Raw genomic sequence first — 72,089 nt, forward strand, 5'->3', positions numbered from 1 at the left:
ATCAAGTCTTGGACAGCGTCTCATCTCAAAAATACCTTGGTGTTCATATATCTAATACTCTCAGCTGGAACATCCATGTTCAGGAGTCCTTCAAGAAAGCCCAAAGAGTGCAGAATGTTATCCGCAGGAGTTTGTGGAGCTGTAACAGTGAAGTGAAATCAACTGCTTATTTGAGCTTAGTGAGACCACTCCTAGAATATGCTGCATCCGCTTGGGACCCCTCAACAAAACAGAACATAAACTCAATTGAAAGAGTCCAGCGCCAAGCAGCGAGGTTTTGCACAGGAAACTACAAAAGGGATACGGGAACTGTTACTAAACTTCTAGATGACTTGGGATGGGACACACTACAGAACAGAAGAAATCAACAGAAATTATGTATCGTGAGGGATTCAAAAGCGTCCTTGTGAGAATGTATTTTGAAATGTAAGCGTAGCTGCAAATCTTGAAACGTAAGCCTAGCTTGACTCGGGATTGAAAGCGTAATTTTTGATTTTAGCGTAACAAACTTAAATGATGTATATGGCTTGTATGGATATGGAGTAGCTGCGTAGCTTGGAACGTAACCATATCTTTTGGAACGTAAGCATATCTTGGAACGTAAGCATAGTTGGGTATCTTGGAACGTAAACGTAGCTGCGTATGGATCGTAAGTATAGCTGAGAAGCTGTGTTGCTTAGAACGTAATCTTATCTTTTGGAACGTAAGCATATCTTGGAACGTAAACGTAGCTGCACATGGAACGTAAGCGTAACTTGACTCAGGATTGAAAGCGTACCTTTTGTATATATAGCGTAACTTGAGAAGGAACGTAAGCAAAACTTGGAATGTAAGCGTAGCTTGGAACGTCATATTTTGGAAGGTATAAGCGTAGCTGGATATCTTGGAACGTAAACGTAGCTGCATATGGAACGTAAGCGTAGCTTGACTAGGGCTTGAAAAACGTACCTTTTTATATTATAGCGTAACTTGAAGGAACGTAAGCGTAGCTGAGTAGCTGCGTAGCTTAGAACGTAACCAAATAATACCTCAACAATCTCAAAAATAACACTTCATTCACAGAATTAAAAAATGTTTTTTTGACAAAATTATGCTTTGAGGGAATTTTTTTTTTTTTTTCAAACCTTTTATACAAAATTATTTTTTACCTGTTCTTTTTTCGATCGGGGGCTCCGGTTTTTTTAATCCCTTTTTTCTTCTTCATAAAACATTTTTTAAGCTACTCACACAATAACACTGTCAATATAACAAAATGCGGTATTCCTACGTTTTGACATCATCAATGTTTTTTATTGTTTCCTGAAAACTCCTAGCAAAAAGAAATTAGGAGCCATGAAACAAAACAGAGTATAATATTGGAACGTTGCGATCATAAGAAATAACGGATTTGACACGAGGTGTACCGACTGACAAACCCACGATGACAAACATGTACTCTGATGTCTGGCTCCCAACCCCTCCCAAGCTCACGGCGAGACCCGCAAGCTGGGAGTTCATAGCGCCCGGGATTACACCTCCAGCCCCCCACGAGACACGGCATGTGCGGTACGTGATATGCCCCGAGTCTTACGTTCCGATTGCTCCACGCTGTGGGGCCATATAACAAGCTTCCGTTACACGGACTCTTTGAATGCGAATCTTACGTTAGATTTTTCACCATTATTTACATTTTGTAGCGATAATTTGAATACATGATCTTTTTCGTCAATTACTCGTTAATAATTTTGTAAAAAAAGATTTAAATTTGGTTTGGTAAGTTACTTTTAGACGGCTGGAAGTAAAACTAGCCCGGACGGTCACGTGATTGTTTGTATCACTTTTTGGTTAGAACAATCACGCGACCTTCGTTTTTGTTTTAAAATGCTCAAAAACGGCCAAATTTGATGATTTTTTTTAAGGACTGTTCTTCTTCATTGCTGGAAACCCGTTGAATACATTTATTAGTCTATTTTGTAGCCCAAATAGCCCAATTCGGCCGGTGTGTCCCTTTAAATCATTTCAGATGAATTTAAAGGGTCAAAAGGTGTCTGTGAAAAGACCTTGATTGCACCAGAGAGCATCTACGACCTACTATTTTCCCGGGCCGCAAAACGGGCCCGGACCCCACAAGGTAAATGCTGACTATAACGATGTCACCCATCTTGCAAGACAGATTGACGCTCATCATCACAAGAAAGCCAAACGTCTTATTACAAAAATAACCCGCAACGAGTTTTAGATGTGAAAGAGAACGTTCCAATCTCAACTTGTCAATGTCAAAAAAACTTCCCACAGAGAAGATCCTCTATCGAATCCCGTGATGCACGAACTCGTTTGGCCATTTTAACAGCTGAAGACATGCTGTAGGGTGCCTAGAGGCTCTGACACAAGGTGTGGTTGTTAACAACACGCTAATGTATACACCACATCTTGGACATCAGACAACCCGATTAGTTCTGTTCAACATAAGAGATTGTTGTTAAATAGTTTCACCCAAAGATTCATACCCAGCGGGTGAAGGGAAGCTTAGCTCATGTTATATCCTTTTAAGTGCATTAGGGTGTTTGTGAGCCAAACATCAATATCGCAGGTTGAGTGTACAGATTTAAACACATAAGGGAAAGATGGAAGGTACGAACTACAAAGACGGACTGAAGTGTCCGAGAGCCTAAATTAAAGAAACTGTACACTATTGGTATAATTGTTCAAGACAAGTCTTCTCACTTGGTGTATCTCAAAATATGCATAAAATAAAGCTGTGAAAGTTTGAGCTCGATTGGTCGTCGAAGTTGCGAGATAATAATGAAAGAAAAAAACACCCTTGTCACACGAAGTTTTGTGCGTTTAGATGCTTGATTTCGAGACCTCAAGTTCTAAATCTGAGGTCTCGAAATCAAATATGTGGAGAATTATTCTTTCTTCAAAACTACGTCACTTCAGAGGGAGCTGTTTCTCACAATGTTTTATTGTTTTATACCACCAACCCGTCTCCCCATTACTCGTAGGTTTTATGCTAACCATTATTTTGAGTAATTAAATTACCAATAGTGTCCACTGGCTTTAAAGGCAGTGCTCTAATAGTAGAGCAGAAGTGTGGCTAATTTATAACGAACTTGGTTACTACTCTATATAAAAACATAATGATCGAAAATATGTGTAACTCTTTGGTCAAGGCGGCCGCTACCCTAGCCCTATATAGGACTCTTCCTCTAGTACACAGTACAATACGAAAGTGTAAGGCCGCCAGGGCTACCGCTACCCATGCTTTGAATATTAAATACTTATGAAATCAGATCGATGTGTCAGTGTTATTATTATGTCGTCCGATAGAGTAAAAGTATTTTTCATGCGTATAAGCAAAGCGAAGGAGCATGAATTGCCGGGTTTTATTTTGTTTCATGCAAATTTCCCCGCATGTTTCCATCCTCAAGGAAAACACTAATTGACAATAATGTGTAGATGGGGGACCCTGTAGTTGTGTCGGTTTCTATAACTAAATTTTGTTTCTTCTGGGTCAGATTTGTTTCGGCGCATAGAGATGGGTTCCCGGTTTATCATCTTCAATATCATCTGATGCTGTGGGTTTTTCTTTCTTGCAGTTTTTCCGTGTGTTTTAACGGTTACCACATGGTTACCAACAGGCAAAACACACATACACCGCAAGAAACAGAAGATGCCCGCGGCATCCGACTTCTACTCTACATTTTATGGGAAGTAGAGAGTCGGGCAGCACGCAATAGTCGCGCAACCAGCAGAGAGCACCCGCTGCAACTCGACTATCTCACTGCGTGGGACCATAAACGACTTGTCCACAATTCTACGATTATCGCAGAATTTGGCGATAAACAGAGCTATGAAGTTGCGCCCTGTGGTCTTGAAAGAATTTTGTACACAGAACGTGTAGGGAACCATGGGGGAATGGGTTATCACTTATTGCGGGCGCCTTTTCCCGCCGCCGATAGCTTCATTCGACGGCGGGGTTTCAAGACAAGTGCGAACGTCATACATCTTGTGGAGATTTCAATCGTCATATTTCCGGATACGAAATGGAAAATAAGTATGTTTAAACCTTAATATTCACTTATATTGTATACATGTACGTGCTTACTATGGTGTTGTAGATAGGGATGTGAATGTCAGTGAAGACGTTCGATTTCAATCGTTGGTTTCAATTTGTAAATTAGCACGACATACGTATACATGTATCTGACATGACATAGCACGACTAAGTATAGTGACAGGCAACTGGCATGCTCGGCGCGGTGTTCCTCTTGCTATATAAATACTAGGGACCAATTGTGAGGTATTTCATAGGGACCCCAACGGAAATTAGCCAAAGATAAAAATTGGCTTAATTGGGTTGTCCTTGTTTTGTATATTTTTGTGTCCTATTTTTATTGTGTTCGAAATTAATTTATCTTATTTCATCGTCTGTTTCCGATTGCGATGTGTGTGTATTTTTGACATGTTTTTATCCAAATAAATTCAAATCAAATCAAGTTCTGTCAATGATAGTAAACCTGGCATGCTGCGCGGTGTCTTTGTGCTGTGTGTACTTTATTAAGCACCAAGTTGGGTTTTTCATAGGAGCCCAACGGAAATGAGCCAAAGATATTGTCTAACTATTGGGTTATCCTTGTTTATTTTTGTGTCCTATTTTTATTGTGTTCAAAATTAATTTATCTTATTTCATCGTCTGTTTCCGATTGCTGTGTATGTATTTTTGACATGTTTTTATCCAAATAAATTCAAATCAAATCAAACCAAGTCAATGATAGTAGCTTGGCATGCTCTGCGCGGTCTCCCTCTGTGCTGTGTGTACTTTATTAAGCACCAAGTTGGGTATTTCATAGGAGCCCAACGGAAGTAAGCCAAAGATATTGGCTTTATTTGGTTATCCTTGGATATTTTTTGTGTCCTATTTTTATTTTGTTCTAAATTGATCTTAATTCATCGTCTTTTCTCCCATTGTTGTGACGGTTTTGATCGTCATAATTTAGGATACTGAAATGAAACTTAAGTATATTCTTATATACTTATGAACTTATGGTAAACATATTTACCATGGTGTTGTAGAAAGGGATGTCAATGAAAATTATTGCTGGATGTCCGTGAAGACATTCGGTTCCAAACGTTGGTTCTATTTGTAAATATAACACGACTATCTCATTTTTAATGAAAGTAATTTTATAGGCAACTTACTAATAGCCTCGCATGCTCTGCGCGGTGTCTCCCTCTGTGCTGTGTCACAGTGTGTACTTTAGGGACCAAGATGGGTAGTCAGAGACATCCCAATGGTTTATTCGGTTATCCTAGGATCGGTTATCCGGGTGTTTTTTTTTCGTGTTCTTACTTAATTTATCTGATTCCATTGTCTTTTCTCCTATTGTGTATGTATAGTTAACATTCAAATAAATTCAAAGTGTTGTTCTTGGCAGGGTATGACCTCGATATTGTGAGAGTTTTTAAGAACTGTAATCAGAGGATAACAAATTTGTTCTACCAGGGTCATTGGTGCAAACATGTACTTATATGTCTACATGTGAAGTTAAAGTCGCCATTAAATATTTATAAATATATAACTGTTTACATGCATTTCTTCTTAAAGATTCCTTTTTTTTAGTCAATTTGTAAACAAAACACCCCTTTGAAAAGCACAACATTAGAGGCAATTTTTATGTCCATAAAAAAGGTTGATCGGCTTTAAGCGCAAAATGGGGTATGCTGCGGCGCCTTTTCCCGCCGCCAATTTGCTACGGCTGCGTCCGACGTTGGGTCTCGAGTCCTACTTGTTGAGGTTTCAATTGTCATAATTCCGGGTACTGAAATGGAACTAAAGTATATTTTTATAAACCTTAACATTCACTTATTGTGTACGCGCTTACTATGGTGTTATAGAAAGGGATGCGAGTGTCAGTGAAGACATTCAGTTCCAATCGTCATTTTCAATTTGTGAATATAACACGACTATAGGGCCTACTGACATGTTATTGATAATAATTTTATAGGCAACTTGATAGTAGCCTGGCATGCTCTGCGCGATGTCCTTCTGTGAGGTGTGTACTTAAAGCACCAAGTTGGGTGTTTCATAGGAGCCCAACGGAACTAAGCCACAGATATTGGCTTTTTTTGGTTATCCTTGTATATTTTGGTGTTCTATTTTTATTGTGTTTCTAAACTAAATTTTCTTATTTCATCGTCTTTTCTCCTATTGTTGTGTTTGTGTTTTGAATTTTTTTTTTATCTGAATAAATACAAATCAAATCAAATTGTATACATTGCATCCGTCCTTCATTTTTATGTTCATAAATATTTGTTTTCTAGTGTATGCTTAAATTGTTATTGTCGACCTGAAAAATAAATGTTCATTTGTGGGATGTTTTTAAGGAACTGTTATCAGTGGATAATAAATTTGTTCTACCATGGTCATTGGTGCAAACATGTTCTTGTTGGTCTACCTATGTTATTTAATAAATAAAAGTCGCTGTTAATATTTATAAGCGTATATTGGTTTACATGAGTTTCTTCATAGAGAGACTCCCTTGTTTGAGTCGGTTTGCTAGATGTCAGTGAAGACATTTGGTTCCAATCGTCTGTTTCAATTTGTAAATATAACACGACTATAGGGCCTGTTTATATTTTTAATGATAGTAATTTTATAGGCAACTTGATAGTAGGCTGCTGCTCTGCGCGGTGTACCTCTGTGCTGTGTGTACTTTAAGGACCACATTATGTATTTCATTGCGACCCCAATGGAAATAAGCTTTATTGGGTCACCACGGATATTTTTATAACCTTGGGATGTCAAGAGATGTTCGAACTGAACACCAAGTCAGTAGGGCATGCCAGTCTTTTATTGGCTCAATATTCATGTAAATGTTAACGTTTTGATAGAATGGCTTTACAAACCAACCCTCTGCTTTGATGAAATTGTAAACTGTACACGGGGCAGTGTACTGTAGTATGCACAGACACACGTCGTGCGTGGCAGTGTATAGCGCGGCCATCTGCGGGACACACTCACACCGCACAAATCAGCGCACTGACCAATCGAGCAAACGATCGGCGTAAATTGGTGTTTTTTGTTATATGAATAAGGTTATCTTGAGAAATATAAAGGTGGATTATATTAAACAAACAGGGTTGTCTGCAAAATCTTTGTTTGTTTTTGAAAGCTCAGTATAAAGTAAGGGGGCCAAATTGACACTTTTCAAATGTGGTGGGGGGGGGGGGGGCAACGGCCCCCCTGATGTCACTGCCGTTCATCCTTCGCACTTATTGTTAGACGTATTTTTTGTTAGAACAATGAGAAAAAGATGTGTTTACCATTGGTGCTACAGCTTGTTATAGGCAAGAGGTAACAACCCCTGGGGTTCCCTGCATTAGGCATGCTCCGGCTCCCGCCGGGTAGTTTGTCTAAAACATAAATGTCCCATTGTGGGGCTAGGACACGATTATCCTCAATGAGCATACATTCTACACTATTTTTGCACAATCTGGCTCTGTAGTGTTTTCATTGTTCGATGTGTAAGGCAATTGAGGGGGAACCAGACGCGTAAAGGTCCCATTATGCGGCTAGGACACATTTCTCCTCGTTTAGCATACCCTCTACACTGGCTTAGTCTGGCTCCTGTATTTTTTATTCCCTTTTTGTATTTATAAGGGTATGTTGGGGGAGCCAGACAAACGGTTAGCTTCGGTACACGCGAGCAGTGGGAAAAAAAATTCCGCTGGAGGTTTGCATGCCAGGTTTTTGCTTAATCAAAATTGCCGATAATATTGAACAAATTGTGATATATCAACATTTTCTATATTTCGATATGATTAAAAATGTTACATCCGCGGTATCTATCTCAAAAAAACGTTGTGTATTAAGTATTTTCGATATATCGACTGACGTTATTTAGCTGAACAGTCAAAAACAAATATGGTTATGCGGATGTTGGTCAGTTAACTGGTTAACCTTGTAACTGTCACTGTTAAATAGTCTCTACTGGTCATTTTTTGTGGGTTGGTTCTGACAGAGTGAAATAAAATTTTGAACTCGTGTTTCAGACAAATTTAATATTGTATTCGCTTTGTGTGTTTTTTTATCCACTGTTTTCGCTTTTAAATAAACATTTTATTTGGTTCTAATTCAGTGTATTTATGTCATCAGCCAATTGAACAATAAAAACACATTGTGCCAATCCCTTTTTTATATGACCCTGGATTATTTCTTCATTTTCATATAACTGCTTCATTATTTGCTTACTGATTTGTTGGTTTTCCTGTAACCTTGTGAATGTAAAGCATTGTGAGATTTCATGTAATACCTTATAATAATAGTGAAAATAAATTACCTTTAATTCGATGCATTTGTTGAGTCCTACGTGGTGATGACGTTGTTAGAGAACTCTCTATGGATCACAGTCATCTGTTTGCATAGCATCAACTAACTTTCTATGGATCGTTTTCCTCTCCAACCACGACACTTTTGGAATGCCGAAGTCACCCACCTCATCTATTAATGGCCATGGACGTATGAACTTGAAACACTGATAACCTATTTCTTAGTGGTGTCAACCATTAGGCCCCTCGTATATGGAGCGCTCTACGCGGCCAAGGCTATCGATCGGTTTTAGTTAGGTGTAGCAGGGCATTAAATATCTTAAACACTGTTACCTATGTTATCATATATGTAATGTTAACAAAACTTTTAGTCCCTAAACAGGTTGCCTGGTTACTAACTATTCTTTTTGTTGTCTAGCAGGACGAGGCCCTTTGATGTATGGAGCGCTCTTTGCGACAAAGCAAATTGGTCGGTTCTAGTTAGGTGGGCATTAAATATCTTATACAGTGTTACCTATGTTATCATATATGTAATGTTAACAAAACTTTAGTCCCTAAACAGGTTGCCTGGTTACTAACTGTATTCTTTTTGTTGTCTAGCAGGACGAGGCCCTTTGATGTATGGAGCGCTCTTTGCGGCTAAGCGAATTGGTCGGTTCTAGTTAGGTGGGCATTAAATATCTTATACACCGTTACCTACTTTATCATATATGTAATGTTAACAAAACTTTAGTCCCTTAACAGGTTGCCTGGATCCAAAGCTCCCTCGTCTTCCCTGGTTACTAACTGTATTCTTTTTGTTGTCAATGATCAGGACATGGCTCTTTGATGTAAGGAGCGCTCTTTGCAGCTAAGCGAATTGGTCGGTTCTAGTTAGGTGGGCATTAAATATCTTATACACTGTTACCTACTTTATCATATATGCAATGTTAACAAAACTTTAGTCCCTAAACAGGTTGCCTGGATCCAAAGCTCCCTCGTCTTCCCTGGTTACTAACTGTATTCTTTTTGTTGTCAATCAGGACGAGGCCCTTTGATGTATGGAGCGCTCTGCGCAGCTAAGCGAATTGGTCGGTTCTAGTTAGGTGGGCAATATATATCTTATACACTGTTACCTATGTTATCATATATGCAATGTTAACAAAACTTTATTCCCAAAACAGGTTGTTCCAACTCGATCCTACTCTGCGGTAGTAGTTGTAGACTGGCACTCTACCTAACAAGTTTCTATGATACTTGTGAATATGGGAATATATTGAAGGGATACAAACTCTTTATGAGGCGTTGACGTTCATAGCGAGAAGTCCATTGATCCAATAAGAGAACCTTAGGTGCGGTAGTAGGTAGACTGGCACTCTACCTAACAAATTCCTATGATACTTGCGAATATGGGAATATATTGAAGGGATACAAACTCTTTATGAGGCAGTGACGTTAATAGCGAGAAGTCCATTGATCCAATAAGAGAACCTTAGGTGCGATAGTAGGTAGACTGGCACTCTACCTAACAAGTTTCTATGATACTTGCGAATATGGGAATATATTGAAGGGATACAAACTCTTAATGAGGCGGTGACGTTAAAAGCGAGAAGTCCATTGATCCAATAAGAGAACCTTAGGTGCGGTAGTAGGTAGACTGGCACTCTACCTAACATATTCCTATGATACTTGCGAATATGGGAATATATTGAAGGGATACAAACTCTTTATGAGGCGGTGACGTTAATAGCGAGAAGTCCACACGATCCAATAAGAGAACCTTAGGTGCGGTAGTAGGTAGACTGGCACTCTATCTAACAAATTTCTATGATACTTGCGAATATGGGAATATATTGAAACAATACAAACTCTTAATGAGGCAGTGACGTTAATAGCGAGAAGTCCATTGATACAATAAGAGAACCTACCCTGCGGTAGTAGGTAGAATGGCACTCTATGTAACAAATTTCTATGATACTTGCGATTATGGGAATATATTGAAGGGATACAAACTCTTTATGAGGCGGTGTCGTTAATAGAGAGAACTATAGAGAGATCCAATAAGAGAACCTTAGGTGCGGTAGTAGGTAGACTGGGACTCTACCTAACAAGTTTCTATGATTTTTGCGAATATGGGAATATATTGAAGGAATAAGAACTCATTCCGGTGCAGTGACGTTCTGAGCGAGAAGTCCGATCTATCCACTAAGAGAACTTATGGTGCGGAAGTAGGTAGACTGGCACACTACCTAACAAGTTTCTATGATACTTGCGAATATGGGAATATATTGAAGGAATAAAAACTCACTCCGGTGAAGTGACGTTCTGAGCGAGAAGTCCGATCGATCCAATAAGAGAACCTAAGGTGCGGAAGTAGGTAGACTGGCACTCTACCTAACAAGTTTCTATGATACTTGTGAATATGGAATTGTGTATTGAAGGAATAAGAACTCACTCCGGTGCAGTGACGTTCTGAGCGAGAAGTCCGATCGATCCAATAAGAGAACCTATGGTGCGGAATAAGGTAGACTGGCACTCTACCTAACAGGTTTCTATTATACTTGCGAATATGGGATTGTATTGAAGGAATAAGAACTCACTCCGGTGCAGTGACGTTCTGAGCAAGAAGTCCGATCGATCCACTAAGATAACCTACGGTGCGGAAGTAGGTAGACTGGCACTCTACGTAACAATTTCCTATGATACTTGCGAATATGGGAATATATTGAAGGAATAAGAACTCACTCCGGTGCAGTGACGTTCTGAGCGAGAAGTCCGATCGATCCACTAAGATAACCTACGGTGCGGAAGTAGGTAGACTGGCACTCTACGTAACAATTTCCTATGATACTTGCGAGTATGGGATTGTATTGAAGGAATAAGAACTCACTCCGGTGCAGTGACGTTCTGAGCGAGAAGTCCGATCGATCCACTTAGAGAACCTACTCTGCGGTAGTAGGTAGACTGGCACTCTACGTAACAATTTCCTAAGATACTTGCGAATATGGGATTGTACTGAAGGATAAGAACTCACTCCGGTGCAGTGACGTTCTGAGCGAGAAGTCCGATCGATCCACTAAGAGAACCTACTCTGCGGTAGTAGGTAGACTGGCACTCTACGTAACAATTTCCTGAGATACTTGCGAGTATGGGATTGTATTGAAGGAATAAGAACTCACTCCGGTGCAGTGACATTCTGAACAAGAAGTCCACTCGATCCTTTAAGAGAACCTACTCTGCGGTAGTAGGTAGACTGGCACTCTACGTAACAATTTCCTATGATACTTGCGAATATGGGATTGTATTGAAGGAATAAGAACTCACTCCGGTGCAGTGACGTTCTGAGCGAGAAGTCCGAACGATCCAATAAGAGAACCTACTCTGCGGTAGTAGGTAGACTGGCACTCTACGTAACAATTTCCTAAGATACTTGCGAGTATGGGATTGTACTGAAGGATAAGAACTCACTCCGGTGCAGTGACGTTCTGAGCGAGAAGTCCGATCGATCCACTAAGAGAACCTACTCTGCGGTAGTAGGTAGACTGGCACTCTACGTAACAATTTCCTGAGATACTTGCGAGTATGGGATTGTATTGAAGGAATAAGAACTCACTCCGGTGCAGTGACGTTCTGAGCGAGAAGTCCGATCGATCCACTAAGATAACCTACGGTGCGGAAGTAGGTAGACTGGCACTCTACGTAACAATTTCCTATGATACTTGCGAATATGGGAATATATTGAAGGAATAAGAACTCACTCCAGTGCAGTGATGTTCTGAGCGAGAAGTCCGATCGATCCACTAAGATAACCTACGGTGCGGAAGTAGGTAGACTGGCACTCTACGTAACAATTTCCTATGATACTTGCGAGTATGGGATTGTATTGAAGGAATAAGAACTCACTCCGGTGCAGTGACGTTCTGAGCGAGAAGTCCGATCGATCCACTTAGAGAACCTACTCTGCGGTAGTAGGTAGACTGGCACTCTACGTAACAATTTCCTATGATACTTGCGAATATGGGATTGTATTGAAGGAATAAGAACTCACTCCGGTGCAGTGACGTTCTGAGCGAGAAGTCCGAACGATCCAATAAGAGAACCTACTCTGCGGTAGTAGGTAGACTGGCACTCTACGTAACAATTTCCTAAGATACTTGCGAGTATGGGATTGTACTGAAGGATAAGAACTCACTCCGGTGCAGTGACGTTCTGAGCGAGAAGTCCGATCGATCCACTAAGAGAACCTACTCTGCGGTAGTAGGTAGACTGGCACTCTACGTAACAATTTCCTGAGATACTTGCGAGTATGGGATTGTATTGAAGGAATAAGAACTCACTCCGGTGCAGTGACGTTCTGAGCGAGAAGTCCGATCGATCCACTAAGAGAACCTACTCTGCGGTAGTAGGTAGACTGGCACTCTACGTAACAATTTCCTGAGATACTTGCGAGTATGGGATTGTATTGAAGGAATAAGAACTCACTCCGGTGCAGTGACGTTCTGAGCGAGAAGTCCGATCGATCCACTAAGATAACCTACGGTGCGGAAGTAGGTAGACTGGCACTCTACGTAACAATTTCCTATGATACTTGCGAATATGGGAATATATTGAAGGAATAAGAACTCACTCCGGTGCAGTGACGTTCTGAGCGAGAAGTCCGATCGATCCACTAAGATAACCTACGGTGCGGAAGTAGGTAGACTGGCACTCTACGTAACAATTTCCTATGATACTTGCGAGTATGGGATTGTATTGAAGGAATAAGAACTCACTCCGGTGCAGTGACGTTCTGAGCGAGAAGTCCGATCGATCCAATAAGAGAACCTACTCTGCGGTAGTAGGTAGACTGGCACTCTACGTAACAATTTCCCATGATACTTGCGAATATGGGATTGTATTGAAGGAATAAAAACTCACTCCGGTGCAGTGACGTTCTGAGCGAGAAGTCCGAATCGATCCAATAAGAGAACCTACTCTGCGGTAGTAGGTAGACTGGCACTCTACGTAACAATTTCCTATGATACTTACGAATATGGGATTGTATTGAAGGAATAAGAACTCACTCCGGTGCAGTGACGTTCTGAGCGAGAAGTCCGATCGATCCACTAAGATAACCTACGGTGCGGAAGTAGGTAGACTGGCACTCTACGTAACAATTTCCTATGATACTTGCGAATATGGGAATATATTGAAGGAATAAGAACTCACTCCGGTGCAGTGACGTTCTGAGCGAGAAGTCCGATCGATCCACTAAGAGAACCTACTCTGCGGTAGTAGGTAGACTGGCACTCTACGTAACAATTTCCTGAGATACTTGCGAGTATGGGATTGTATTGAAGGAATAAGAACTCACTCCGGTGCAGTGACGTTCTGAGCGAGAAGTCCGATCGATCCACTAAGAGAACCTACTCTGCGGTAGTAGGTAGACTGGCACTCTACGTAACAATTTCCTGAGATACTTGCGAGTATGGGATTGTATTGAAGGAATAAGAACTCACTCCGGTGCAGTGACGTTCTGAGCGAGAAGTCCGATCGATCCACTAAGATAACCTACGGTGCGGAAGTAGGTAGACTGGCACTCTACGTAACAATTTCCTATGATACTTGCGAATATGGGAATATATTGAAGGAATAAGAACTCACTCCGGTGCAGTGACGTTCTGAGCGAGAAGTCCGATCGATCCACTAAGATAACCTACGGTGCGGAAGTAGGTAGACTGGCACTCTACGTAACAATTTCCTATGATACTTGCGAGTATGGGATTGTATTGAAGGAATAAGAACTCACTCCGGTGCAGTGACGTTCTGAGCGAGAAGTCCGATCGATCCAATAAGAGAACCTACTCTGCGGTAGTAGGTAGACTGGCACTCTACGTAACAATTTCCCATGATACTTGCGAATATGGGATTGTATTGAAGGAATAAGAACTCACTCCGGTGCAGTGACGTTCTGAGCGAGAAGTCCGAATCGATCCAATAAGAGAACCTACTCTGCGGTAGTAGGTAGACTGGCACTCTACGTAACAATTTCCTATGATACTTACGAATATGGGATTGTATTAAAGGAATAAGAACTCACTCCGGTGCAGTGACGTTCTGAGCGAGAAGTCCGAACGATCCAATAAGAGAACCTACTCTGCGGTAGTAGGTAGACTGGCACTCTACGTAACAATTTCCTAAGATACTTGCGAGTATGGGATTGTACTGAAGGAATAAGAACTCACTCCGGTGCAGTGACGTTCTGAGCGAGAAGTCCGATCGATCCACTAAGATAACCTACGGTGCGGAAGTAGGTAGACTGGCACTCTACGTAACAATTTCCTATGATACTTGCGAATATGGGAATATATTGAAGGAATAAAAACTCACTCCGGTGCAGTGACGTTCTGAGCGAGAAGTCCGATCGATCCACTAAGATAACCTACGGTGGGGAAGTAGGTAGACTGGCACTCTACGTAACAATTTCCTATGATACTTGCGAGTATGGGATTGTATTGAAGGAATAAGAACTCACTCCGGTGCAGTGACGTTCTGAGCGAGAAGTCCGATCGATCCACTTAGAGAACCTACTCTGCGGTAGTAGGTAGACTGGCACTCTACGTAACAATTTCCTATGATGCTTGCGAATATGAGATTGTATTGAAGGAATAAGAACTCACTTTGGTGCAGTGATGTTCTGAGCGAGAAGTCCGATCGATCCAATAAGAGAACCTACTCTGCGGTAGTAGGTAGACTGGCACTCTACGCAACAATTTTCCCATGATACTTGCGAATATGGGATTGTATTGAAGGAATAAAAACTCACTCCGGTGCAGTGACGTTCTGAGCGAGAAGTCCGAATCGATCCAATAAGAGAACCTACTCTGCGGTAGTAGGTAGACTGGCACTCTACGCAACAATTTCCCATGATACTTGCGAATATGGGATTGTATTGAAGGAATAAAAACTCACTCCGGTGCAGTGATGTTCTAAGCAAGAAGTCTGATTGATCCAATAAGAGAACCTATGGTGCAGAAGTAGGTAGACTGGCACTCTACCTAACAAGTTTCTATGATACTTGCAAATATGGGAATATATTGAAGGAATAAGAACTCACTCCGGTGCAGTGATGTTCTAAGCGAGAAGTATTATCGATCCAATAAGAGAACCTATGGTGCGGAAGTAGGTAGACTGGCACTCTACCTAACAAGTTTCTTTGATACTTGTGAATATGGGAACATATTGAAGGAATAAGAACTCACTCCGGTGCAGTGACGTTCTGAGCGAGAGGTCCATTCGAGCCACCAAGAGAACCTACAGTGGGTAGTAGGTAGACTGGCAATCTCTTGGTTTTTTTTTTTAAGAATCTTGTTTTTTTTTTTTTTATGACATGTTTTTACCAGTTTTTGCCTTTTTAAAAATTTCCCTTAACAACAATTTTTTGTGTTTGTGTGCAGATGGTGCCGGTTAATTGTTCATTCCACTTATCTTAACTCTGTAAAGTTAAGAACAAGAAGTCCACTCGATCCTTTAAGAGAACCTACTCTGCGGTAGTAGGTAGACTGGCACTCTAACTAACAAAACCCTATGATACTAGCGATTATGGGAATATATGGAAGGAATAAAAACTCACTCCAGGGAAGTGACGTTCTGAGCGAGAAGTCCACTGGATCCATTAGAGAACCTACTCTGCGGTAGTAGCTGGTAGACTGGCACTCTACCTAACCAAACCCTATGATGCGAGGGCTTGAAAATTGGGATTATGAAAAATAATAAAAACTCACTCCGAGTTAGCGACGTTAATAGCGAGAAGTCCCCTCGATCCACCAAGAGAACCTACAGTGGTTAGTAGGTAGACTGGCACTCTCTTGCTTTTTTTTTTTTAAGAATCTTTTATTTTCAATTACTTGTTTTTATTTTTTGTGTTTGTGTGTAGATTGTGCCGGTTTATTTATCATTTCCCTTTTCTTAACCCTGTGTAACTAAATAAATTTAAATGTTGTTGTGTTTTTAATCAGATTTGTTGGCCGGTTACTTTTATCGTGGGGATCAAAGGGCTAGGAACGGCCAAGAATGTGTGTGAAGTATTGAGCAACTTCTCACTCATGAAACATTCTATATGGCCAGCGTCTCAAATAGCCTCTCCTAGTCAAACTCCTACTGCCCGGCTTCCCGTGCCGATCCCTGTTTAGAACAGTGGGCAGAGGTGTGTTTTAAGCAAATGACAGTACGTACCAAGAAAAAAACATTGACCAAATCCGCAGTTTGTCACTAACGAGAGGGTTCTTAATGAGTAGTATTGTTTCTTTGTTACTTTCAGGTCACATTTCAAGGTTCAACATATCCAGTTACTAGGAAGGAAGAAGACAATGGGAAAAGGATTCTGTTTTGACATTCCTGCTATTAATCTGCTCATAGAGAAAATAGAGGTGAGACAACATTCTCATTTAACTTCAAAATGTTACTGATCTTATGAAAAGCGCTTGGAACCGTTTATAAAATGTTGAAAGTAGAATTTAACTAAGCACATTATGCCCAGCATTTGCACAGTTTTTCTAATGTTCTCTACTTACATGACACGCCAGCTTGTGGAGTCAAATTTTATACTCCACAAAATGGTTGGCCATGTTAGTTTGCGAAGTAAAAGAAAAACCACACAATTTTGGGGCATATTCTTGTGGCTCATTGTATTCTAAAACATCCTTCTTAACATATGCATATTATATAAAAAAAAATAAAAAAACGATTTCTAAACACCAACTAAGTCCAATCCCAGGCAACGTGTCCCTTTAAAGTAAATTTGAAACACTATTCTTATGGTCAATTGATAGCAACAAGAATGTAATAATAACCTATATTATTGTTTGCCGTGATTCACTTTTATGCTTGGCATCATCATTGCAACCCAACACGACACTACAGGCAAGGCTTTATGCTTATGTGGCTGTGTATGGTCAATGAAAAAATGGGCCAGGGCTTACTTCCCTCACAAAATACTCTATAACAAACTCATAAGAAACTTATAGGAATCTTATAAGAACCTGTATTGAGCAGTCGTAAAGAATCTTATTAGAGTCTATTGAGCAGTCTTATAAGAATCTTATCAGAGTCTTATGTGATTCTTACAAGTATTTAATATGTAAATTAGTGAGATCTCAAAAGAAATACACCAGGATCTTTTGAGAAACTTCAAAATGTTTTTTTTTTCTCTTCAGAATCTCGTAAGAAGTGTATAAGAATCATTTCAGAATACGATTTTTAAATGGAAAGTGTCATCTATTGTGAGTTGCAATCGTTGTGACATTGAGGCAAGGTCATGCTCAGTAAGTTATCAGACTTAATAGTATGCATGAGTTAGATAAAGCATAAAGCAAACCAAATCAAATCATGAGTCAAGTTGCTGTGACTGGCGCCCCACTTACACTGCGTAATTTGTTCCGAGCAAAGATGTTTGTCTGAGAAAGCAGTATTTTCTGCTTATTAACAGCTTACTGATATTCGACCCATGTTCTCATCTGTAAAGCCAACTATAAAATAATGTGTCCTCCATCCCCGCAGTATGGACAGTGCTGGGCTAAGTTTCATAAAGCTGCTTAAGCACAAAAACTAGCTAAGCACAACAAAATTGTGCTACCAGAAAAAGGTTACCAGCCTAAATACCTTGTCAAAAAGTTCAATTTGTACAAAGTACAAAGGCTTCAGGGGCATGAAGCCATTTTCAGTCATCTGAAAGCACACAATCTTTGCAACAAGGCTATTTTTTCTTTCATCGTTTTCAAGTACGATGACCAAAAAATGTTTACAGTAAAAGGCATGGTCTAAAACAGCAGTTTGAAAGTTAAACTTCACACACCTTTTATCAGAAAACACTGAGCTTTGGCTGTGGTCGTTTTGTGGCATGAGCGATATGTTGTATGTTTGAAGTTAAGCAAATGACGGTACTTGCCCAAAAAACATTGACCATATCCGCAGTTTGTCACTGACGAGAGGGTTCTTAATGCGAAGTATTGTTTGTTTGTTACTTTCAGGTCACATGTCAAGGTTCATCATCATCATCCAGTTACTAGGAAGTAAGAAGACAACGGGAAAAGGATTCTGTTTTGACATTCCTGCTATTTATTTGCTCATAGAGAAAATAGAGGTGAGACAACATTCTCATTTAACTTCAAAATATAACTGATCTTATAAAAAGTGCTTGTAACCGTTTATAAAATGCATATGTTTGAAAGTAGAATATAATCATGCACATTATGCCCCATGACTAGCGGGACGAGCATCGGTTGAACATGTAATTTTGCAAAGTTAAAGGAAACCACACGATTTGGAGGCATATTCTTGTGGCTCATTATATTCTACTTATAAAATATGTATCTTACCATATGCGTTTCATTAAAAAAACATAAACGCTTTTTATGCACCAAGTTGCCTTACCCAAGCAGCGTGTCCCTTTAAAGTAAACTTGAAACACTTTTTTTTGATGGTCAATTGATAGCAACAATTGAGTGTGATATTAAAGGCAGTGGACACTATTGGTAATTGTCAAAGTCTAGCCTTCACAGTTGGTGAATCTCAACATATATGCATAAAATAATTAACCTGTGAAAATTTTAGCTCAATCAGTCATCGAAGTTGCGAGATAATAATGAAAGAAAAAACACCCTTGTCACACAAAGTTGTGTGCGTTGAGATGGTTGATTTCGAGACCTCAAGTTCTAAATCTGAGGTCTCGAAATCAAATTTGTGGAAAATTACTTCTTTCTCGAAAACTATGGCACTTCAGAGGGAGCCGTTTCTCACAATGTTTTATTCCATCAACCTCTCCCCATTACTCGTCACCAAGAAAGGTTTTATGCTAATAATTATTTTGAGTAATTACCAATAGTGTCCACTGCTTTAACCTATATCTGTTAGCCTTTTTCAACGTTTAAGCCTGGTTTCATCATTGTTACTCAAAATGACTCTACAGGAAAGGCTATGCTTTGTGTGGCTGTGATTGGTCAATGAAATACTCTTATAAGAAACTTTTAACAAACCTACATATAAGAATCTTATTAACATCTTATAAGAACCTGTATTGAGCAGTCTTATAAGAATCTTATCAGAGTCTTATAAAATTCTTATAAGTATTTTATTTGTAAATGAGTAAGATCTATCTTAAAAGAATTACACCAGGAACTTGTAAGAAACCTTAAATATTTTAAAGATTTTCAGAATGTCTTTTTAAGAATCTTTTAAGAAGTGTGTACGAATCTTATGAAATAAGATTTTTAGATGAAAAGTGTACTTCATTTACTGTTAGGCATGGTCATGCTCAAAATATCAGACCTCCCTAAAGCGAACCAAATCAAATCTTAAAACAGATTAATGACCAAACAAACTTTCAACATCGAGTTAAAAATGCTGAACTAGGATGAAGCATCAATTTTATTTTCAAAAGGTCCAGCCATTTTTTAAAATTAAACTTACAGGGTTTGAAGATAATGATGATAGAAAGCTTCTCATAAAATATAACTCGCTAAAGTGCTGTAATTTTTGAAAAATGTGCAATACAAGTCATAAAATTGTCTTCTCAGAAATTATGTTAGCATGTAAGAACCCATTAACCAGTTATGATATTATACCATAAACATAGCATAACTGGTTAATACTGTTTAACATGCTAAAACTGGGGCGAAAATTATTTGTTTTACTCATTTCTCAAAAAACTGCAGCACCTCAGTCAGTAAAATTTCAAGGGAAGCTGTCACTGTCTATATTCAAACTGTGTACGTTTATAAATAAACCTTCAACAACAAATTCACAGCAATTGAAGACAGGTGATGGTTAACATTGTACCGAACTCCTGAACAATGCATTTCATATTCTAAGACCACTTTTAGCATTCAGGGTTTTGTTCAGCAAGCCACTGAAACATGCAGTTGAAAGATACCAAAGGTGTCACTGTACACATCTTGGTATGAGTAAAATAGAACATTGTTGACACATGGTCACTCGAAGTTAAGGATTCTGTTTGTAAACATACATAATTTTGTGAATTTTAAACATAAAGACTTTTTGTTTTGAATAAACTTTGGGTGGAACTTCTGATGTGTGATCCTCAGAATCCTTACAAATTGAGAAATAGGGAGTTGCCAGTCAAAAGCCATGCACCCCTTTGCCTTGTTTGATATTGGAAACAAATAGTCCTTTTCCAATAAGGTGATCCCTTTGTTGCCGCTTCCAATGTTGTATCATAAACGTGGGTTGGGTCCGAGGCTAAAAGGCAGTTTTTGGTTGTATGGCTTCTACATGACTGGCACCCTAAAACAAGGATATCCGGAGGTCGTTGGTTCAAATTCCGCTCTAGTATTACGTTATCCTTGTTCAACTCCCAACCTTTTAAAATTTAACCAATTCAGTGTCACATACAACATTGTAAAATATTGATTGTTCATTCATAAATACCTCAGACAGTTTCGCTATTCCTATTGGTGGAGAGCTCGTTAGTGGGTATGTATAAACCTTTGTTTATGACCGGTAAAAAGTGTTAATTCATGGCGTGACACTCGACCTTGCACCTGTTCTTATAAGACAGTTTCTTCATTCCTATTGGTCGAGAGCAACGGCTGAAACAGTTGTGCCACATCACGCGATATGCGCAACGCGCACAGCATTCCATTATAAGGAGTTGTTTATGCGAGGGCGGCAGAGGGCTCTACCATTTTATAGCTGGAGGGGTGTTGTGTTGAACGAAATCATTTAACAATTATAGTTTTTGCATTTATTTTACTTTTTGACCAAAAAGTGATGATGTTTTTGACCGGAAAGATATTTATGAATGGGAATCAAAGTGTGTTGAATCAGTTTTCAACTAGTGGTTTAAACCCGCCGAGACCTGGTTCTTGATAATTTAATACCTACCCGCCGAGGCCTGGTTCTTTATAGTTTAATACCTTGACTTCGTCTCGGTAAAATTATCAAGAACCAGGCCTCGTTGGGATTAAACCACTAGTTGAAAACCTCTTCACCACACATTGATTCCCTTATTAAAAAACATTATTGAATATTTCTAATGGTGGTGTATGATCTGCTGCATAAATGGCCGTCTCTGACATTGAATATACAAAATTTATGGAATATAAAGGGACAAACTTACTTATTTGTTCAAAAACAATCATCAAAGCCTGAATACTGTACTTGTGAACTGACCATTTCTGCCTGGGGGAGGGGGGGGGGGTTAGGGTAAACTTTAATTATCTTTTGAGTATTTGGAAAAGATAAAACGTGTTCTCAGAATCTGTGGCAAAATGTTATTCCTTCAAATATATTTATTATGGTTATGTTTTTGTTCAATTTGATTAGGGACAAGGATCAATTTGGACCTCGACCAAAGGACTGAAAGTTTAGGCAGACTGCTGTCCCAACCATCTTCCCTCACTGCAAAGTAGCCAAACTAAACTGATGAAGAAGAAATCGCCCGATACAGATTGCACATGCCCATCATGACATGCATAACGGAAGAAGGTAGCAAAGCAACATCAGCCTATAGCATGCTTACTCTGCAGCACTACAATGCTCTTCCACTGGAATTTGTAAATTAAAGGCACTATGGACATTATTGGTAACTACTCAAAATAAACTGCGCCAATAAAGTATCTAAACACTTACAAATGGTCAGATTTATCGGAACCTAAAATAGTATACACAAAAATAATTATTCATTTTTATTCACCATTAATTTCTGCACATGTTGACACCTATTGTGTTCCGCTACGATGTTGTTTGGTGGATTCATGGGCACTTGAGTGGCTGGAGGTCGAATTTCAAAAGTTGCAAAAGCCCCTATTCATCCCAATTCCAGAACGGAACTCTCGTAAGCATCACACACAGACAAAATCAAAACAGAAGACACACACTCGTTTTGTTTACTTGACCATGAAGTTTATTGCCGTATCTTTAACTCTAAAACTGCTGATATACTGTCCTCCATTCTTGGTGTGTCCCCCATCACTGTCCTGGGCCCAATTTCATAGAGCTGCTTAAGCAAAAATTTTTGCTTAAGCAAAAAAATCTTTGTTTTGTTAAATCAGATTGCCGGCTAAGACTCCACTCAATTGTTATGCTAAGTAAACAACAGCTAATTATTAGTCACAAGCAATGTACATGGCATGACATTTTTGCCAGCAACATGTGTAAAATAAGCAAGCTATTTTCGTGCTTAAGCAATTTTTTGGCTTAAGCAGCTCTATGAAATTGGGCCCTGAACGGCAAGGAGTCGTCTTCTCATACTCCCAATGAGACCTCTGATCTGTCCCTGGTCATTCCCTTGCCATTTCCTGATCAGGATGCGTCGCAATCCCTCGAGAGTGGCGTCAGGCTAGATGGACTTGTTCACTTTCTACTTTGCAGAAGTCACCCTCGGACGGCTTCTCCTTGGCAGGTCGTCCACATTTCCCTGAGTTTGGTAGCGATTCCACCATTTACTGACCGTCGCTGATAACGTTCCAACTTGATGAGCTGCAGCTCGAATCGACATACTGGCTTCTATCAAACCAACGATCCGTCCCCTTTCCCGTTTGGTCAGTTGAGCCATCTTTCTTGTTATCTTGAAACACCTTTCTCTGTCTTACCATATCGGGGAATCTGGCTCTTAACCCATATGATGTATGCCTCCCATCTTTGGCACCTTTGCTTGGTTACTGACAATTAATGCTGTATGTTCATCGCAACCGATTTATCCAACATGCGACAAAAACAAATCATTTATAAAAGGCGGGCAAAAGAAACGCTGATCTTACTTGTCACAATACAACGATTTAGCTTGAATAGGGGCTTTTGCAACTTTTGAAATTCGACCTTAAGCCACTCAAGTGCCCATAAATCCACTAAACAACATCGTAGCGCAACACAAGATGTGTCAAAATGTGCAGAAATTAACGGTGACTCGAAATGAATAATTATTTTTTGGCATACTATTTCAGGTTCCGATATATCTGACCATTTGTAAGTGTTTAGATACTTTATTGGCGCAGTTTAGTTGCTATCATTAAAACTTACCTACTTGGTAACGAGCAATGCAGAGCTGTTGATAACGTAAAACATTCTGAGAATCAGCTCCCTGTAAAGTAATGTTTCTCGCTTAAAGGCATTGGACACTATTGGTAACTACTCAAATAGTTGCTATCATTAAAACTTACTTACTTGGTAACGAGCAATGCAGATATTTTTTCTTTCATAATTCTCTTGCAAATTAAATGACCAGTTGAGTCAAAATTTTCACAGATTTGTTTTCTTATGCATCTATTATACAACGGGTGAGAATAGACCTTTATCATGGTGCAGCCATCTTGAAACTCTCCCATTGATATCAATGTTACCAAACCGAGGCTGGAAGAACAAAATAGTCTGGTTCCTATTTGCAAAATGATGATTAGCATTCAATATTATTATTTGATACGAGGAACAAGACCAAGATAGAGGCATCATGATAAAGGTCTAGGCCTACTGGTCTTTAAACAAAACACAATTGTTTGCCCATAAACATTTTTCAAATTTGTCTGTTGTTACTCACTGTTTTGTAACTAAACAAAGCACTTCAGATTGACACACATTTCTCTTGGTATAGCAGCAATTTCTTGTACTACTACCATGAGAGCAGATGTGAGTGGTTTGATTCCACTGGTGCTTAGTTCAGAATTTGTGAGTTTCAAATTTGCATCGTGATGAAAAGAAAAGAAATTGGTGCATGACGAAAGAAGAGTTAGGTTTCGTACAAGTACTTTCAAGATCTGTTTTTGTTCTTTTTAAACGAGGTTTGCTTGTATTTTCTATTGTTATTAACATTTTGCAGTTTTGTTTACAAAATAATTGGCTTTTTCTAATTTCCACACTTGAAGCTACTGGAAAATTTCAGTATTTGGGGGTGGATATGGCAACATCTAATGCTACATTACAGCAGCCCGGCATTACATTTAGTTTTTGTTGTTTTAAAAACACAGGACAAAGAGTGGGGAGGAAACAATTATATTCCAAAGTTTCCAAATTGGTTATCACCACATATGGCCTTCTACAATATCTAATGACATTTCCTTTCAAGTGACTGAAAGATGATGTTCCTTCCAAATATTCTGATAAAATAAACTTTTTGACTGTTAACTTCTCAGGAAAACAACACAATTATTACTTGAGACTTGATTGTAGAGAAGAGGGTGGGCTGAAAATCCTTTGTGACCTCGCTTGAAAACTGCTCAGGTGTTTGTAGTTGGAGCAATAGGTTGTCATTTCCTTTCAATGTTTTCCTGCAACTTCACTTACCAATATTGTGCCCAAATTTGTACAATTTTGTTATTGTTATGCAAAAGTGACGTTGTGATCGACGAGTTAGAATGATCTTTGACAAGTTAAAGATTGGTATCCTTCAAGGTAGTATTTTAAAGACATCTACTTTCATTTTTCAAAAAGAGGTGGGTTTATTCTCAAATTTAAAAAGATTTGAGCAGGACTGTTTTGTAATTTTGAATGAAGTAAAAAACAATACTAAAATGATTTTTAGTAAAATCGTGTACATGATATCAAAGTTCATATCAAAGTTCTAATATTCCTTCTGTAATTTGTAACAAAATCTGATTAATTTTGTGTGGTCTTTAACATGGTTTGGCTGTCATGTAGACCCTAATTGTTCATGTAAACAATGTTGCCTGAGTTAGTGCCCTCCTATGGTTAGATTAACCTCCGTCCATTGCGAGTTGGGGCGCAGGATAGCATCTGTGGGGGCGTTTTCATGGCTGATGCAGAGGAATACCGCAATCTTAGGCTTGAAATAAAGTCTAGCTTCAGTCTGAATTTGCCATGCAGTTAGACTTGACTCGAGTCCCAATCCCGTGCCATCGCCAGAAAAAAAACTAGTGTTTTGTGATGCTCAGCATTCCCTTACACTGTTCGGTATGTTTCCTGTCATTTTATACTAACAACCTCTCGTGCTCGTTTCGAGTACGTTTTTACACAAACAATTATTTTTAATATCATACAGTACCTTTAACCATGGAGCAATAATAGTCTAGCTCCTATTATTATTCATTTTAATCAATATACTTTTATATCCACAGGCACAGTATCATTTTGTCTAATTAAGATCCCTTAGGCCCTACGCCTGTACCTAGCTCCTTTCTTTAATTTCAAAGTTTAAAATAAGCAGTGACACAATAGTCCGGGGGGGGGGGGAGGGGCAGAATCACCTAGGGGATTATTCACACACCCTGTCAAAGAATAGTCTCTGTGTAAAGTTAGTCTTTCTTATGTTTTAAATCACACACTTATATTATCTGTGTCTTGCATCAAAGTTTGATGTGAAGGACCACAGAGCAAGGGAAGGACAAAACCATGACAAAACTAAGTCCATTAAAAATAATGCTCAAAACTGGCTGTCCCAAATTCCTACAGCAGAGGGCGCTCGTCACACGTGCCTGGATGGATGGATTTACACGCCGGCCACTACTAGACCGGCAGCCCAGAGCACTTTGGTTAAAGGAACGAGGTACCAATATTTGACTACAGGAACGTTTAGTGGATAACCTGACATAATCAGATATGGATGTCTGCCGGGGACCCCCCGCTGCATGTGGCGCATGGACCCCCAACAAAGAGGCAAAATAATGGACTGAATCAAACATTCTAGGTACCACATGAAACCAAGTGGAAAAGGGCTTTACCATGATACTAAGTAAAAAAAATCAACCGCCAGACAAATTTTCTGCTGCATTAGGCCTGCCAGACACCCCCTCCCCCAAATATTTAGTGTACAAACCTATGGGTTGAAATTAACCAGTTGTCAAATTACCTCAGATTTACATGAAACTTTGTCTAATTGTTCCACTATGGCTAAAATGAACACAAACCAAAAATTAAATCCATACTCCATGTCGTTTCTGAGATACAGCCTCTTAAAATATGCTAAAATCTCCCCCTTTTGGAGCTCCGCCCCCGGCCGACACCGCGCGTAGTGGTGGTATTCTTTCAAACGTTAAGCCCGTAATTTAATAACGACACCAGCTGTGCGGCTGAAAGGTGTATACTATTTAAGTTGTGGCCCTTGATTCATAATTTGGCTGCATTGCGCCTACCAGACACCCCCACCCCGGGGTTAAACATCGGAGGAACGACCTAAAACCAAGTTGAAATTACCAATAGGCCTAATGCACTATTCTTAACACAAGACAATATCAGGCGCCGGACTGTTTTGCGCGGCAGACATCACACCTCCCTTCCCCGGGTTAAACATCAAAGGAACCACCTGAAACCAAGCAATGACCAATAACACTATTCTTTGACCAGTATCAATCACCAGACGAAAGTTTTGCTGCATTGGGCCCGGCAGACACCTCCCTTCCCCCGGGTTAAACATCAGAGGAACCACCTGAAACCAAGTTGAAATGTGACCAATACATCAACTGCCAGACGAAAGTTTTGCTGCATTGGGCCCGGCAGACAACTCCCCTCCCCCTGGGTTAAACATCAAAGGAACCACCTGAAACCAAGTTGAAATGACCAATAACAATATTCTTAGTATCAACTGCCAGACAACTGAGAAAATTTGAGCTCACTTGGCCAACAACGCTAGTTGCAAGATAATATTTATTGAAAAAACGCCCTTGTCACACGAAGTTGTGCGCTTTCAGATGCTTGATTTAAAGACTTTAAAATCCAATTCTGAGGTCTCGAAGTCAAACTCGTGGAAAATTACTTCTTTCTCATAAACTATACTTCAGAGGGAGCCGTTTCTCGCGATGTTTTATATCAACAGCTACCCTTTACTAGTTAACAAGTAAGGTTTTATTCTAATAATTATTTTGAGTAATTACAAAGTGTCCACTCCCATTAAAACTCACCACTCTGCTCTGGAACTCTGCATCTTGCAGCATCCTTTCGAATTCGTTAATTTCGTCTAGAGTCTTTAGGGGAAGCATGGTCGCCAAACTTGAAACATTGTCTGAAGGAGGTTTAGGCCTTTCCTCCCACAACTTGTCTATCGTTCGCCGAATGGCCCTCTGATCGACCTTAATTTCCTCAAGAGATTTGAAGATGCGGTCTCAAAATTGGGCTTTTGAACCGCCTTTAACAATATCTTAGGAGGTGTCTCCATAGAGATGTCGAAAATCTTGGAAACATTTGATCAATGCCTCGTGTGTATACCCAACCATGTATCTCCAAAATCACTTTGAAAATCTTGAAACGACTGGTCAATGTCCTCGTGTGTATGCCCAACCATGCGTCTCCAAAGACACTTTGAAAATCTTGAAAATCTTTGGTTCCCTGTGTGTATGCACAACCATGTATCTCCAAAAACACTTTGAAAATCTTGAAAACATTTGATCCGTGTCCTCGCGCGTATGCCCAACCATGCGTCTCCAAAGACACTTTGAAAATCTTTAAAACATTTGGTCCATGTCCTCGTGCGTATGCCCAACCATGCGTCTCCAAAGACACTTTGAAAATCTCTAAAACATTTGATCAATGTCTTCGTGGGTAGGCCCAACCATGCGTCTCCAAAAACACTTTGAAAATCTCGAAAACATTTGATCAATGTCTTCGTGGGTAGGCCCAACCATGTGTCTTAAAAGACACTTTGAAAAACTTGAAACATTTGGTCCATGTCCTCGTGTGTATGCCCAACTATGTTTCTCAAAAAAAACTTTGAAAATCTCGAAAACATTTGATCAACGTCTTCGTGCGTATGCCCAACCATGTGTCTCCAAAGACACTTTGAAAATCTTGAAAACATTTGGTCTAATGTCCTCGTGCGTATGCCCAATCATGTTTCTCCAAAGATAAATACAAATCAACAAATACAGGGTGTCCTCTTTCATGTACAAAAACTAACTTGTTTTTATTTTCTTGGTCAGAGTTGTCCAGTTGCCAGTACAGGGTTTGGGACGGAGAACTGTACTTCAGGAAACGTCAGTTGCAGCGCATTGATTGTCAAGTTACTATCATGTGGTATTTGTTTAAGGTCAACAAATACATGGTGTACTTACAGGCACAATATTACTAGCTACACTCAGGTACCCGATGGCGACAGACTATTTTTATTAATTGACGTTTTGAAAAATGTGCTCACAGCAGACAACTCGTCCCCCTGATCCAACTTTGCTCCCTTTTGCTGTACAATGCTGGATCAGACCCTCAGTGCGCCTTTGCCATACCCTCACACCAGCCCCTCTGGCTTGATCCACTGGGTTAAATTTGTGGGCAAAAGAGGTGGCATCTTGTCCATATATTGGCGGGTACTCAAGGGTCATCTGCTTGGCGAACCTCTTCTTCAGATCCAAATCTGTTACAAGTCCCTTTTTACGAGCTTGCCTGTACTTGAATCCAAGTCTATTCATGGCACGCCTCATGGTTCTATCTGAGACGTGCATCAGTCCGCATGCAGACTTAAGTCTTGCCAAAGTAAATGGCCTCTCTGTTTTCCTAAGTTTTTGTACATTTCTCACCAAAAGACGCTCCTGGTGCTTAGAAATAAGTCTTTTTCGCCCACCTCAGCCATGCTGACACGGGTGAGATTGCCCTTCACAAATCCGCTGAACAGAACTACGGGATACATTGCTTGTTGCCGCTGTTTCTCTCTGTGATTTTCCGCTCCTCGGCAAAAGACAAATAAATGCATGGTTTTTGTTCGGAATTAAACCCTGAAAGACCATATTTAAAAATGGCTCTTTCTTTCTGTAACCATGTATCGAAATGCTTTGCTTCACTTATGAATTATCTCTGCTCCACCAACGATTGCAGTAAATATCTGTGTGCAGTCAACTCCACAAAATAAACTAAACGAGCTTGCAGACAATCCCGCAAAAAATGCGTCGGCCACCTACATGTAATCCCTACGTTACAATAAACATTCACTGTCCATCCACTTCACCCCGACAATAAGGATTCTCTGCCAGTCCCTCGCCCCCCCCCCACATTATAAAAAACCATTCCCTGTCATTTTCCAACTGACAATAAACATTGTCAAAAACATTACGTACTTACACTATGTTTGTAAGTGTAAGTGTTTGGTTCGTCATTGGTCAATTCTGGCTCAAATTGATATGGTTCCATCCCCTGAATTTCATTGTGTTCCAAGTCTAAGCCCTCTTCTTCGAATGAAGAAGATGAACAATATAAACTGTTCACTACTTGCATTCGATATTTCTTAAAAAAAAATAAAAAAGGTTATGGCGATGACTGCATCTTTCATACTGTAATTTGACACGTTTGACTTCTCCCATACGTTTTTCAATTACTCCCTGCATCCTGTTGTTTGTGGAAATGTTTTACTATTTCAATTGTTTTCTGCGCAGAACCTGTGTATTGTGCATTTGGTTCACCTGTACCATAGCAGCTAAGATTATCACGATGAAGTAACTAAACGGTTGGCTCCTTTGCCAGTATCTTGTTAGAATACATAATAAATGCCGTCCTCAAAATTTTCAAACCACCACATTTTGGGGCGTGGCATGGTAGTTAATTTTTTTCTAAGAATAGGGCCAAATAATAATAACAAGCATTTAGAATGCTCCCCATAGTACAATCAAAATTCTTGAAAATAACCAAAAAGAAATAAACTAGAAAGAAGGGTTGTGTTCAGGAAGTCTTATTGTGCATAAGGTATTTTACTCTCATTCTTCGATTGAAAGTGTTCATATCTATCAAAAGAGAACGGCGTGTGGGTTTGGCGGGGGTGGGAACGAAGTTCAAACCTTTACCCAGTGCGATTTTCTGATCTTTAGAAAGTTCAACACTGGAAAGGTTCGTTATGAATTGTTCGCTTTGATTTTTTTCTTGAACCAATAATCATGTACCACCAATGACAGGAATATCCTTACCCAAATATTGATTTGTACAGGAGAAGTTCCTGGAAGCTCATTTTACCCGTCTTGCCTTTACCACTGAGGTTGTAGCTCAGTGATAGGCAATGGTCGAAGGTCTCCTCCAGCATTTTCCTAACGCCCTCAGTAACAGTACGGCCATTAAAGGCACCAAGATGATAAATCTGCAAAAAATGTACCCTCGATTTGGGAGACCTGGTGGATTGTGTTTTGAAGGGTTGTGTTCGATAAGTCTTATTGTGCATAAAGTATTTTACTCTCATTCTTCGATTGAAAGTGTTTATATCTATCAAAAGAGCACGGCGTGTGGGTTTGGCGGCGGTGGGAACGAAGTTCAAACCTTTACCTAGTGCGATTTTCTGATCTATAGAAAGTTCAACACTGGAAAGGTTAGTTATGAATTGTTCGCTTTGATTAGCCAAATCTGATAACAGATTAAGTTGTCTCTGTTGGGACAGGGTTGAGCAATGGCGGGAAAAGCGATTGGCTTGTCTATGGTTTTGTGCGAGTGACTTTCTTTTATTATGTTTCCGATTAACCATGTTTATTGTGTGTTGGGAATGTATATTTAAAGGAAAATATTAAATATATCCGCTAAAATGATAGCAAGATAATTTAATTAAAGACACAGTTTAAACGTGTTGGAATCTCTCTTTGGGAGATTGGGTGGTCTTGAAAAAGACCGGTTGTTTTAGTTGAAAGTCAGTGGCTTTCTTCTCGTTTCCTCTTGTTGTTCTTGCCTGGAACTGGTTTTGGTCTTGAAAAAAACCCAAACAGCTTTTTGGCGGTGGTTCGGCTGTCTTCCGTTTTGAAGTGTTCGTTTAGCTGGGTGGTTGAGTTTTCTCTAGCCTCTGCCAATCGGTTTTCAATGTCCAACTGAAATTTCTGTTACTGATCGAGGGTAAGTTTAGCGAAGGCTTGACCCATGTACGCTTCAAGGTCTTTCCAGTTCGCTTGAAAACTTTCCTCGTATGTGAGTAGGTGGTGAGGGTGCGGTGGTCTTGCCTGTGAAGTGATGTAAGTGGGTGGTGTTTTCAATTTGACAGCTTTTGTCAAAGAAACAATCTGCTTGTCGATGTGTGCCTTGGCTGTTGTGAGTGATCCCACGTTGGCAGCCAGGGACTTTACGAGTTCGAAGTCCGCTGTAGGCAGTTGTTTCTTTGAGGAGGTTTTGATTTCGGGAATTTTCGTCCTTTTGTCCAGGTCGCCTTTAATGCGGTCGATCAGTGATCTGTTCCCGTAAGGAGGCGATTCTGAGCTAGTTGATGAGGTTTCCGAAAAATCAGCCGTGTCAAAGGATGAACCCGGTGTCTTTGGCACTTCCAACACCTCTTGAACTTGGTCTTCTACTTGATCTTCAGTGGCAGGGTTAAAAAGGAAACGGCTCTTGCACAGGCTCCTTCTATTTCACTACCTACTTTGTATACGTAGTATTTAGGCAACAAGAAACAAGCTTTTGTTTTTTCTTAGAACTTGAGCTTTGCTTGTTATGAAGATGTAAGCAAAAGCCTAGAAAAAGCAATTGCTACTTTTTATAAATTCAGCTCATTGACTTCACATTTTCAACCAGCACCCAACATAGAAAATAATAACAACAACAACAAACCAAGAGAAAAAAACCAATCGGGAATCGTTTTGTATTTCATTGTTCATTTTCCTGTTTGTTTTTTTCTTGAACCAATAATCATGTACCACCAATGACCGGAAAATCCTTACCCAAATATTGATTTGTACAGGAGAAGTTTCTGGAAGCTCCTTTTACCCGTCTTGCCTTTACCACTGAGGTTGTAGCTCAGTGATAGGCAATGGTCGAAGGTCTCCTCCAGCATTTTCCTAACGCCCTCAGTAACAGTACGGCCATTAAAGGCACCAAGATGATATTTTGCAAAGAATGTTATCAAAGATCAAACGTGACTGAGATTTACAATTATTGATTTGTACAGGAGAAAATGCTGGAAGCTCCTTTCTCGCATTTTTCTTGACTTGTCTTTTTCACTATTATAAGAGAATAGGGGAATCACTGTTATTGATCAGTTATAATAACGAGGCATCCTGAACAACTTTCCTGTTTGGAGTCTTACAAAATTCGCAAAACCTTGGGAATTACAACTTTTTGTTGAAAAAGTGACGTCATAATTTGGCACACTCGGGTGGGATATCCGCAAGAAGTAATCACGCTAATTCGGCTTTTCGGGGTGGCTCGAAAATTAAAAAGTTTATTCCCGGGTAGGGAAAAGGGAAGAGCGGCCATCTTGTTTTTCTATTAGTCAACTCTGGAAATCGCGTTTTGACGGTGCATATCGACCAAGTTGAGCATCCTGAACAACTTTCCTGTTTGGAGTCTTACAAAATTCGCAAAACCTTGGGAATTACAACTTTTTGTTGAAAAAGTGACGTCATAATTTGGCACACTCGGGTGGGATATCCGCAAGAAGTAATCACGCTAATTCGGCTTTTCGGGGTGGCTCGAAAATTAAAAAGTTTATTCCCGGGTAGGGAAAAGGGAAGAGCGGCCATCTTGTTTTTCTATTAGTCAACTCTGGAAATCGCGTTTTGACGGTGCATATCGACCAAGTTGAGCATCCTGAACAACTTTCCTGTTTGGAGTCTTACAAAATTCGCAAAACCTTGGGAATTACAACTTTTTGTTGAAAAAGTGACGTCATAATTTGGCACACTCGGGTGGGATATCCGCAAGAAGTAATCACGCTAATTCGGCTTTTCGGGGTGGCTCGAAAATTAAAAAGTTTATTCCCGGGTAGGGAAAAGGGAAGAGCGGCCATCTTGTTTTTCTATTAGTCAACTCTGGAAATCGCGTTTTGACGGTGCATATCGACCAAGTTGAGCATCCTGAACAACTTTCCTGTTTGGAGTCTTACAAAATTCGCAAAACCTTGGGAATTACAACTTTTTGTTGAAAAAGTGACGTCATAATTTGGCACACTCGGGTGGGATATCCGCAAGAAGTAATCACGCTAATTCGGCTTTTCGGGGTGGCTCGAAAATTAAAAAGTTTATTCCCGGGTAGGGAAAAGGGAAGAGCGGCCATCTTGTTTTTCTATTAGTCAACTCTGGAAATCGCGTTTTGACGGTGCATATCGACCAAGTTGAGCATCCTGAACAACTTTCCTGTTTGGAGTCTTACAAAATTCGCAAAACCTTGGGAATTACAACTTTTTGTTGAAAAAGTGACGTCATAATTTGGCACACTCGGGTGGGATATCCTCAAGAAGTAATCACGCTAATTCGGCTTTTCGGGGTGGCTCGAAAATTAAAAAGTTTATTCCCGGGTAGGGAAAAGGGAAGAGCGGCCATCTTGTTTTTCTATTAGTCAACTCTGGAAATCGCGTTTTGACGGTGCATATCGACCAAGTTGAGCATCCTGAACAACTTTCCTGTTTGGAGTCTTACATAATTCGCAAAACCTTGGGAATTACAACTTTTTGTTGAAAAAGTGACGTCATAATTTGGCACACTCGGGTGGGATATCCGCAAGAAGTAATCACGCTAATTCGGCTTTTCGGGGTGGCTCGAAAATTAAAAAGTTTATTCCCGGGTAGGGAAAAGGGAAGAGCGGCCATCTTGTTTTTCTAATAGTCAACTCTGGAAATCGCGTTTTGACGGTGCAAATCGACCAAGTTGAGCATCCTGAACAACTTTCCTGTTTGGAGTCTTACAAAATTCGCAAAACCTTGGGAATTACAACTTTTTGTTGAAAAAGTGACGTCATAATTTGGCACACTCGGGTGGGATATCCGCAAGAAGTAATCACGCTAATTCGGCTTTTCGGGGTGGCTCGAAAATTAAAAAGTTTATTCCCGGGTAGGGAAAAGGGAAGAGCGGCCATCTTGTTTTTCTAATAGTCAACTCTGGAAATCGCGTTTTGACGGTGCAAATCGACTAAGTTGAGCATCCTGAACAACTTTCCTGTTTGGAGTCTTACAAAATTCGCAAAACCTTGGGAATTACAACTTTTTGTTGAAAAAGTGACGTCATAATTTGGCACACTCGGGTGGGATATCCGCAAGAAGTAATCACGCTAATTCGGCTTTTCGGGGTGGCTCGAAAATTAAAAAGTTTATTCCCGGGTAGGGAAAAGGGAAGAGCGGCCATCTTGTTTTTCTAATAGTCAACTCTGGAAATCGCGTTTTGACGGTGCAAATCGACCAAGTTGAGCATCCTGAACAACTTTCCTGTTTGGAGTCTTACAAAATTCGCAAAACCTTGGGAATTACAACTTTTTGTTGAAAAAGTGACGTCATAATTTGGCACACTCGGGTGGGATATCCGCAAGAAGTAATCACGCTAATTCGGCTTTTCGGGGTGGCTCGAAAATTAAAAAGTTTATTCCCGGGTAGGGAAAAGGGAAGAGCGGCCATCTTGTTTTTCTAATAGTCAACTCTGGAAATCGCGTTTTGACGGTGCAAATCGACCAAGTTGAGCATCCTGAACAACTTTCCTGTTTGGAGTCTTACAAAATTCGCAAAACCTTGGGAATTACAACTTTTTGTTGAAAAAGTGACGTCATAATTTGGCACACTCGGGAGGGATATCCGCAAGAAGTAATCACGCTAATTCGGCTTTTCGGGGTGGCTCGAAAATTAAAAAGTTTATTCCCGGGTAGGGAAAAGGGAAGAGCGGCCATCTTGTTTTTCTAATAGTCAACTCTGGAAATCGCGTTTTGACGGTGCAAATCGACCAAGTTGAGCATCCTGAACAACTTTCCTGTTTGGAGTCTTACAAAATTCGCAAAACCTTGGGAATTACAACTTTTTGTTGAAAAAGTGACGTCATAATTTGGCACACTCGGGTGGGATATCCGCAAGAAGTAATCACGCTAATTCGGCTTTTCGGGGTGGCTCGAAAATTAAAAAGTTTATTCCCGGGTAGGGAAAAGGGAAGAGCGGCCATCTTGTTTTTCTAATAGTCAACTCTGGAAATCGCGTTTTGACGGTGCAAATCGACCAAGTTGAGCATCCTGAACAACTTTCCTGTTTGGAGTCTTACAAAATTCGCAAAACCTTGGGAATTACAACTTTTTGTTGAAAAAGTGACGTCATAATTTGGCACACTCGGGTGGGATATCCGCAAGAAGTAATCACGCTAATTCGGCTTTTCGGGGTGGCTCGAAAATTAAAAAGTTTATTCCCGGGTAGGGAAAAGGGAAGAGCGGCCATCTTGTTTTTCTAATAGTCAACTCTGGAAATCGCGTTTTGACGGTGCAAATCGACCAAGTTGAGCATCCTGAACAACTTTCCTGTTTGGAGTCTTACAAAATTCGCAAAACCTTGGGAATTACAACTTTTTGTTGAAAAAGTGACGTCATAATTTGGCACACTCGGGTGGGATATCCGCAAGAAGTAATCACGCTAATTCGGCTTTTCGGGGTGGCTCGAAAATTAAAAAGTTTATTCCCGGGTAGGGAAAAGGGAAGAGCGGCCATCTTGTTTTTCTAATAGTCAACTCTGGAAATCGCGTTTTGACGGTGCAAATCGACCAAGTTGAGCATCCTGAACAACTTTCCTGTGTGGAGTCATGCAAAATTCGCAAAACCTTGGGAATTACAACTTTTTGGTGCAAAAGTGACGTCATAATTTGACCAGAAATCGTCGATTACAGCCAAAATATAACAGTGACGGAGTTCAAATTTGCACCGACACACTCAGGTGGGGAATCCGCAAGAAGTAATCACGCTAATTCGGCTTTTCGGGGTGGCTCGAAAATTAAAAAGGCTATTCCCCCAGCAGGGAAAAGGCAAGAGCGGCCATCTTGTTTTTCTAATAGTCAACTCTGGAAATCGCGTTTTGACGGTACAAATCGACCAAGTTAGGCATCCTGAACAACTTTCCTGTTTGGAGTCATACAAAATTCGCAAAACCTTGGGAATTACAACTTTTTGTTGCAAAAGTGACGTCATATATGGACAAAAAATCGTCGATTACTGCCAAAATATAAAAGAGACGGAGTTCAAATTTGCACCGGCACACTCGGGTGGGGTATCCGCAAGAAGTAATCACGCTAATTCGGCTTTTTGGGGTGGCTCGAAAATTAAAAAGTTTGTTCCCGGGTAGGGAAAAGGGAAGAGCGGCCATCTTGTTTTTCTATTAGTCAACTCTGGAAATCGCATTTTGATGGTACAAATCGACCAAGTTGAGCACCCTGAACAACTTTCCTGTGTGGAGTCATGCACAATTCGCAAAACCTTGGGAATTACAACTTTTTGGTGCAAAAGTGACGTCATAGTTTGACCAAAAATCTTCGATTACCGCCAAAATAAAACAGTGACGGAGTTCAAATTTGCACCGGCACACTCGGGTGGGGTATCCGCAAAAAGTAATCACGCTAATTCGGCTTTTTGGGGTGGCTCGAAAATTAAAAAGTTTGTTCCCGGGTAGGGAAAAGGGAAGAGCGGCCATCTTGTTTTTCTATTAGTCAACTCTGGAAATCGCATTTTGATGGTACAAATCGACCAAGTTGAGCACCCTGAACAACTTTCCTGTGTGGAGTCATGCACAATTCGCAAAACCTTGGGAATTACAACTTTTTGGTGCAAAAGTGACGTCATAGTTTGACCAAAAATCTTCGATTACCGCCAAAATATAACAGTGACGGAGTTCAAATTTGCACCGGCACACTCGGGTGGGGTATCCGCAAAAAGTAATCACGCTAATTCGGCTTTTTGGGGTGGCTCGAAAACTAAAAAATTATTCCCCGGGCAGGGAAAAGGGAAGAGCGGCCATCTTGTTTTTCTAATAGTCAACTCTGGAAATCGCGTTTTGACGGTGCAAATCGAGCAAGTTGAGCATCCTGAACAACTTTCCTGTGTGGAGTCATGCACAATTCGCAAAACCTTGGGAATTACAACTTTTTGGTGCAAAAGTGACGTCATAATTTGACCAAAAATCTTCGATTACCGCCAAAATATAACAGTGACGGAGTTCAAATTTGCACCGGCACACTCGGGTGGGGTATCCGCAAAAAGTAATCACGCTAATTCGGCTTTTTGGGGTGGCTCGAAAACTAAAAAATTATTCTCCGGGCAGGGAAAAGGGAAGAGCGGCCATCTTTTTTTACTAATAGTCAACTCTGGAAATCGCGTTTTGACGGTGCAAATCGACCAAGTTGAGCATCCTGAACAACTTTCCTGTGTGGAGTCATGCAAAATTCGCAAAACCTTGGGAATTACAACTTTTTGGTGCAAAAGTGACGTCATAATTTGACCAAAAATCGTCGATTACCGCCAAAAAATAATAGGGACGGAGTTCAAATTTACACCGGAACACTCGGGTGGGGTATCCGCAAGAAGCAATCACGCTAATTCGGCTTTTCGGGGTGGCACAAAAATTAAAAAGTTTATTTCCTGGGCAGGGAAAAGGGAAGAGCGGCCATCTTGTTTTTCTAATAGTCAACTCTGGAAATCGCGTTTTTAAGGTGCAAATCGACCAAGTTGATCATCCTGAACAACTTTCCTGTGTGGAGTCATGCAAAATTCGCAAAATCTTGGGAATTACAACTTTTTGGTGCAAAAGTGACGTCATAATTTGACAAAAAATCGTCGATTACCACCAAAATATAACAGTGACGGAGTTCAAATTTGCACCGGCACACTGGGGTGGGGTATCCGCAAGAAGTAATCACGCTAATTCGGCTTTTCGGGGTGGCACGAAATTTAAAAAGTTTATTCCCCAGGCAGGAAAAAGGGAAGAGCGGCCATCTTGTTTTTCTAATAGTCAACTCTGAAAATCGCGTTTTGACGGTGCAAATCCACCAAGTTAGGCATCCTGAACAACTTTCCTGTTTGGAGTCATGCAAAATTCGCAAAACCTTGGGAATTACAACTTTTTGGTGCAAAAGTGACGTCATAATTTGACCAAAAATCGTCGATAACCGCCAAAAAATAAAAGGGACGGAGTTCAAATTTGCACCGGCACACTTGGGTGGGGTATCCGCAAGAAGTAATCACGCTAATTCGGCTTTTCGGGGTGACTCGAAAATTAAAAAGTTTATTCCCTTAGGCAGGAAAAAGGGAAGAGCGGCCATCTTGTTTTTCTAATAGTCAACTCTGAAAATCGCGTTTTGACGGTGCAAATCCACCAAGTTAGGCATCCTGAACAACTTTCCTGTTTGGAGTCATGCAAAATTCGCAAAACCTTGGGAATTACAACTTTTTGGTGCAAAAGTGACACGTCATAATTTGACCAAAAATCTTCGATTACCGCCAAAGTAAAACATTGACGGGGTCAAATTTGCACCGGCACACTCGGGTGGGGTATCCGCAAGAGGTAATCACGCTAATTCGGCTTTTCGGGGTGCCTCGAAAATTAAAAAGTTATTCTCCGGTCAGGGAAAAGGGAAGAGCGGCCATCTTGTTGTTCTAATATTCAACTCTGGAAATCGCGTTTTGACGGTGCAAATCGACCAAGTTGAGCATCCTGAACAACTTTCCTGTGTGGAGTCATGCAAACTTCGCAAAACTTTGGGAATTACTACTTTTTGGTGCAAAAGTGACGTCATAATTTGACCAAAAATCGTCGATTACCGCCAAAGTAAAACATTGGCGTGGTTCAAATTTGCACCGGCATACTCGCGTGGGGTATCCGCAAGAAGTAATCACGCTAATTCGGTTTTCGGGGTGCCACTAAAATTAAAAAGTTTATTCCCCAGGCAAGGAAAAGGGAAGATCGGCCATCTTGTTTTTCTAATAGTCAACTCTGGAAATCGCGTTTTGACGGTGAGAATCGATCAAAGTGAGCATCCTGAACAACTTTCCTGTGTGGAGTCATGCAAAACTCGCAAAACCTTGGGAATTACAACTTTTTGGTGCAAAAGTGACGTCATAATTTGACCAAAAATCGTCGATTACCGCCAAAGTAAAACATTGGCGTGGTTCAAATTTGCACCGGCACACTCGGGTGGGGTATCCGCAAGAAGTAATCACGCTAGTTCGGCTTTTCGGGGTGGCTCGAAAATTAAAAAGTTTATTCCCGGGTAGGGAAAAGGGAAGAGCGGCCATCTTGTTTTTCTAATAGTCAACTCTGGAAATCGCGTTTTGACGGTGCAAATCGACCAATTTGAGCATCCTGAACAACTTTCCTGTTTGGAGTCTTACAAAATTCGCAAAACCTTGGGAATTACAACTTTTTGTTGAAAAAGTGACGTCATAATTTGGCACACTCGGGTGGGATATTCGCAAGAAGTAATCACGCTAATTCGGCTTTTCGGGGTGGCTCGAAAATTAAAAAGTTTATTCCCGGGTAGGGAAAAGGGAAGAGCGGCCATCTTGTTTTTCTAATAGTCAACTCTGGAAATCGCGTTTTGACGGTGCAAATCGACCAAGTTGAGCATCCTGAACAACTTTCCTGTTTGGAGTCTTACAAAATTCGCAAAACCTTGGGAATTACAACTTTTTGTTGAAAAAGTGACGTCATAATTTGGCACACTCGGGTGGGATATCCGCAAGAAGTAATCACGCTAATTCGGCTTTTCGGGGTGGCTCGAAAATTAAAAAGTTTATTCCCGGGTAGGGAAAAGGGAAGAGCGGCCATCTTGTTTTTCTAATAGTCAACTCTGGAAATCGCGTTTTGACGGTGCAAATCGACCAAGTTGAGCATCCTGAACAACTTTCCTGTTTGGAGTCTTACAAAATTCGCAAAACCTTGGGAATTACAACTTTTTGTTGAAAAAGTGACGTCATAATTTGGCACACTCGGGTGGGATATCCGCAAGAAGTAATCACGCTAATTCGGCTTTTCGGGGTGGCTCGAAAATTAAAAAGTTTATTCCCGGGTAGGGAAAAGGGAAGAGCGGCCATCTTGTTTTTCTAATAGTCAACTCTGGAAATCGCGTTTTGACGGTGCAAATCGACCAAGTTGAGCATCCTGAACAACTTTCCTGTGTGGAGTCATGCAAAATTCGCAAAACCTTGGGAATAACAACTTTTTGTTGCAAAAGAGACGTCATAATTTGACCAGAAATCGTCGATTACAGCCAAAATATAACAGTGACGGAGTTCAAATTTGCACCGACACACTCAGGTGGGGAATCCGCAAGAAGTAATCACGCTAATTCGGCTTTTCGGGGTGGCTCGAAAATTAAAAAGGCTATTCCCCCAGCAGGGAAAAGGCAAGAGCGGCCATCTTGTTTTTCTAATAGTCAACTCTGGAAATCGCGTTTTGACGGTACAAATCGACCAAGTTAGGCATCCTGAACAACTTTCCTGTTTGGAGTCATACAAAATTCGCAAAACCTTGGGAATTACAACTTTTTGTTGCAAAAGTGACGTCATATATGGACAAAAAATCGTCGATTACCGCCAAAATATAAAAGAGACGGAGTTCAAATTTGCACCGGCACACTCGGGTGGGGTATCCGCAAGAAGTAATCACGCTAATTCGGCTTTTTGGGGTGGCTCGAAAATTAAAAAGTTTGTTCCCGGGTAGGGAAAAGGGAAGAGCGGCCATCTTGTTTTTCTATTAGTCAACTCTGGAAATCGCATTTTGATGGTACAAATCGACCAAGTTGAGCACCCTGAACAACTTTCCTGTGTGGAGTCATGCACAATTCGCAAAACCTTGGGAATTACAACTTTTTGGTGCAAAAGTGACGTCATAGTTTGACCAAAAATCTTCGATTACCGCCAAAATATAACAGTGACGGAGTTCAAATTTGCACCGGCACACTCGGGTGGGGTATCCGCAAAAAGTAATCACGCTAATTCGGCTTTTTGGGGTGGCTCGAAAATTAAAAAGTTTGTTCCCGGGTAGGGAAAAGGGAAGAGCGGCCATCTTGTTTTTCTATTAGTCAACTCTGGAAATCGCATTTTGATGGTACAAATCGACCAAGTTGAGCACCCTGAACAACTTTCCTGTGTGGAGTCATGCACAATTCGCAAAACCTTGGGAATTACAACTTTTTGGTGCAAAAGTGACGTCATAGTTTGACCAAAAATCTTCGATTACCGCCAAAATATAACAGTGACGGAGTTCAAATTTGCACCGGCACACTCGGGTGGGGTATCCGCAAAAAGTAATCACGCTAATTCGGCTTTTTGGGGTGGCTCGAAAACTAAAAAATTATTCCCCGGGCAGGGAAAAGGGAAGAGCGGCCATCTTGTTTTTCTAATAGTCAACTCTGGAAATCGCGTTTTGACGGTGCAAATCGAGCAAGTTGAGCATCCTGAACAACTTTCCTGTGTGGAGTCATGCACAATTCGCAAAACCTTGGGAATTACAACTTTTTGGTGCAAAAGTGACGTCATAATTTGACCAAAAATCTTCGATTACCGCCAAAATATAACAGTGACGGAGTTCAAATTTGCACCGGCACACTCGGGTGGGGTATCCGCAAAAAGTAATCACGCTAATTCGGCTTTTTGGGGTGGCTCGAAAACTAAAAAATTATTCTCCGGGCAGGGAAAAGGGAAGAGCGGCCATCTTTTTTTTCTAATAGTCAACTCTGGAAATCGCGTTTTGACGGTGCAAATCGACCAAGTTGAGCATCCTCAACAACTTTCCTGTGTGGAGTCATGCAGAATTCGCAAAACCTTGGGAATTACAACTTTTTGGTGCAAAAGTGACGTCATAATTTGACAAAAAATCGTCGATTACCACCAAAATATAACAGTGACGGAGTTCAAATTTGCACCGGCACACTGGGGTGGGGTATCCGCAAGAAGTAATCACGCTAATTCGGCTTTTCGGGGTGGCACGAAATTTAAAAAGTTTATTCCCCAGGCAGGAAAAAGGGAAGAGCGGCCATCTTGTTTTTCTAATAGTCAACTCTGAAAATCGCGTTTTGACGGTGCAAATCCACCAAGTTAGGCATCCTGAACAACTTTCCTGTTTGGAGTCATGCAAAATTCGCAAAACCTTGGGAATTACAACTTTTTGGTGCAAAAGTGACGTCATAATTTGACCAAAAATCGTCGATAACCGCCAAAAAATAAAAGGGACGGAGTTCAAATTTGCACCGGCACACTTGGGTGGGGTATCCGCAAGAAGTAATCCCGCTAATTCGGCTTTTCGGGGTGACTCGAAAATTAAAAAGTTTATTCCCCAGGCAGGAAAAAGGGAAGAGCGGCCATCTTGTTTTTCTAATAGTCAACTCTGAAAATCGCGTTTTGACGGTGCAAATCCACCAAGTTAGGCATCCTGAACAACTTTCCTGTTTGGAGTCATGCAAAATTCGCAAAACCTTGGGAATTACAACTTTTTGGTGCAAAAGTGACGTCATAATTTGACCAAAAATCTTCGATTACCGCCAAAGTAAAACATTGACGGGGTCAAATTTGCACCGGCACACTCGGGTGGGGTATCCGCAAGAGGTAATCACGCTAATTCGGCTTTTCGGGGTGCCTCGAAAATTAAAAAGTTATTCTCCGGTCAGGGAAAAGGGAAGAGCGGCCATCTTGTTGTTCTAATATTCAACTCTGGAAATCGCGTTTTGACGGTGCAAATCGACCAAGTTGAGCATCCTGAACAACTTTCCTGTGTGGAGTCATGCAAACTTCGCGAAACTTTGGGAATTACTACTTTTTGGTGCAAAAGTGACGTCATAATTTGACCAAAAATCGTCGATTACCGCCAAAGTAAAACATTGGCGTGGTTCAAATTTGCACCGGCACACTCGCGTGGGGTATCCGCACGAAGTAATCACGCTAATTCGGTTTTCGGGGTGCCACTAAAATTAAAAAGTTTATTCCCCAGGCAAGGAAAAGGGAAGATCGGCCATCTTGTTTTTCTAATAGTCAACTCTGGAAATCGCTTTTTGACGGTGAGAATCGATCAAAGTGAGCATCCTGAACAACTTTCCTGTGTGGAGTCATGCAAAATTCGCAAAACCTTGGGAATTACAACTTTTTGGTGCAAAAGTGACGTCATAATTTGACCAAAAATCGTCGATTACCGCCAAAGTAAAACATTGGCGTGGTTCAAATTTGCACCGGCACACTCGGGTGGGGTATCCGCAAGAAGTAATCACGCTAGTTCGGCTTTTCGGAGTGCCACGAAAATTAAAAAGGTTATTCCCCGGGCAGGGAAAAGGGAAGAGCGGCCATCTTGTTTTTCTAAAAGTCAACTCTGGAAATCGCGTTTTGACGGTGCAAATCGACCAAGTTGAGCATCCTGAACAACTTTCCTGTGTGGAGTCATGCAAAATTCGCAAAACCCTGAGAATTAGAACTTTTTGGTTCAAAAGTGACGTCATAATTTGACCAAAAATCATCGATTACCGCCAAAATATAACAGTGACGGAGTTCAAATTTGCACCGGCACACTCGGGTGGGGTATCCGCAAGAAGTAATCACGCTAATTCGGCTTTTCGGGGTGGCTAGAAAGTTAAAAAGTTTTTTCCCCGGGTAGGGAAAAGGGAAGAGCGGCCATCTTGTTGTTCTAGTAGTCAACTCTGGAAATCGCGTTTTGACGGTACAAATCCTGCACAACTTTCCCGTGTGGAGTCATGCAAAATTCGCGAAACCTTGGGAATAACAACTTTTTGGTGCAAAAGTGACGTCATAATTTGACCAAAAATCATCGATTACCGCCAAAATATAAGAGGGACGGAGTTCAAATTTGCACCGTTACACTCGGGTGGGGTATCCGCAAGAAGTAGTCACGCTAATTCGGTTTTTTGTGGTGGCTCGAAAATTAAAAAGTTTATTCCCCGGGCAGGGAAAAGGGAAGAGCGGCCATTTTGTTTTTCTAATAGTCAACTCTGGCAATCGCGTTTCGACGGTGCAAAACGACCAAGTTGAGCATCTTGAACAACTTTCCTGTGTAAAGTCATGCAAAATTCGCAAAACCATGGGAATTACAACTTTTTGGTGCAAAAGTGACGTCATAATTTGACCAAAAATCGTCGATTACCGCCAAAATATAACAGTGACGGAGTTCAAATTTGCACCGGCACACTCGGGTGGGGTATCCGCAAGAAGTAATCACGCTAATTCGGCTTTTCGGGGTGGCTAGAAAGTTAAAAAGTTTATTCCTCGGGTAGGGAAAAGGGAAGAGCGGCCATCTTGTTGTTCTAATAGTCAACTCTGGAAATCGCGTTTTGACGGTGAAAATCGACCAAGTTGAGTATCCTGAACAACTTTCCTGTGTGGAGTCATGCAAAATTCGCAAAACTTTGGGAATTACAACTTTTTGGTGCAAAAGTGACGTCATAATTTGACCAAAAATCGTCGATTACCGCCAAAGTAAAACATTGACGGGGTTCAAATTTGCACCGGCACACTCGGGTGGGGTATCCGCAAGAAGTTACCACGCTAGTTCGGCTTTTCGGGGTGCCATGAAAATTAAAAAGGTTATTCCCCGGGCAGGAAAAAGGGAAGAGCGGCCATCTTGTTTTTTTAATAGTCAACTCTGGAAATCGCGTTTTGACGGTGCAAATCGACCAAGTTGAGCATCCTGAACAACTTTCCTGTGTGGAGTCATGCAAAATTCGCAAAACCTTGCGAATTACAACTTTTTGGTGCAAAAGTGACGTCATAATTTGACCAAAAATCGTCGATTACCGCCAAAGTAAAACATTGACGGGGTTCAAATTTGCACCGGCACACTCGAGTGGGGTATCCGCAAGAAGTAATTACGCTAGTTCGGCTTTTCGGGGTGCCACGAAAATTAAAAAGGTTATTCCCCGGGCAGGAAAAAGGGAAGAGCGGCCATCTTGTTTTTCTAATAGTCAACTCTGGAAATCGCGTTTTGACGGTGAAAATCGACCAAGTTGAGTATCCTGAACAACTTTCCTGTGTGGAGTCATGCAAAATTCGCAAAACTTTGGGAATTACAACTTTTTGGTTCAAAAGTGACGTCATAATTTGACCAAAAATCGTCGATTACCGCCAAAGTAAAACATTGACGGGGTTCAAATTTGCACCGGCACACTCGGGTGGGGTATCCGCAAGAAGTAATCACGCTAGTTCGGCTTTTCGGGGTGCCCCGAAAATTAAAAAGTTTATTCCCCGGGCTGGGAAAAGGGAAGAGCGGCCATCTTGTTTTTTTAATAGTCAACTCTGGAAATCGCGTTTGACGGTGCAAATCGACAAAGTTGAGCATCCTGAACAAATTTCCTGTGTGGAGTCATGCAAAATTCGCAAAACCTTGCGAATTACAACTTTTTGGTGCAAAAGTGACGTCATAATTTGACCAAAAATCGTCGATTACCGCCAAAGTAAAACATTGACGGGGTTCAAATTTGCACCGGCACACTCGAGTGGGGTATCCGCAAGAAGTAATTACGCTAGTTCGGCTTTTCGGGGTGCCACGAAAATTAAAAAGGTTATTCCCCGGGCAGGAAAAAGGGAAGAGCGGCCATCTTGTTTTTCTAATAGTCAACTCTGGAAATCGCGTTTTGACCGTGCAAATCGACCAAGTTGAGCATCCTGAACAATTTTCCTGTGTGGAGTCATGCAAAATCGCAAAACCTTGGGAATTACAACTTTTTGGTGCAAAAGTGACGTCATATATTGACCAAAAATCATCGATTACCGCCAAAGTAAAACATTGGCGTGGTTCAAATTTGCACCGGCACACTCGAGTGGGGTATCCGCAAGAAGTAATCACGCTAATTCGGCTTTTCGGGGTGCCTCGAAAATTAAAAAGGTTATTCCCTGGGCAGGAAAAATGGAAGAGCGGCCATCTTGTTTTTCTAATAGTCAACTCTGGAAATCGCGTTTTGACGGTGAAAATCGACCAAGTTGCTTATCCTGAACAACTTTCCTGTGTGGAGTCATGCAAAACTCGCAAAACTTTGGGAATTACAACTTTTTGGTTCAAAAGTGACGTCATAATTTGACCAAAAATCGTCGATTACCGCCAAAGTAAAACATTGGCGGGGTTCAAATTTGCACCGGCACACTCGGGTGGGGTATCCGCAAGAAGTAATCACGCTAGTTCGGCTTTTCGGGGTGCCCCGAAAATTAAAAAGTTTATTCCCCGGGCTGGGAAAAGGGAAGAGCGGCCATCTTGTTTTTTTAATAGTCAACTCTGGAAATCGCGTTTGACGGTGCAAATCGACAAAGTTGAGCATCCTGAACAAATTTCCTGTGTGGAGTCATGCAAAATTCGCAAAACCTTGCGAATTACAACTTTTTGGTGCAAAAGTGACGTCATAATTTGACCAAAAATCGTCGATTACCGCCAAAGTAAAACATTGACGGGGTTCAAATTTGCACCGGCACACTCGAGTGGGGTATCCGCAAGAAGTAATTACGCTAGTTCGGCTTTTCGGGGTGCCCCGAAAATTAAAAAGGTTATTCCCCGGGCAGGAAAAGGGAAGAGCGGCCATCTTGTTTTTCTTATAGTCAACTCTGGAAATCGCGTTTTGACCGTGCAAATCGACCAAGTTGAGCATCCTGAACAATTTTCCTGTGTGGAGTCATGCAAAATCGCAAAACCTTGGGAATTACAACTCTTTTGTGCAAAAGTGACGTCATATATTGACCAAAAAATCATCGATTACCGCCAAAGTAAAACATTGGCGTGGTTCAAATTTGCACCGGCACACTCGAGTGGGGTATCCGCAAGAAGTAATCACGCTAATTCGGCTTTTCGGGGTGCCCCGAAAATTAAAAAGTTTATTCCCCGGGCTGGGAAAAGGGAAGAGCGGCCATCTTGTTTTTTTAATAGTCAACTCTGGAAATCGCGTTTGACGGTGCAAATCGACAAAGTTGAGCATCCTGAACAAATTTCCTGTGTGGAGTCATGCAAAATTCGCAAAACCTTGCGAATTACAACTTTTTGGTGCAAAAGTGACGTCATAATTTGACCAAAAATCGTCGATTACCGCCAAAGTAAAACATTGACGGGGTTCAAATTTGCACCGGCACACTCGAGTGGGGTATCCGCAAGAAGTAATTACGCTAGTTCGGCTTTTCGGGGTGCCCCGAAAATTAAAAAGGTTATTCCCCGGGCAGGAAAAGGGAAGAGCGGCCATCTTGTTTTTCTTATAGTCAACTCTGGAAATCGCGTTTTGACCGTGCAAATCGACCAAGTTGAGCATCCTGAACAATTTTCCTGTGTGGAGTCATGCAAAATCGCAAAACCTTGGGAATTACAACTCTTTTGTGCAAAAGTGACGTCATATATTGACCAAAAAATCATCGATTACCGCCAAAGTAAAACATTGGCGTGGTTCAAATTTGCACCGGCACACTCGAGTGGGGTATCCGCAAGAAGTAATCACGCTAATTCGGCTTTTCGGGGTGCCTCGAAAATTAAAAAGGTTATTCCCTGGGCAGGAAAAATGGAAGAGCGGCCATCTTGTTTTTCTAATAGTCAACTCTGGAAATCGCGTTTTGACGGTGAAAATCGACCAAGTTGAGTATCCTGAACAACTTTCCTGTGTGGAGTCATGCAAAATTCGCAAAACTTTGGGAATTACAACTTTTTGGTTCAAAAGTGACGTCATAATTTGACCAAAAATCGTCGATTACCGCCAAAGTAAAACATTGACGGGGTTCAAATTTGCACCGGCACACTCGGGTGGGGTATCCGCAAGAAGTAATCACGCTAGTTCGGCTTTTCGGGGTGCCCCGAAAATTAAAAAGTTTATTCCCCGGGCTGGGAAAAGGGAAGAGCGGCCATCTTGTTTTTTTAATAGTCAACTCTGGAAATCGCGTTTGACGGTGCAAATCGACAAAGTTGAGCATCCTGAACAAATTTCCTGTGTGGAGTCATGCAAAATTCGCAAAACCTTGCGAATTACAACTTTTTGGTGCAAAAGTGACGTCATAATTTGACCCAAAATCGTCGATTACCGCCAAAGTAAAACATTGACGGGGTTCAAATTTGCACCGGCACACTCGAGTGGGGTATCCGCAAGAAGTAATTACGCTAGTTCGGCTTTTCGGGGTGCCACGAAAATTAAAAAGGTTATTCCCCGGGCAGGAAAAAGGGAAGAGCGGCCATCTTGTTTTTCTTATAGTCAACTCTGGAAATCGCGTTTTGACCGTGCAAATCGACCAAGTTGAGCATCCTGAACAATTTTCCTGTGTGGAGTCATGCAAAATCGCAAAACCTTGGGAATTACAACTCTTTTGTGCAAAAGTGACGTCATATATTGACCAAAAAATCATCGATTACCGCCAAAGTAAAACATTGGCGTGGTTCAAATTTGCACCGGCACACTCGAGTGGGGTATCCGCAAGAAGTAATCACGCTAATTCGGCTTTTCGGGGTGCCTCGAAAATTAAAAAGGTTATTCCCTGGGCAGGAAAAATGGAAGAGCGGCCATCTTGTTTTTCTAATAGTCAACTCTGGAAATCGCGTTTTGACGGTGAAAATCGACCAAGTTGAGTATCCTGAACAACTTTCCTGTGTGGAGTCATGCAAAATTCGCAAAACTTTGGGAATTACAACTTTTTGGTGCAAAAGTGACGTCATAATTTGACCAAAAACCGTCGATTACCGCCAAAGTAAAACATTGACGGGGTTCAAATTTGCACCGGCACACTCGGGTGGGGTATCCGCAAGAAGTAATCACGCTAGTTCGGCTTTTCGGGGTGCCCCGAAAATTAAAAAGTTTATTCCCCGGGCTGGGAAAAGGGAAGAGCGGCCATCTTGTTTTTTTAATAGTCAACTCTGGAAATCGCGTTTGACGGTGCAAATCGACAAAGTTGAGCATCCTGAACAACTTTCCTGTGTGGAGTCATGCAAAATTCGCAAAACCTTGCGAATTACAACTTTTTGGTGCAAAAGTGACGTCATAACTTGACCCAAAATCGTCGATAACCGCCAAAGTAAAACATTGGCGTGGTTCAAATTTGCACCGGCACACTCGGGTGGGGTATCCGCAAGAAGTAATCACGCTAGTTCGGTTTTTCGGGGTGCCACGAAAATTAAAAAGGTTATTCCCCGGGCAGGAAAAAGGGAAGAGCGGCCATCTTGTTTTTCTAATAGTCAACTCTGGAAATCGCGTTTTGACGGTGCAAATCGACCAAGTTGAGCATCCTGAACAACGTTCCTGTGTGGAGTCATGCAAAATTCGCAAAACGTTGGGAATTCAACTTTTTGGTGCAAAAGTGATGTCATAATTTGACCCAAAATCGTCGATTACCGCTATAGTAAAACATTGGCGTGCTTCAAATTTGCACCGACACACTCGGGTGGGGTATCCACAAGAAGTAATCACGCTAATTCGGCTTTTCGGGGTGCCTCGAAAATTAAAAAGGTTTTTCCCCGGGCAGGGAAAAGGGAAGAGCGGCCGACTTGTTTTTCTAATAGTCAACTCTGGAAATCGCGTTTTGACGGTGCAAATCGACCAAGTTGAGCATCCTGAACAACTTTCCTGTGTGGAGTCATGCACAATTCGCAAAACCTTGGGAATTACAACTTTTTGGTGCAAAAGTGACGTCATAATTTGACCAAAAATCGTCGATTGCCGCCAAAGTAAAACATTGACGGGGTTCAAATTTGCACCGGCACACTCGGGTGGGGTATCCGCAAGAAGTAACCACGCTAGTTCGGCTTTTCGGGGTGCCATGAAAATTAAAAAGGTTATTCCCCGGGCAGGAAAAAGGGAAGAGCGGCCATCTTGTTTTTGTAATAGTCAACTCTGGAAATCGCGTTTTGTCGGTGCAAATCGATCAAGTTGAGCATCCTGAACAACTTTCCTGTGTGGAGTCATACAAAATTCGCAAAACCTTGGGAATTACAACTTTTTGGTGCAAAAGTGACGTCATAATTTGACCCAAAATCGTCGATTACCGCCATAGTAAAACATTGGCGTGCTTCAAATTTGCACCGGCACACTCGGGTGGGGTATCCGCAAGAAGTAATCACGCTAATTCGGCTTTTCGGGGTGCCACGAAAATTAAAAAGGTTATTCCCCGGGCAGGAAAAAGGGAAGAGCGGCCATCTTGTTTTTCTAATAGTCAACTCTGGAAATCGCGTTTTGACGGTGCAAATCGACCAAGTTGAGCATCCTGAACAACTTTCCTGTGTGGAGTCATGAAAAATTCGCAAAACCTTGGGAATTACAACTTTTTGGTGCAAAAGTGACGTCATAATTTGACCAAAAATCGTCGATTACCGCCAAAGTAAAACATTGACGGGGTTCAAATTTGCACCGGCACACTCGGGTGGGGTATCCGCAAGAAGTAACCACGCTAGTTCGGCTTTTCGGGGTGCCACGAAAATTAAAAAGGTTATTCCCCGGGCAGGAAAAAGGGAAGAGCGGCCATCTTGTTTTTCTAATAGTCAACTCTGGAAATCGCGTTTTGACGGTGCAAATCGACCAAGTTGAGCATCCTGAACAACTTTCCTGTGTGGAGTCATGCAAAATTCGCAAAACCTTGGGAATTACAACTTTTTGGTGCAAAAGTGACGTCATAATTTGACCAAAAATCGTCGATTACCGCCAAAGTAAAACATTGACGGGGTTCAAATTTGCACCGGCACACTCGGGTGGGGTATCCGCAAGAAGTAACCACGCTAGTTCGGCTTTTCGGGGTGCCACGAAAATTAAAAAGGTTATTCCCCGGGCAGGAAAAAGGGAAGAGCGGCCATCTTGTTTTTCTAATAGTCAACTCTGGAAATCGCGTTTTGACGGTGCAAATCGACCAAGTTGAGCATCCTGAACAACTTTCCTGTGTGGAGTCATGCAAAATTCGCAAAACCTTGGGAATTACAACTTTTTGGTGCAAAAGTGACGTCATAATTTGACCAAAAATCGTCGATTACCGCCAAAGTAAAACATTGACGGGGTTCAAATTTGCACCGGCACACTCGGGTGGGGTATCCGCAAGAAGTAATCACGCTCATTCGGCTTTTCAGGGTGCCTCGAAAATTAAAAAGGTTATTCCCTGGGCAGGAAAAATGGAAGAGCGGCCATCTTGTTTTTCTAATAGTCAACTCTGGAAATCGCGTTTTGACGGTGAAAATCGACCAAGTTGAGTATCCTGAACAACTTTCCTGTGTGGAGTCATGCAAAATTCGCAAAACTTTGGGAATTACAACTTTTTGGTGCAAAAGTGACGTCATAATTTGACCAAAAACCGTCGATTACCGCCAAAGTAAAACATTGACGGGGTTCAAATTTGCACCGGCACACTCGGGTGGGGTATCCGCAAGAAGTAATCACGCTAGTTCGGCTTTTCGGGGTGCCCCGAAAATTAAAAAGTTTATTCCCCGGGCTGGGAAAAGGGAAGAGCGGCCATCTTGTTTTTTTAATAGTCAACTCTGGAAATCGCGTTTGACGGTGCAAATCGACAAAGTTGAGCATCCTGAACAACTTTCCTGTGTGGAGTCATGCAAAATTCGCAAAACCTTGCGAATTACAACTTTTTGGTGCAAAAGTGACGTCATAATTTGACCCAAAATCGTCGATAACCGCCAAAGTAAAACATTGGCGTGGTTCAAATTTGCACCGGCACACTTGGGTGGGGTATCCGCAAGAAGTAATCACGCTAGTTCGGTTTTTCGGGGTGCCACGAAAATTAAAAAGGTTATTCCCCGGGCAGGAAAAAGGGAAGAGCGGCCATCTTGTTTTTCTAATAGTCAACTCTGGAAATCGCGTTTTGACGGTGCAAATCGACCAAGTTGAGCATCCTGAACAACTTTCCTGTGTGGAGTCATGCAAAATTCGCAAAACGTTGGGAATTCAACTTTTTGGTGCAAAAGTGATGTCATAATTTGACCCAAAATCGTCGATTACCGCTATAGTAAAACATTGGCGTGCTTCAAATTTGCACCGACACACTCGGGTGGGGTATCCACAAGAAGTAATCACGCTAATTCGGCTTTTCGGGGTGCCTCGAAAATTAAAAAGGTTTTTCCCCGGGCAGGGAAAAGGGAAGAGCGGCCGACTTGTTTTTCTAATAGTCAACTCTGGAAATCGCGTTTTGACGGTGCAAATCGACCAAGTTGAGCATCCTGAACAACTTTCCTGTGTGGAGTCATGCACAATTCGCAAAACCTTGGGAATTACAACTTTTTGGTGCAAAAGTGACGTCGTAATTTGACCAAAAATCGTCGATTGCCGCCAAAGTAAAACATTGACGGGGTTCAAATTTGCACCGGCACACTCGGGTGGGGTATCCGCAAGAAGTAACCACGCTAGTTCGGCTTTTCGGGGTGCCATGAAAATTAAAAAGGTTATTCCCCGGGCAGGAAAAAGGGAAGAGCGGCCATCTTGTTTTTGTAATAGTCAACTCTGGAAATCGCGTTTTGTCGGTGCAAATCGATCAAGTTGAGCATCCTGAACAACTTTCCTGTGTGGAGTCATACAAAATTCGCAAAACCTTGGGAATTACAACTTTTTGGTGCAAAAGTGACGTCATAATTTGACCCAAAATCGTCGATTACCGCCATAGTAAAACATTGGCGTGCTTCAAATTTGCACCGGCACACTCGGGTGGGGTATCCGCAAGAAGTAATCACGCTAATTCGGCTTTTCGGGGTGCCACGAAAATTAAAAAGGTTATTCCCCGGGCAGGAAAAAGGGAAGAGCGGCCATCTTGTTTTTCTAATAGTCAACTCTGGAAATCGCGTTTTGACGGTGCAAATCGACCAAGTTGAGCATCCTGAACAACTTTCCTGTGTGGAGTCATGCAAAATTCGCAAAACCTTGCGAATTACAACTTTTTGGTGCAAAAGTGACGTCATAATTTGACCAAAAATCGTCGATTACCGCCAAAGTAAAACATTGACGGGGTTCAAATTTGCACCGGCACACTCGGGTGGGGTATCCGCAAGAAGTAACCACGCTAGTTCGGCTTTTCGGGGTGCCACGAAAATTAAAAAGGTTATTCCCCGGGCAGGAAAAAGGGAAGAGCGGCCATCTTGTTTTTCTAATAGTCAACTCTGGAAATCGCGTTTTGACGGTGCAAATCGACCAAGTTGAGCATCCTGAACAACTTTCCTGTGTGGAGTCATGCAAAATTCGCAAAACCTTGGGAATTACAACTTTTTGGTGCAAAAGTGACGTCATAATTTGACGAAAAATCGTCGATTACCGCCAAAGTAAAACATTGACGGGGTTCAAATTTGCACCGGCACACTCGGGTGGGGTATCCGCAAGAAGTAACCACGCTAGTTCGGCTTTTCGGGGTGCCACGAAAATTAAAAAGGTTATTCCCCGGGCAGGAAAAAGGGAAGAGCGGCCATCTTGTTTTTCTAATAGTCAACTCTGGAAATCGCGTTTTGACGGTGCAAATCGACCAAGTTGAGCATCCTGAACAACTTTCCTGTGTGGAGTCATGCAAAATTCGCAAAACCTTGGGAATTACAACTTTTTGGTGCAAAAGTGACGTCATAATTTGACCCAAAATCGTCGATTACCGCCAAAGTAAAACATTGACGGGGTTCAAATTTGCACCGGCACACTCGGGTGGGGTATCCGCAAGAAGTAATCACGCTCATTCGGCTTTTCAGGGTGCCCCGAAAATTAAAAAGTTTATTCCCCGGGCTGGGAAAAGGGAAGAGCGGCCATCTTGTTTTTCTAATAGTCAACTCTGGAAATCGTGTTTTGACGGTGCAAATCGACCAAGTTGAGCATCCTGAACAACTTTCCTGTGTGGAGTCATGCAAAATTCGCAAAACCTTGGGAATTACAACTTTTTGGTGCAAAAGTGACGTCATAATTTGACCAAAAATCGTCGATTACCGCCAAAGTAAAACATTGACGGGGTTCAAATTTGCACCGGCACACTCGGGTGGGGTATCCGCAAGAAGTAACCACGCTAGTTCGGCTTTTCGGGGTGCCACGAAAATTAAAAAGGTTATTCCCCGGGCAGGAAAAAGGGAAGAGCGGCCATCTTGTTTTTCTAATAGTCAACTCTGGAAATCGCGTTTTGACGGTGCAAATCGACCAAGTTGAGCATCCTGAACAACTTTCCTGTGTGGAGTCATGCAAAATTCGCAAAACCTTGGGAATTACAACTTTTTGGTGCAAAATAGACGTCATAATTTGACCAAAAATCGTCGATTACCGCCAAAGTAAAACATTGACGGGGTTCAAATTTGCACCGGCACACTCGGGTGGGGTATCCGCAAGAAGTAACCACGCTAGTTCGGCTTTTCGGGGTGCCACGAAAATTAAAAAGGTTATTCCCCGGGCAGGAAAAAGGGAAGAGCGGCCATCTTGTTTTTCTAATAGTCAACTCTGGAAATCGCGTTTTGACGGTGCAAATCGACCAAGTTGAGCATCCTGAACAACTTTCCTGTGTGGAGTCATGCAAAATTCGCAAAACCTTGGGAATTACAACTTTTTGGTGCAAAAGTGACGTCATAATTTGACCAAAAATCGTCGATTACCGCCAAAGTAAAACATTGACGGGGTTCAAATTTGCACCGGCACACTCGGGTGGGGTATCCGCAAGAAGTAATCACGCTCATTCGGCTTTTCAGGGTGCCCCGAAAATTAAAAAGTTTATTCCCCGGGCTGGGAAAAGGGAAGAGCGGCCATCTTGTTTTTCTAATAGTCAACTCTGGAAATCGTGTTTTGACGGTGCAAATCGACCAAGTTGAGCATCCTGAACAACTTTCCTGTGTGGAGTCATGCAAAATTCGCAAAACCTTGGGAATTACAACTTTTTGGTGCAAAAGTGACGTCATAATTTGACCAAAAATCGTCGATTACCGCCAAAGTAAAACATTGACGGGGTTCAAATTTGCACCGACACTCGGGTGGGGTTTCCGCAAGAAGTAATCACGCTCATTCGGCTTTTCGGGGTGCCTCGAAAATTAAAAAGGTTATTCCCCGGGCAGGGAAAAGGGAAGAGCGGCCATCTTGTTTTTCTAATAGTCAACTCTGGAAATCGCGTTTTGACGGTGCAAATCGACCAAGTTGAGCATCCTGAACAACTTTCCTGTGTGGAGTCATACAAAATTCGCAAAACCTTGGGAATTACACTTTTTTGGTGCAAAAGTGACGTCATAATTTGACCCAAAATCGTCGATTACCGCCATAGTAAAACATTGGCGTGCTTCAAATTTGCACCGGCACACTCGGGTGGGGTATCCGCAAGAAGTAATCACGCTAATTCGGCTTTTCGGGGTGCCACGAAAATTAAAAAGGTTATTCCCCGGGCAGGAAAAAGGGAAGAGCGGCCATCTTGTTTTTCTAATAGTCAACTCTGGAAATCGCGTTTTGACGGTGCAAATCGACCAAGTTGAGCATCCTGAACAACTTTCCTGTGTGGAGTCATGCAAAATTCGCAAAACCTTGGGAATTACAACTTTTTGGTGCAAAAGTGACGTCATAATTTGACCAAAAATCGTCGATTACCGCCAAAGTAAAACATTGACGGGGTTCAAATTTGCACCGGCACACTCGGGTGGGGTATCCGCAAGAAGTAACCACGCTAGTTCGGCTTTTCGGGGTGCCACGAAAATTAAAAAGGTTATTCCCCGGGCAGGAAAAAGGGAAGAGCGGCCATCTTGTTTTTCTAATAGTCAACTCTGGAAATCGCGTTTTGACGGTGCAAATCGACCAAGTTGAGCATCCTGAACAACTTTCCTGTGTGGAGTCATGCAAAATTCGCAAAACCTTGGGAATTACAACTTTTTGGTGCAAAAGTGACGTCATAATTTGACCAAAAATCGTCGATTACCGCCAAAGTAAAACATTGACGGGGTTCAAATTTGCACCGGCACACTCGGGTGGGGTATCCGCAAGAAGTAACCACGCTAGTTCGGCTTTTCGGGGTGCCACGAAAATTAAAAAGGTTATTCCCCGGGCAGGAAAAAGGGAAGAGCGGCCATCTTGTTTTTCTAATAGTCAACTCTGGAAATCGCGTTTTGACGGTGCAAATCGACCAAGTTGAGCATCCTGAACAACTTTCCTGTGTGGAGTCATGCAAAATTCGCAAAACCTTGGGAATTACAACTTTTTGGTGCAAAAGTGACGTCATAATTTGACCAAAAATCGTCGATTACCGCCAAAGTAAAACATTGACGGGGTTCAAATTTGCACCGGCACACTCGGGTGGGGTATCCGCAAGAAGTAATCACGCTCATTCGGCTTTTCAGGGTGCCCCGAAAATTAAAAAGTTTATTCCCCGGGCTGGGAAAAGGGAAGAGCGGCCATCTTGTTTTTCTAATAGTCAACTCTGGAAATCGTGTTTTGACGGTGCAAATCGACCAAGTTGAGCATCCTGAACAACTTTCCTGTGTGGAGTCATGCAAAATTCGCAAAACCTTGGGAATTACAACTTTTTGGTGCAAAAGTGACGTCATAATTTGACCAAAAATCGTCGATTACCGCCAAAGTAAAACATTGACGGGGTTCAAATTTGCACCGACACTCGGGTGGGGTTTCCGCAAGAAGTAATCACGCTCATTCGGCTTTTCGGGGTGCCTCGAAAATTAAAAAGGTTATTCCCCGGGCAGGGAAAAGGGAAGAGCGGCCATCTTGTTTTTCTAATAGTCAACTCTGGAAATCGCGTTTTGACGGTGCAAATCGACCAAGTTGAGCATCCTGAACAACTTTCCTTTGTGGAGTCATGCAAAATTCGCAAAACCTTGGGAATTACAACTTTTTTGTGCAAAAGTGACGTCATATATTGACCAAAAATCGTCGATTACCGCCAAAGTAAAACATTGGCGTGGTTCAAATTTGCACCGGCACACTCGGGTGGGGTATCCGCAAGAAGTAATCACGCTCATTCGGCTTTTCGGGGTGCCTCGAAAATTAAAAAGGTTATTCCCCGGGCAGGGAAAAAGGAAGAGCGGCCATCTTGTTTTTCTAATAGTCAACTCTGGAAATCGCGTTTTGACGGTGCAAATCGACCAAGTTGAGCATCCTGAACAACTTTCCTGTGTGGAGTCATGCAAAATTCGCAAAACATTGCGAATTACAACTTTTTGGTGCAAAAGTGACGTCATAATTTGACAAAAAATCGTCGATTACCGCCAAAGTAAAACATTGGCGTGGTTCAAATTTGCACCGGCACACTCGGGTGGGGTATCCGCAAGAAGTAATCACGCTAGTTCGGCTTTTCGGGGTGCCTTGAAAATTAAAAAGGTTATTCCCCGGGCAGGAAAAAGGCAAGAGCGGCCATCTTGTTTTTCTAATAGTCAACTCTGGAAATCGCGTTTTGGCGGTGCAATTCGACCAAGTTGAGCATCCTGAACAACTTTCCTGTGTGGAGTCATGCAAAATTCGCAAAACCTTGCGAATTACAACTTTTTGGTGCAAAAGTGACGTCATAATTTGACCAAAAATCGTCGATTACCGCCAAAGTAAAACATTGACGGGGTTCAAATTTGCACCGGCACACTCGGGTGGGGTATCCGCAAGAAGTAATCACGCTCATTCGGCTTTTCAGGGTGCCCCGAAAATTAAAAAGTTTATTCCCCGGGCTGGGAAAAGGGAAGAGCGGCCATCTTGTTTTTCTAATAGTCAACTCTGGAAATCGCGTTTTGACGGTGCAAATCGACCAAGTTGAGCATCCTGAACAACTTTCCTGTGTGGAGTCATGCAAAATTCGCAAAACCTTGGGAATTAGAACTTTTTGTGCAAAAGTGACGTCATATATTGACCAAAAATCGTCGATTACAGGCAAAGTAAAACATTGGCGTGGTTCAAATTTGCACCGGGACACTCGGGTGGGGTATCCGCAAGAAGTAATCACGCTCATTCGGCTTTTCGGGGTGCCTCGAAAATTAAAAAGGTTATTCCCCGGGCAGGGAAAAAGGAAGAGCGGCCATCTTGTTTTTCTAATAGTCAACTCTGGAAATCGCGTTTTGACGGTGCAAATCGACCAAGTTGAGCATCCTGAACAACTTTCCTGTGTGGAGTCATGCAAAATTCGCAAAACATTGCGAATTACAACTTTTTGGTGCAAAAGTGACGTCATAATTTGACCAAAAATCGTCGATTACCGCCAAAGTAAAACATTGACGGGGTTCAAATTTGCACCGGCACACTCGGGTAGGGTATCCGCAAGAAGTAATCACGCTCATTCGGCTTTTCAGGGTGCCCCGAAAATTAAAAAGTTTATTCCCCGGGCTGGGAAAAGGGAAGAGCGGCCATCTTGTTTTTCTAATAGTCAACTCTGGAAATCGTGTTTTGACGGTGCAAATCGACCAAGTTGAGCATCCTGAACAACTTTCCTGTGTGGAGTCATGCAAAATTCGCAAAACCTTGGGAATTACAACTTTTTGGTGCAAAAGTGACGTCATAATTTGACCAAAAATCGTCGATTACCGCCAAAGTAAAACATTGACGGGGTTCAAATTTGCACCGACACTCGGGTGGGGTTTCCGCAAGAAGTAATCACGCTCATTCGGCTTTTCGAGGTGCCTCGAAAATTAAAAAGGTTATTCCCCGGGCAGGGAAAAGGGAAGAGCGGCCATCTTGTTTTTCTAATAGTCAACTCTGGAAATCGCGTTTTGACGGTGCAAATCGACCAAGTTGAGCATCCTGAACAACTTTCCTGTGTGGAGTCATGCAAAATTCGCAAAACCTTGGGAATTACAACTTTTTTGTGCAAAAGTGACGTCATATATTGACCAAAAATCGTCGATTACAGCCAAAGTAAAACATTGGCGTGGTTCAAATTTGCACCGGCACACTCGGGTGGGGTATCCGCAAGAAGTAATCACGCTCATTCGGCTTTTCGGGGTGCCTCGAAAATTAAAAAGGTTATTCCCCGGGCAGGGAAAAAGGAAGAGCGGCCATCTTGTTTTTCTAATAGTCAACTCTGGAAATCGCGTTTTGACGGTGCAAATCGACCAAGTTGAGCATCCTGAACAACTTTCCTGTGTGGAGTCATGCAAAATTCGCAAAACATTGCGAATTACAACTTTTTGGTGCAAAAGTGACGTCATAATTTGACCAAAAATCGTCGATTACCGCCAAAGTAAAACATTGGCGTGGTTCAAATTTGCACCGGCACACTCGGGTGGGGTATCCGCAAGAAGTAATCACGCTAGTTCGGCTTTTCGGGGTGCCTCGAAAATTAAAAAGGTTATTCCCCGGGCAGGAAAAAGGCAAGAGCGGCCATCTTGTTTTTCTAATAGTCAACTCGGGAAATCGCGTTTTGGCGGTGCAAATCGACCAAGTTGAGCATCCTGAACAACTTTCCTGTGTGGAGTCAAGCAAAATTCGCAAAACCTTGGGAATTACAACTTTTTTTGTGCAAAAGTGACGTCATATATTGACCAAAAATCGTCGATTACAGCCAAAGTAAAACATTGGCGTGGTTCAAATTTGCACCGGCACACTCGGGTGGGGTATCCGCAAAAAGTAATCACGCTAATTCGGCTTTTTGGGGTGGCTCGAAAACTAAAAAATTATTCCCCGGGCAGGGAAAAGGGAAGAGCGGCCGTCTTGTTTTTCTAATAGTCAACTCTGGAAATCGCGTTTTGACGGTGGAAATCGACCAAGTTGAGCATCCTGAACAACTTTCCTGTGTGGAGTCATGCACAATTCGCAAAACCTTGGGAATTACAACTTTTTGGTGCAAAAGTGACGTCATAATTTGACCAAAAATCTTCGATTACCGCCAAAATATAACAGTGACGGAGTTCAAATTTGCACCGGCACACTCGGGTGGGGTATCCGCAAAAAGTAATCACGCTAATTCGGCTTTTTGGGGTGGCTCGAAAACTAAAAAATTATTCTCCGGGCAGGGAAAAGGGAAGAGCGGCCATCTTTTTTTTCTAATAGTCAACTCTGGAAATCGCGTTTTGACGGTGCAAATCGACCAAGTTGAGCATCCTGAACAACTTTCCTGTGTGGAGTCATGCAAAATTCGCAAAACCTTGGGAATTACAACTTTTTGGTGCAAAAGTGACGTCATAATTTGACAAAAAATCGTCGATTACCACCAAAATATAACAGTGACGGAGTTCAAATTTGCACCGGCACACTGGGGTGGGGTATCCGCAAGAAGTAATCACGCTAATTCGGCTTTTCTGGGTGGCACGAAATTTAAAAAGTTTATTCCCCAGGCAGGAAAAAGGGAAGAGCGGCCATCTTGTTTTTCTAATAGTCAACTCTGAAAATCGCGTTTTGACGGTGCAAATCCACCAAGTTAGGCATCCTGAACAACTTTCCTGTTTGGAGTCATGCAAAATTCGCAAAACCTTGGGAATTACAACTTTTTGGTGCAAAAGTGACGTCATAATTTGACCAAAAATCGTCGATAACCGCCAAAAAATTAAAGGGACGGAGTTCAAATTTGCACCGGCACACTTGGGTGGGGTATCCGCAAGAAGTAATCACGCTAATTCGGCTTTTCGGGGTGACTCGAAAATTAAAAAGTTTATTCCCCAGTCAGGAAAAAGGGAAGAGCGGCCATCTTGTTTTTCTAATAGTCAACTCTGGAAATCGCGTTTTGACGGTGCAAATCGACCAAGTTGAGCATCCTGAACAACTTTCCTGTGTGGAGTCATGCAAACTTCGCAAAACTTTGGGAATTACTACTTTTTGGTGCAAAAGTGACGTCATAATTTGACCAAAAATCGTCGATTACCGCCAAAGTAAAACATTGGCGTGGTTCAAATTTGCACGGGCACACTCGCGTGGGGTATCCGCACGAAGTAATCACGCTAATTCGGTTTTCGGGGTGCCACTAAAATTAAAAAGTTTATTCCCCAGGCAAGGAAAAGGGAAGATCGGCCATCTTGTTTTTCTAATAGTCAACTCTGGAAATCGCGTTTTGACGGTGAGAATCGATCAAAGTGAGCATCCTGAACAACTTTCCTGTGTGGAGTCATGCAAAATTCGCAAAACCTTGGGAATTACAACTTTTTTGTGCAAAAGTGACGTCATATATTGACCAAAAATCGTCGATTACAGGCAAAGTAAAACATTGGCGTGGTTCAAATTTGCACCGGGACACTCGGGTGGGGTATCCGCAAGAAGTAATCACGCTCATTCGGCTTTTCGGGGTGCCTCGAAAATTAAAAAGGTTATTCCCCGGGCAGGGAAAAAGGAAGAGCGGCCATCTTGTTTTTCTAATAGTCAACTCTGGAAATCGCGTTTTGACGGTGCAAATCGACCAAGTTGAGCATCCTGAACAACTTTCCTGTGTGGAGTCATGCAAAATTCGCAAAACCTTGGGAATTACAACTTTTTTGTGCAAAAGTGACGTCATATATTGACCAAAAATCGTCGATTACAGCCAAAGTAAAACATTGGCGTGGTTCAAATTTGCACCGGCACACTCGGGTGGGGTATCCGCAAGAAGTAATCACGCTCATTCGGCTTTTCGGGGTGCCTCGAAAATTAAAAAGGTTATTCCCCGGGCAGGGAAAAAGGAAGAGCGGCCATCTTGTTTTTCTAATAGTCAACTCTGGAAATCGCGTTTTGACGGTGCAAATCGACCAAGTTGAGCATCCTGAACAACTTTCCTGTGTGGAGTCATGCAAAATTCGCAAAACATTGCGAATTACAACTTTTTGGTGCAAAAGTGACGTCATAATTTGACCAAAAATCGTCGATTACCGCCAAAGTAAAACATTGGCGTGGTTCAAATTTGCACCGGCACACTCGGGTGGGGTATCCGCAAGAAGTAATCACGCTAGTTCGGCTTTTCGGGGTGCCTCGAAAATTAAAAAGGTTATTCCCCGGGCAGGAAAAAGGCAAGAGCGGCCATCTTGTTTTTCTAATAGTCAACTCTGGAAATCGCGTTTTGGCGGTGCAAATCGACCAAGTTGAGCATCCTGAACAACTTTCCTGTGTGGAGTCAAGCAAAATTCGCAAAACCTTGGGAATTACAACTTTTTTTGTGCAAAAGTGACGTCATATATTGACCAAAAATCGTCGATTACAGCCAAAGTAAAACATTGGCGTGGTTCAAATTTGCACCGGCACACTCGGGTGGGGTATCCGCAAAAAGTAATCACGCTAATTCGGCTTTTTGGGGTGGCTCGAAAACTAAAAAATTATTCCCCGGGCAGGGAAAAGGGAAGAGCGGCCATCTTGTTTTTCTAATAGTCAACTCTGGAAATCGCGTTTTGACGGTGCAAATCGACCAAGTTGAGCATCCTGAACAACTTTCCTGTGTGGAGTCATGCACAATTCGCAAAACCTTGGGAATTACAACTTTTTGGTGCAAAAGTGACGTCATAATTTGATCAAAAATCTTCGATTACCGCCAAAATATAACAGTGACGGAGTTCAAATTTGCACCGGCACACTCGGGTGGGGTATCCGCAAAAAGTAATCACGCTAATTCGGCTTTTTGGGGTGGCTCGAAAACTAAAAAATTATTCTCCGGGCAGGGAAAAGGGAAGAGCGGCCATCTTTTTTTTCTAATAGTCAACTCTGGAAATCGCGTTTTGACGGTGCAAATCGACCAAGTTGAGCATCCTGAACAACTTTCCTGTGTGGAGTCATGCAAAATTCGCAAAACCTTGGGAATTACAACTTTTTGGTGCAAAAGTGACGTCATAATTTGACAAAAAATCGTCGATTACCACCAAAATATAACAGTGACGGAGTTCAAATTTGCACCGGCACACTGGGGTGGGGTATCCGCAAGAAGTAATCACGCTAATTCGGTTTTCGGGGTGCCACTAAAATTAAAAAGTTTATTCCCCAGGCAAGGAAAAGGGAAGATCGGCCATCTTGTTTTTCTAATAGTCAACTCTGGAAATCGCGTTTTGACGGTGAGAATCGATCAAAGTGAGCATCCTGAACAACTTTCCTGTGTGGAGTCATGCAAAATTCGCAAAACCTTGGGAATTACAACTTTTTGGTGCAAAAGTGACGTCATAATTTGACCAAAAATCGTCGATTACCGCCAAAGTAAAACATTGGCGTGGTTCAAATTTGCACCGGCACACTCGGGTGGGGTATCCGCAAGAAGTAATCACGCTAGTTCGGCTTTTCGGAGTGCCACGAAAATTAAAAAGGTTATTCCCCGGGCAGGGAAAAGGGAAGAGCGGCCATCTTGTTTTTCTAAAAGTCAACTCTGGAAATCGCGTTTTGACGGTGCAAATCGACCAAGTTGAGCATCCTGAACAACTTTCCTGTGTGGAGTCATGCAAAATTCGCAAAACCCTGGGAATTAGAACTTTTTGGTTCAAAAGTGACGTCATAATTTGACCAAAAATCATCGATTACCGCCAAAATATAACAGTGACGGAGTTCAAATTTGCACCGGCACACTCGGGTGGGGTATCCGCAAGAAGTAATCACGCTAATTCGGCTTTTCGGGGTGGCTAGAAAGTTAAAAAGTTTTTTCCCCGGGTAGGGAAAAGGGAAGAGCGGCCATCTTGTTGTTCTAGTAGTCAACTCTGGAAATCGCGTTTTGACGGTACAAATCCTGAACAACTTTCCCGTGTGGAGTCATGCAAAATTCGCGAAACCTTGGGAATAACAACTTTTTGGTGCAAAAGTGACGTCATAATTTGACCAAAAATCATCGATTACCGCCAAAATATAAGAGGGACGGAGTTCAAATTTGCACCGTTACACTCGGGTGGGGTATCCGCAAGAAGTAGTCACGCTAATTCGGTTTTTTGTGGTGGCTCGAAAATTAAAAAGTTTATTCCCCGGGCAGGGAAAAGGGAAGAGCGGCCATTTTGTTTTTCTAATAGTCAACTCTGGCAATCGCGTTTCGACGGTGCAAAACGACCAAGTTGAGCATCTTGAACAACTTTCCTGTGTAAAGTCATGCAAAATTCGCAAAACCATGGGAATTACAACTTTTTGGTGCAAAAGTGACGTCATAATTTGACCAAAAATCGTCGATTACCGCCAAAATATAACAGTGACGGAGTTCAAATTTGCACCGGCACACTCGGGTGGGGTATCCGCAAGAAGTAATCACGCTAATTCGGCTTTTCGGGGTGGCTAGAAAGTTAAAAAGTTTATTCCTCGGGTAGGGAAAAGGGAAGAGCGGCCATCTTGTTGTTCTAATAGTCAACTCTGGAAATCGCGTTTTGACGGTGAAAATCGACCAAGTTGAGTATCCTGAACAACTTTCCTGTGTGGAGTCATGCAAAATTCGCAAAACTTTGGGAATTACAACTTTTTGGTGCAAAAGTGACGTCATAATTTGACCAAAAATCGTCGATTACCGCCAAAGTAAAACATTGACGGGGTTCAAATTTGCACCGGCACACTCGGGTGGGGTATCCGCAAGAAGTAATCACGCTAGTTCGGCTTTTCGGGGTGCCATGAAAATTAAAAAGGTTATTCCCCGGGCAGGAAAAAGGGAAGAGCGGCCATCTTGTTTTTTTAATAGTCAACTCTGGAAATCGCGTTTTGACGGTGCAAATCGACCAAGTTGAGCATCCTGAACAACTTTCCTGTGTGGAGTCATGCAAAATTCGCAAAACCTTGCGAATTACCACTTTTTGGTGCAAAAGTGACGTCATAATTTGACCAAAAATCGTCGATTACCGCCAAAGTAAAACATTGACGGGGTTCAAATTTGCACCGGCACACTCGAGTGGGGTATCCGCAAGAAGTAATTACGCTAGTTCGGCTTTTCGGGGTGCCACGAAAATTAAAAAGGTTATTCCCCGGGCAGGAAAAAGGGAAGAGCGGCCATCTTGTTTTTCTAATAGTCAACTCTGGAAATCGCGTTTTGACCGTGCAAATCGACCAAGTTGAGCATCCTGAACAATTTTCCTGTGTGGAGTCATGCAAAATCGCAAAACCTTGGGAATTACAACTTTTTTGTGCAAAAGTGACGTCATATATTGACCAAAAATCATCGATTACCGCCAAAGTAAAACATTGGCGTGGTTCAAATTTGCACCGGCACACTCGAGTGGGGTATCCGCAAGAAGTAATCACGCTAATTCGGCTTTTCGGGGTGCCTCGAAAATTAAAAAGGTTATTCCCTGGGCAGGAAAAATGGAAGAGCGGCCATCTTGTTTTTCTAATATTCAACTCTGGAAATCGCGTTTTGACGGTGAAAATCGACCAAGTTGAGTATCCTGAACAACTTTCCTGTGTGGAGTCATGCAAAATTCGCAAAACTTTGGGAATTACAACTTTTTGGTTCAAAAGTGACGTCATAATTTGACCAAAAATCGTCGATTACCGCCAAAGTAAAACATTGACGGGGTTCAAATTTGCACCGGCACACTCGAGTGGGGTATCCGCAAGAAGTAATTACGCTAGTTCGGCTTTTCGGGGTGCCACGAAAATTAAAAAGGTTATTCCCCGGGCAGGAAAAAGGGAAGAGCGGCCATCTTGTTTTTCTAATAGTCAACTCTGGAAATCGCGTTTTGACGGTGCAAATCGACCAAGTTGAGCATCCTGAACAATTTTCCTGTGTGGAGTCATGCAAAATCGCAAAACCTTGGGAATTACAACTTTTTTGTGCAAAAGTGACGTCATATATTGACCAAAAATCATCGATTACCGCCAAAGTAAAACATTGGCGTGGTTCAAATTTGCACCGGCACACTCGAGTGGGGTATCCGCAAGAAGTAATCACGCTAATTCGGCTTTTCGGGGTGCCTCGAAAATTAAAAAGGTTATTCCCTGGGCAGGAAAAATGGAAGAGCGGCCATCTTGTTTTTCTAATATTCAACTCTGGAAATCGCGTTTTGACGGTGAAAATCGACCAAGTTGAGTATCCTGAACAACTTTCCTGTGTGGAGTCATGCAAAATTCGCAAAACTTTGGGAATTACAACTTTTTGGTTCAAAAGTGACGTCATAATTTGACCAAAAATCGCCGATTACCGCCAAAGTAAAACATTGACGGGGTTCAAATTTGCACCGGCACACTCGGGTGGGGTATCCGCAAGAAGTAATCACGCTAGTTCGGCTTTTCGGGGTGCCCCGAAAATTAAAAAGTTTATTCCCCGGGCTGGGAAAAGGGAAGAGCGGCCATCTTGTTTTTGTAATAGTCAACTCTGGAAATCGCGTTTGACGGTGCAAATCGACAAAGTTGAGCATCCTGAACAACTTTCCTGTGTGGAGTCATGCAAAATTCGCAAAACCTTGCGAATTACAACTTTTTGGTGCAAAAGTGACGTCATAATTTGACCAAAAATCGTCGATTACCGCCAAAGTAAAACATTGACGGGGTTCAAATTTGCACCGGCACACTCGAGTGGGGTATCCGCAAGAAGTAATTACGCTAGTTCGGCTTTTCGGGGTGCCACGAAAATTAAAAAGGTTATTCCCCGGGCAGGAAAAAGGGAAGAGCGGCCATCTTGTTTTTCTTATAGTCAACTCTGGAAATCGCGTTTTGACCGTGCAAATCGACCAAGTTGAGCATCCTGAACAATTTTCCTGTGTGGAGTCATGCAAAATCGCAAAACCTTGGGAATTACAACTCTTTTGTGCAAAAGTGACGTCATATATTGACCAAAAAATCATCGATTACCGCCAAAGTAAAACATTGGCGTGGTTCAAATTTGCACCGGCACACTCGAGTGGGGTATCCGCAAGAAGTAATCACGCTAATTCGGCTTTTCGGGGTGCCTCGAAAATTAAAAAGGTTATTCCCTGGGCAGGAAAAATGGAAGAGCGGCCATCTTGTTTTTCTAATAGTCAACTCTGGAAATCGCGTTTTGACGGTGAAAATCGACCAAGTTGAGTATCCTGAACAACTTTCCTGTGTGGAGTCATGCAAAATTCGCAAAACTTTGGGAATTACAACTTTTTGGTGCAAAAGTGACGTCATAATTTGACCAAAAACCGTCGATTACCGCCAAAGTAAAACATTGACGGGGTTCAAATTTGCACCGGCACACTCGGGTGGGGTATCCGCAAGAAGTAATCACGCTAGTTCGGCTTTTCGGGGTGCCCCGAAAATTAAAAAGTTTATTCCCCGGGCTGGGAAAAGGGAAGAGCGGCCATCTTGTTTTTTTAATAGTCAACTCTGGAAATCGCGTTTGACGGTGCAAATCGACAAAGTTGAGCATCCTGAACAACTTTCCTGTGTGGAGTCATGCAAAATTCGCAAAACCTTGCGAATTACAACTTTTTGGTGCAAAAGCGACGTCATAATTTGACCCAAAATCGTCGATAACCGCCAAAGTAAAACATTGGCGTGGTTCAAATTTGCACCGGCACACTCGGGTGGGGTATCCGCAAGAAGTAATCATGCTAGTTCGGTTTTTCGGGGTGCCACGAAAATTAAAAAGGTTATTCCCCGGGCAGGAAAAAGGGAAGAGCGGCCATCTTGTTTTTCTAATAGTCAACTCTGGAAATCGCGTTTTGACGGTGCAAATCGACCAAGTTGAGCATCCTGAACAACTTTCCTGTGTGGAGTCATGCAAAATTCGCAAAACGTTGGGAATTCAACTTTTTGGTGCAAAAGTGATGTCATAATTTGACCCAAAATCGTCGATTACCGCTATAGTAAAACATTGGCGTGCTTCAAATTTGCACGGACACACTCGGGTGGGGTATCCACAAGAAGTAATCACGCTAATTCGGCTTTTCGGGGTGCCTCGAAAATTAAAAAAGGTTTTTCCCCGGGCAGGGAAAAGGGAAGAGCGGCCGACTTGTTTTTCTAATAGTCAACTCTGGAAATCGCGTTTTGACGGTGCAAATCGACCAAGTTGAGCATCCTGAACAACTTTCCTGTGTGGAGTCATGCACAATTCGCAAAACCTTGGGAATTACAACTTTTTGGTGCAAAAGTGACGTCATAATTTGACCAAAAATCGTCGATTACCGCCAAAGTAAAACATTGACGGGGTTCAAATTTGCACCGGCACACTCGGGTGGGGTATCCGCAAGAAGTAACCACGCTAGTTCGGCTTTTCGGGGTGCCATGAAAATTAAAAAGGTTATTCCCCGGGCAGGAAAAAGGGAAGAGCGGCCATCTTGTTTTTGTAATAGTCAACTCTGGAAATCGCGTTTTGTCGGTGCAAATCGATCAAGTTGAGCATCCTGAACAACTTTCCTGTGTGGAGTCATACAAAATTCGCAAAACCTTGGGAATTACAACTTTTTGGTGCAAAAGTGACGTCATAATTTGACCCAAAATCGTCGATTACCGCCATAGTAAAACATTGGCGTGCTTCAAATTTGCACCGGCACACTCGGGTGGGGTATCCGCAAGAAGTAATCACGCTAATTCGGCTTTTCGGGGTGCCTCGAAAATTAAAAAGGTTATTCCCCGGGCAGGAAAAAGTGAAGAGCGGCCATCTTGTTTTTCTAATAGTCAACTCTGGAAATCGCGTTTTGACGGTGCAAATCGACCAAGTTGAGCATCCTGAACAACTTTCCTGTGTGGAGTCATGCAAAATTCGCAAAACCTTGGGAATTACAACTTTTTGGTGCAAAAGTGACGTCATAATTTGACCAAAAATCGTCGATTACCGCCAAAGTAAAACATTGACGGGGTTCAAATTTGCACCGGCACACTCGGGTGGGGTATCCGCAAGAAGTAACCACGCTAGTTCGGCTTTTCGGGGTGCCACGAAAATTAAAAAGGTTATTCCCCGGGCAGGAAAAAGGGAAGAGCGGCCATCTTGTTTTTCTAATAGTCAACTCTGGAAATCGCGTTTTGACGGTGCAAATCGACCAAGTTGAGCATCCTGAACAACTTTCCTGTGTGGAGTCATGCAAAATTCGCAAAACCTTGGGAATTACAACTTTTTGGTGCAAAAGTGACGTCATAATTTGACCAAAAATCGTCGATTACCGCCAAAGTAAAACATTGACGGGGTTCAAATTTGCACCGGCACACTCGGGTGGGGTATCCGCAAGAAGTAACCACGCTAGTTCGGCTTTTCGGGGTGCCACGAAAATTAAAAAGGTTATTCCCCGGGCAGGAAAAAGGGAAGAGCGGCCATCTTGTTTTTCTAATAGTCAACTCTGGAAATCGCGTTTGACGGTGCAAATCGACAAAGTTGAGCATCCTGAACAACTTTCCTGTGTGGAGTCATGCAAAATTCGCAAAACCTTGCGAATTACAACTTTTTGGTGCAAAAGCGACGTCATAATTTGACCCAAAATCGTCGATAACCGCCAAAGTAAAACATTGGCGTGGTTCAAATTTGCACCGGCACACTCGGGTGGGGTATCCGCAAGAAGTAATCACGCTAGTTCGGTTTTTCGGGGTGCCACGAAAATTAAAAAGGTTATTCCCCGGGCTGGGAAAAGGGAAGAGCGGCTATCTTGTTTTTCTAATAGTCAACTCTGGAAATCGTGTTTTGACGGTGCAAATCGACCAAGTTGAGCATCCTGAACAACTTTCCTGTGTGGAGTCATGCAAAATTCGCAAAACCTTGGGAATTACAACTTTTTTGTGCAAAAGTGACGTCATATATTGACCAAAAATCGTCGATTACCGCCAAAGTAAAACATTGGCGTGGTTCAAATTTGCACCGGCACACTCGGGTGGGGTATCCGCAAGAAGTAATCACGCTCATTCGGCTTTTCGGGGTGCCTCGAAAATTAAAAAGGTTATTCCCCGGGCAGGGAAAAAGGAAGAGCGGCCATCTTGTTTTTCTAATAGTCAACTCTGGAAATCGCGTTTTGACGGTGCAAATCGACCAAGTTGAGCATCCTGAACAACTTTCCTGTGTGGAGTCATGCAAAATTCGCAAAACCTTGCGAATTACAACTTTTTGGTGCAAAAGTGACGTCATAATTTGACCAAAAATCGTCGATTACCGCCAAAGTAAAACATTGACGGGGTTCAAATTTGCACCGGCACACTCGGGTGGGGTATCCGCAAGAAGTAACCACGCTCATTCGGCTTTTCGGGGTGCCCCGAAAATTAAAAAGTTTATTCCCCGGGCTGGGAAAAGGGAAGAGCGGCCATCTTGTTTTTCTAATAGTCAACTCTGGAAATCGCGTTTTGACGGTGCAAATCGACCAAGTTGAGCATCCTGAACAACTTTCCTGTGTGGAGTCATGCAAAATTCGCAAAACCTTGGGAATTACAACTTTTTGGTGCAAAAGTGACGTCATATATTGACCCAAAATCGTCGATTACCGCCAAAGTAAAACATTGGCGTGCTTCAAATTTGCACCGGCACACTCGGGTGGGGTATCCGCAAGAAGTAATCACGCTAGTTCGGCTTTTCGGGGTGCCTCGAAAATTAAAAAGGTTATTCCCCGGGCAGGAAAAAGGCAAGAGCGGCCATCTTGTTTTTCTAATAGTCAACTCTGGAAATCGCGTTTTGGCGGTGCAATTCGACCAAGTTGAGCATCCTGAACAACTTTCCTGTGTGGAGTCATGCAAAATTCGCAAAACCTTGCGAATTACAACTTTTTGGTGCAAAAGTGACGTCATAATTTGACCAAAAATCGTCGATTACCGCCAAAGTAAAACATTGACGGGGTTCAAATTTGCACCGGCACACTCGGGTGGGGTATCCGCAAGAAGTAATCACGCTCATTCGGCTTTTCAGGGTGCCCCGAAAATTAAAAAGTTTATTCCCCGGGCTGGGAAAAGGGAAGAGCGGCCATCTTGTTTTTCTAATAGTCAACTCTGGAAATCGCGTTTTGACGGTGCAAATCGACCAAGTTGAGCATCCTGAACAACTTTCCTGTGTGGAGTCATGCAAAATTCGCAAAACCTTGGGAATTACAACTTTTTTGTGCAAAAGTGACGTCATATATTGACCAAAAATCGTCGATTACAGCCAAAGTAAAACATTGGCGTGGTTCAAATTTGCACCGGGACACTCGGGTGGGGTATCCGCAAGAAGTAATCACGCTCATTCGGCTTTTCGGGGTGCCTCGAAAATTAAAAAGGTTATTCCCCGGGCAGGGAAAAAGGAAGAGCGGCCATCTTGTTTTTCTAATAGTCAACTCTGGAAATCGCGTTTTGACGGTGCAAATCGACCAAGTTGAGCATCCTGAACAACTTTCCTGTGTGGAGTCATGCAAAATTCGCAAAACATTGCGAATTACAACTTTTTGGTGCAAAAGTGACGTCAAAATTTGACCAAAAATCGTCGATTACCGCCAAAGTAAAACATTGGCGTGGTTCAAATTTGCACCGGCACACTCGGGTGGGGTATCCGCAAGAAGTAATCACGCTAGTTCGGCTTTTCGGGGTGCCTTGAAAATTAAAAAGGTTATTCCCCGGGCAGGAAAAAGGCAAGAGCGGCCATCTTGTTTTTCTAATAGTCAACTCTGGAAATCGCGTTTTGGCGGTGCAATTCGACCAAGTTGAGCATCCTGAACAACTTTCCTGTGTGGAGTCATGCAAAATTCGCAAAACCTTGCGAATTACAACTTTTTGGTGCAAAAGTGACGTCATAATTTGACCAAAAATCGTCGATTACCGCCAAAGTAAAACATTGACGGGGTTCAAATTTGCACCGGCACACTCGGGTGGGGTATCCGCAAGAAGTAATCACGCTCATTCGGCTTTTCAGGGTGCCCCGAAAATTAAAAAGTTTATTCCCCGGGCTGGGAAAAGGGAAGAGCGGCCATCTTGTTTTTCTAATAGTCAACTCTGGAAATCGCGTTTTGACGGTGCAAATCGACCAAGTTGAGCATCCTGAACAACTTTCCTGTGTGGAGTCATGCAAAATTCGCAAAACCTTGGGAATTAGAACTTTTTTGTGCAAAAGTGACGTCATATATTGACCAAAAATCGTCGATTACAGGCAAAGTAAAACATTGGCGTGGTTCAAATTTGCACCGGCACACTCGGGTGGGGTATCCGCAAGAAGTAATCACGCTCATTCGGCTTTTCGGGGTGCCTCGAAAATTAAAAAGGTTATTCCCCGGGCAGGGAAAAAGGAAGAGCGGCCATCTTGTTTTTCTAATAGTCAACTCTGGAAATCGCGTTTTGACGGTGCAAATCGACCAAGTTGAGCATCCTGAACAACTTTCCTGTGTGGAGTCATGCAAAATTCGCAAAACCTTGGGAATTACAACTTTTTGGTGCAAAAGTGACGTCATATATTGACCCAAAATCGTCGATTACCGCCAAAGTAAAACATTGGCGTGCTTCAAATTTGCACCGGCACACTCGGGTGGGGTATCCGCAAGAAGTAATCACGCTAGTTCGGCTTTTCGGGGTGCCTCGAAAATTAAAAAGGTTATTCCCCGGGCAGGAAAAAGGCAAGAGCGGCCATCTTGTTTTTCTAATAGTCAACTCTGGAAATCGCGTTTTGGCGGTGCAATTCGACCA

The 72,089-nt window shown here is 42.0% G+C and overlaps 1 long non-coding RNA gene across 1 annotated transcript; it reads left to right on the forward strand.

Moving 5' to 3' along the window:
• Positions 1–3,951: 3,951 nt before the first annotated feature.
• LOC139941335 (uncharacterized) lies at positions 3,952–18,414 on the forward strand. Its single transcript, XR_011786597.1, has 3 exons — positions 3,952–4,036; positions 16,589–16,697; positions 18,297–18,414. It is a non-coding gene; the product is annotated as an uncharacterized lncRNA (long non-coding RNA).
• The last annotated feature ends 53,675 nt before the right edge of the window (positions 18,415–72,089 follow it).

The sequence above is a fragment of the Asterias amurensis genome, chromosome 9, assembly GCF_032118995.1.
Source record: "Asterias amurensis chromosome 9, ASM3211899v1".
Classification (NCBI taxonomy): Eukaryota; Metazoa; Echinodermata; class Asteroidea; order Forcipulatida; family Asteriidae; genus Asterias; species Asterias amurensis.